Here is a 58,852-nt window from a genome sequence, read left to right on the forward strand (position 1 = left end):
AAGCATCTCTTTTTACCTTCAACCCCACTTTGGTCGATGATGATGCCCGGTGATTTGTCTCGTCATAAGAATATTTCAACTTGTAATGATAATGAGGTTGCGGTCGCTGATAAAACAAACGGAATTTCAGAGCACAGAATGTCTATCCTTAAAAACATACAACTACAAGGAAAGAACAAAATGAGATCTGATGAACTGTTAGTTGAGTTAAGGGAAAGCTTTTTGGGCTTGGAACGTAACTTTTTGGATGTTTATTTAAAGGGTGTTTCTTCACCCACTCGACCTATAAAAGAAACTTGGAATAAAAAGGGAAAATCACATTACACCAAACTCACTTATCAGAAAGCTCCCAAAAGACCCTTTTCATTCAATGATGATCAAGGAAATCACAAGAAATCGAAAGTCAATGTTCATCAAGATTCATGTCAGCAAGCAATATCCTGTGCAGGGGAAACAACACTTACAGTGATACCAATGTCAAACGTTTACAACTGCTGGTTACCAGACCTTAATGCAGCAAATTAGATGATAGCGACCACTCCACAAGTTCGTAGTATGATAACCACACGTAGTATTCAAAGAAATATCCACCTCCACCAATTGGAAAATGACAGACAAGCGTCTTGCTAAATCTATTCATAATCTGTTTAAGGACATAAATGCAAACAAAAACAAAAGATGTTTCTCAGACATAGAGTTAAAGCCAAGTCTTAGAGCAGCCCAAAGAGCTGTCGGAGTTCAATCGGGTGAACTGGTAGATGTAAATAAATACATCACAAAGTTAGCCGGCACATATCTTAGATGTAATGAATTGACACATCCATTATTATAAAACACACCGAGACATGCGTGGAGTGCAAACATCTCAACTCGGAAGAGGAAACCACGTACACATTGACAGTTCCTTTACTACGAGAAAGTGATTTTCATTCAAACGAATTATTCTTGCCCCAATTAATCTCAGAATATATGTCAAATAAGGAAGTGAAACAAGGCAAACAAATTTGCTCAAGTATAAACATCACTCACACACAACAGAGCAGAATGAATTTGTATCGCTTCCCAGCCTCCTGTTCATCTGCTTAGCCAGATATATATATATATATATATATATATATATATATTTTTTTTTTTTTTTTTTTTTTTTAATGACAACCTGCATAGAACAGTAAAGATAATGACCCCTGTTGCATGTTCCACAATTGATTTCAGTTAATTCTGTGCAGTACAAACTCCATGGCTTAATTCACCATCACGGGGAGTTTGCAGAATCTGGACATTACACGTGCACACTGTTCGGTTCACCAGAGATGTAGACGACAGTCATGTTCGGAACAGGGAACCCCATGAAATCGCCGAAGGAGATGTATACGTTGTGGCATATACTCAGACTGGCGGGGAATCATCCCCACTTTTATCCAAGAAACATCTTGACCATGTGAAGTGTGCTATAAATTCCTCCGGAGGAGGGCAAGAGGTTCACAACATGTACTGAGACAGTGAAGCTTGTAAACTTTGGTCCAACACACAATTGCTGCTGGAAAGTTTTCATGAATTCCTGAGACATCCACAAAACGCTATAAAAGGTCTAATAGAAGCTATGATTTTTATGTACCCAAAGCCATTCTCTCTGGACTGTGGTATGTTTTCCACATGTATCAATGAGCGTTGTCAGATGCCTGTTTCGTGGAAAAACATCAAGACAAAAGGTATTTTAGAATGTAAGAACTTCTCAGCCAAATGTATAGGTGCAACAGCGTCAGTACTGTTAAATGCAGAGCAAGATCCAGTAAAATGCAGTAGGCCAAAATGTAGTAGTCTCAGAGAGCATTCAGACCCACCACACATTGTCCTTTTCCCATCAACAGTAATCTTAAGTGCATCATACCCAAATGTCGAAGAAATTTGGACACCGGGGCAGGCTGGTATTATTGGGCAGAGTAGGACAGTTTCTTACAAATTAAATCAAGTTATCATTTTTAATTCTAGACAAGATATATCAGTGTTGTGTTCCGATGACGGAGTGTGGTCTAGAAAAGGCTGTAACAAGATAGTCTCTTGTGTTGGTTTGGCTACGGTAGTTGATAGGGATCTACAGTGATTGGTTTGTATGACAGAATAGGAGATCCTGTACTTCCTAATATGTTTGAAATAGCACAGGCACAGAGATGATACCCTATGGGAAAGTTGGAACAATCGTACAGCATTGCAATGTTACACCAGAAATGGAAAACGAAATGTCAAATCGAAAGGAACAAGATATTTGCACAGGAAAAAAAAATATTTGAAAATTCTTTGAAACTACTTCTCAATAACGACTGGCTGAATGATGAAATTGTAAACGCGTATCTAGAACTCTTGTTCAATAATGCATTAGGAATTTGCCTTCTTAACTCCTTTACAAATTTCCCATACAATCGCTCTATAGAGGAACTGGCAGTTCATGCAATTCGTAGTCGTGGTGTTTGTCGAAAGATTTCCAACAAAGATTGCATTGCAAGGCCAATCAATGACTCTCAAGGAAAACATTGGTAACTGTTAGTAAGTTGTGCACACAAGTGATAGTCATATGAAGTGTTAGATTCTCTAGGCAAGTCCTTTAAAGGTCCAGTTTACCTTTGGGAGCAGTGATTTCAAAAATGTTCCAGATATCACATTTGATGCATATGTGTAGGTTTGTTGTATCATAAAACATCCTACCATATGAAATATTTGCAATAAAACCTAAAATATAAGGAGATATCAGGGTTTTTCTCAATAAACCGTAACTGTATACGGTTTAGTCTGGAAACATTTTCATTATAACTATTGTTCACATTTTGTGTATTTAACAACACTTAACATCGATTATACGGATTCAAATTTCGACAGTGGTTGTTTCTATCCCTAACTCACATTTTAGAACTATTTTAAAGCACTAATGCTTTCATCTGCAAATGGTAAATTATGCCTTTAACACTCACACCGACTTATTCAAGAAGGTTACACTCTTCCTATCTGCACACCTTGCCGTAATAGACCCATCTAGATCCACTGATTCATTTTCCTGGACTGTTTCTTCTCCGTCACTTCGAGACGACTCTCCAAAACAAGTCGATGGGATTAACTGTGGTGTGTTTGTTGCAATTTTTGCGAAGTGTTTGCTGACAAGGAGTAGAATAATTTTCCATGCACAGAGGAATTCTTAATGACATTTAGAAAATGTATGGCATATGAGTTAATTTCGGGATCTATTCTCGGTTACAGGAAAGGCCCTCCAACAAACAGAGAAGCATTACTCATTAAAGAAGACCAAAAAATAGAAAATAATCCTTCTGTAGAGATTAACATCAAGACCAATGATCAATTGAGCGATTGTGATGATTGTAATGCAAAATCCATGTTAGATGAACAGAATGGCACAGAAACAAATCATTCCCTCAATGACAATAACCTACAAACAATTAAGAAGGAACATGAGAATGATATTTCTCAAGCAAATATCAGGAATATCAGAACTGAATCTCTAATGAATAATAGTCCCTATGAAGAGATAAGTGCATCAGACTTGTCAGGAGACACAACTGCAGCAGAGAAAATACCAGCACTTCCAACGGAAATGTGGGATATCATTGTAAGAACTGTATTGCGCTCTGACTACTCACAATTACATAAGATCAATCACCTCCATCCCACTTTACGGGCCCTTGCCCGTATAGATACCTAAAAAAAGTGCATATAACGAGATATGTTGCAGATCGCATGTTTTGGCCATGTTAGTCTTTGGACATTACGCAGGACTCCAGAGGACCATTCTGTATACAAATTGATGAAAAAAAAAAAACAACAACTTGTCATTGCAAATCCAAAGTGGAAAACAATTCGATTCCGACTGGTTCCTGTTTCTGGTAGGATTGATTGGTACACATTGATGACATTTACTAGGACTAGGATTAAAATGTAAGATTCTATTTTTTCATCCACTTCTCACATTTCCGCTTAAATAAATGCATCAGTGACATCTGTGACATTCGAGAGACAATTAAACCGAAACTTAATTTGGTAGTAAAGCTTACCATGTTTAGAACATAAAGCAATTAACATATATGCGTAAATTGGACAAAAATTTGACAAATTGAACATAATAATATGTATAAGTAAAAATATGTATGATTTTCAATGTCGGCCCTGAGGAAGACGTATATATTCGTCGAAAATTTGGTCTAATTAAAAAGCACCGTTGGACTGAAATGCATTACCACTCCACTTCATCATCTTTTATGTCATATACTAGTATGTATAGTAAGGTGCCCGCACCTCGTCAGGGACCCTAGTACCGTCACACTGCTTAACATTTTTATACAAGCGCACTGAACAATATCTATGCCTGGGACTGTGTTCAGTACGCTTGAAACTTGGCAGTGTAACCACAATGAAACAAACCTTAAATTTATATAGGTTTTCCATCCATTTTCGCACTTTTGTCATTCAATTTCAAAAATTTATTATTCAATTTCGTCCTAACTTCCTAACTTCAATTTCGTCAATTGTCATTGTAATTCGATTTTCGTCAAACATTTTCGAAGACATAGCATTCAGAATCGTCAATTTTCATTGGCTAATTCGTTCCTCCCGCTCACGGATCGCAGAATGTGAAGATCAAATTCGTCTTTGTTCACACAATTTCATGGATTTTTCATTCAAATTAGTCAGATGTTGCCGATTCTTTATTTTGATGGTGAACCAACCTTAAGCCGACATATTTTTACTTTCTCTCGTAAATTGTATCGTTACACATTATTCCCTAACCATTTGCTTTAACAATACACACGAAAAACAAGACTGCCAACCAAAGTTGATTGAAGGATAAACGACAGTCAAGGTCATAACCCAGGACAGTATGTCAGTGTCACATTTTGAACTTAAACTCGTAATGTTCAGGTTTTCGCATCATAATGCATAGAGCAAACTTTAAATCTTGTACCCTGGAAAACAGCAAACATAATTATGTTATCCATTCTTTGACATTAAACAGGCGACAATTCTACACTTAAATTTTGTCTTTAATCATGTTTGCCTAGAAATCGTTTGTCCGTGTTTTCGTTTGCAAGACGGTACGTCTGTTTGTATCAGTGTGTACTCGGATTGCTTGTGTGTGTGTCTGTATCTGTGGTTCTGTGTGTGTGTGTGTGTGGGGGGGCACTTGTGTGTGTAGTTTAACTCTTGAATGTAAAATGTGAACGGTTACAGAAAAAACAAACAAACAATACATGAATGACTGGAAAATCACACCGGGTAGATATATGAGATGAATATGAATGAAAATTTAACGAAAATGATTGACAAAAGACGAAATCGATCCTGCTGTTTTGAGTGCTGCGAGTGAGAGTGACGAATTTGAACTGTAAATGACGAAAATGTATGCCAAATGACTAAATTGAATGGACTTTATTCGAAAATGAACGACGAAAGACGAATTTGAAAGTAAGATTGGCCTACTCCCGACATTCCACGACGAAATTGAAGTAAAAATTTGTGAAATTGAATGAAAAAAGTTTGAAAATGAATGGGAAAACCTATATTAGGAATACGTGTCATAAGCATCATCACGGTCACCCGCACGTGTCTTTTACGTGCCCGTCTATAATGGGAGCATCACGGTACGTGCTAAGTTGTCTATGGGAGCGCGGGTGACGAGTTGCGGGCCCCTTCCTTAGAGCACAGCTATTCCGCATCGTTTGACGACGATAGCTGCAAGTTTCCGTTATCGATCAGTGAACTTGTGGCTCTACTGAAATCTTCAGCATTTTTCGTGTATGTGAGTGGGATTTCATAGAATTTTAATGACGAAATGTGATTTAAACATGCATAAACATTAACTATGACGAGGTGCGGGCCACTCAACTATACTATGACTTTTCTACCGCGACCGAGACTCCTGATATACTTCCTCAACGCACAACGTAGTTCATTATTTTCTTGATTTTTATTCCTAATCAGGCGTCAGTGTTGAGTCGCGTATAATATGTGCAAACAATAGGGAGTTTTCGCAAGCACGACGCGGCCAGGAGTTGAGCATGCCGTGTGCAAAATTTGCTTCTGCGCATGATCAAAGCCGAGAAACCGGGAGTTTTCGCTACACGACGGGAAGACCGAGAATACGCGGAAGCAATCAGCTGTGACAGTCCCCGTACTCGGACTCCCGTCCTCATAAGTCTGTAACTAAGCAGTTTCGCTTTCCCATACAGGACGGAGGCGTGAGGACAAGACCGCTGATTGGCTGGCTGGCTGGCTGGCTCACGCTCGCCAGCGGGGGTCAGCCTAGCTGAAAAGGTTACCAATTTTTATGTATATAGCAATTTAGTACATATGCCCCTGAGTATGGAAATGCACGTCTGGCTGGTCATCGGTGGTGGGTTTGGCCAGGAGGGCCATAAAAAGGACCCCCCAAAATTAGGCTAGCCTAACTGAAAAAGTAAGCTCTTGAAACCTGCGGGACAATGTCAGGCATAACCCAAGATTCAATAAAATACCATTGCCAGACATTTTGGGTGGTGGCGCGTAGCCGCCAGACGCAAGATATTGGCATGCCAGAATTAGGCTAGCCTAGCTGAAAAAGTAACCCCATGAAAACCACTGGAACTTGTTCGTTACACTTACAGGATAAATGCATGACCATTGCCAGACGTTTTAAGTGGTGGGGGGTATAAGCCGCCAGACGCCCTCAAAGACCCAACTTTTTCCAGCTAGGCTAGCCTAGCCGAAAAAGTAACCTAATGAAACCCACTGGAACTTGTTCGTTACACTTACAGGATAAATGCATGACCATTGCCAGACGTTTTAAGTGGTGGGGGTAGCCGCCAGACGCCCTGAAAGACCCAACTTTTTCCAGCTAGGCTAGCCTAGCTGAAAAAGTAACCTCCTGAAACCCACTGGAACTTGTTCTTTACACTCAAAGGATAATTAAATGATTGTTGCCAGACATTTTAAGTGGTGGGAGTAGCAGCCAGATGCCCCAAAGACCCAACTCTTACCAGCTAGGCTAGCCTAGCTGAAAATTAAAGTAACCCCATGAAACCCACTGGAACTTTGTTCTTTACACTTACAGAATAAATGCATGACCATTGCCAGACGCTTTAAGTGGTGGGGCGTAGCCCCCAGACGCTCTCAAAGACCCAATTTTACCAGCATAGGCTAGCCTAGCTAGAAAAGTAACCTCCTGAAACCCATTTGAACTTGTTCTTTACACTAATAGGATGAATGAATGATTGTTGCCAAACGTTTTACGTGTTGGGGCTCAGCCGCCAGACGCCCTCAAAGACCCAATTTTCCAGCTAGGGTAGCCTACCTGAAGAGTATAATAACCTATGGTGAAACCCACATGCAACTGTTGAGTTATAAAACTCAACAGTTGCATGAATGACCTATCCCACACCCCCACCACAACCCCAAACACATACATCCACAACCACCACACACAAACACCCCAAACACCAACACACATACACACCAAACACCAACACACATACACAACAAACACCAAAACACACATACACAAATACACCCCACACACAAACACACCCGAAGCGATACCACCTTCCTTCCTAATGAAAACGACTTCCAAATGTTGATTGATACGTACAACATACAAGCGTGTAATGGGCCGTATGCAGAAAAGCATCGTCCGACCGCACCCAAATTCCGCTCCAAATACACATCAAATTCCTCAAACAAAACTCATCAAACTCCTAACTGCTGATAAAATCCTATAACCTTTATGCCAACAAAAACTTACCCCTCCCCGCGCGCGGCCAATGACACATTATATCGCCTTCACCACTGATAACTACACTGTACTGAAAAAAAAAGAAGAAAACAAAACAATACTTAAGCTCTCGTTTCAGAAACATTTTCCCATTTCAGCAAATGTAATCCCAACTTATTTCCTTTTATAGCAATTTCTTTTTCTTCACCCCGAAAACTTATTTATTCTTTTACAAATTTCCTCCAAAGTAGGAATTTTTCCCTCCGACCTAGATCTAAAAGTAATATATTTCAGAATATAAATTATTGTATTATAAAATTTTACTTTTGGATCCCTTCCCGTAACACCAAAATGAACATCTCTCCACTCTATATTTCGAAGATCTGCCATCTCAAACCTATCTATCACTTCCTGCCACAAATTCTTAACATACACACAATCCAAAAATAAATGTTTATATGTTTCTACCGATTGCTCACAAAAAGAACACCGGTTATTTGCAACGAAACCAAACTCAAAAAGATTTTCCTTTGTATAAACAACTCCATGTAATAATTTATACTGAAATTCCCTAAGTTTTGTTAGAAGTGTTGTCATTCTTGGTCTTAAAAATATATGTGTAATTTCCTTTTTCGAAAACAAATAATCATTTTGGCCATCTTTCATTCGTAAAATATACAATTGCTGTAAATTTGTAACAAAGAGTTCATACACCTTTCTAAATGAAACATCTTTCAATAAAATTACATTCTCAAAAATTTTCAAAGAAATATCATATTCCTCTTTATCAACAGAATAAAAATCATATATATTTCCCTCAAATTTCTGGCTTCTTACAACAACCTCCCCTATTTCCCAAACTTTAACTATATTTTCACTATCTAATCCTAACCTGTGAAAATATACTGCTGATCTCATACAATCTTTTTCCAAAATTTGCTTCACTAAATAAATATTCTTCCTATATAAATTTTCACAAAAAATCATTTTCCCTTTACACAAATAATCCTTGTTATTAAACAAAATTGGATTAATCTTGCCTTCTTGATAATTCCGGTTATTCTCCATTTCTTGCCATGCCCTCAAAATTTCTAAATAAAACAATGGTACATTAAACTTTAGTAATCGTATATCATAATTGCACAAAAATATGAATATTCCTCCCGCAGTCCTAAAAATATAATAAAAAAAGTTTCCATCCCATAAGCTTCTCACCATATAACAATCGCTTCAACCACATAATTCGTTGACTCTTAACAATTCAAAATTTGTCATTCTAAGACCGCCCTCACTATAATCCTGATAACAAATAACCCTTTTAATTCGATCTTTACCATTCCATATAAATTCAAAACAAATTTTATTAATATCTGCCACTACCCACTTTGGAACCTCTATTGATGAAGAAACATAATATAATTTAGACAAAGCATATGTTTTAAGCAAAAATATTTTTCCCATTACAGTCAAATCTCTTTGTCTCCACCATCCCAAAAGTCTTTTAATCTTACTCAATATCTCTTTATAATTCAATTCTTCTCTGACCTTAATATCCAATGCAAAATACACTCCTAAAATCTTTATTTCAGTTACAACATTACCCAATGGTAATCTTTCATGTTCTCCCTTTTTCTTCCCTATACCCATTACCTTTGTTTTATCAATATTAACCTTCAAACCACATAATTCATACAAATCCTTAAATATTTCCTGTATTCTGATATGACCTATGTCTAACAAATAAAGTCATGTCATCAGCATATAAAACTTGTCGAACCTCAAAACTCTCAAACTGAATACCTCTAATCCCATTATCCCTTCTCACCGCCTGCGCCAGAATTTCCATTACCAATAAAAACAAATATGGTGATAATGGGTCGCCTTCCCTCACCCCTCGCTTTATATCAAAATAACCTGTCGAAACACCTCCGTTCATAACACAACTACTAATTCCATTATACATGATTTTTACCCAGGAAAAAAAAAAAAACGGCTCACCAAACCCAAATAATTCTAACACCTTAAATAAGAATTTGTGCGAAACTGAATCAAACGCCTTTTCAAAATCAACTGCTATCAAATATGCCTCTTCTTCACAATAATTATTACAATAAAAAATCATATCATTTATCAAACGCAAAGCCTCACAAATATACCTGTTTTCTATATAACCAACTTGATTCAAATGAACAATCTCATGTAAGACTCCCTTTATTCGCTTTGCCATCATCTTGGAAAGCATCTTATAATCCGTGTTCAACAAAGTAATCGGTCTATTATTCTTTATAAACAATGGATCTTTGCCCTCTTTTTCAATCAATGTTATTATATCTTGTTTTTGAGACGTTGCTAAACAGCCTTTCTCAAAAGCTTTTTCAAAAGCTTTCTCAAAAGCACACACACACACACACACACACATGCACACGCACGCACACACGCACACACACGCACACACATACGCACACAGACACATACACAGACACCAACACCACAACCACAACCATCACAATCACCAATAATGGTATGTAACGACGATGGACCCTTCCATCGCCAAATAAAGTGGTTATGTCATCTTCCTTAGGGATATTGCCACTCTCATGGGGGAGTTTCTTGAGCGCACAGGGAAACATGCTTTGAAATATCAATAGGGCAAGTGTTGAGACGAAATACTGTAGAAATATGAGAATATACAGTGCTGTGGTTTTGGTAAAAGAAATAGGGTATCTGTATTTGTCCTCAGTAATAACCATTAAACTTATTTGGAAAGAATAATAGACAGCAAAAGAGAATTGCCCAATCAAACATGTGGGGATTTTTCTCAAACATGTTCTCATTTGATATGCAGTTTAAAACAAACAAACAAACAAACAAACAAACAAACAAACAAACAAACAAAAAGGACAGGGCCGGGTACAGGATCCGGATGGAAATTGGTGGGATGGGCGTAATCCTGCGGGTATTATAACATTTATAACATACTGACGTGAAAAAAAAAAAAAAAACAAGACAAAAACTACTTTCTTTCTGTACCCTGGGGAGAAATATTCATCAATTGCAGTTTGGAAATATTTGAAAATCACAACTTTTGATGAAATCGTGTCCTACAGTATCTCCTCTTATATGAAGGCTTTTTTTATAATTTAGTTTCTTTCCTCTACATGACCATGATAAAACAAACCCCTGATGATTAAAACAAAAGACAATCAAAACTTGGCAAATTAACTGTTTGGACATTAGCAAAAGGGAATACATTAACAGTTTTTGCAAACACCTCAATACATTTGTCTAATACTCCATCAAGCTCATAAAAAAACAAAATTCTACGGCAACAAGAAATCCATTTAGTTAGTACAGTTTGTACATAGCTTAAAATGCCAACTTTTTAAAGAAAATGCTCCAGCTCTTAAATTTACTTTAAAATGGGAAGTAAAGCTCAACACCTTTGGCCTATGACTTTATAGGTACCGTATTACCTTGCAGTTGAGGAGATGGGTAAAGACAGATTATTAACGAAATAGAACTTCTAGGAACATGCTTCACATGAACTCACCGTTTTCTTCTCTTAAGAAAGAAACGAAATCTGAAAATAGTATTGTTCAAGAGTGTTTTTGAACATAGTACATTGCAAAAGCAGAAAAAATTCAGTGTTTGTAAGAAACATAACTCACAAAAACAAGACATTCATGTCGTGTGTAGTATTGTACATTTTTGGTTTGGAAGGTTTTGCATGCTAATATTTCAAGACAAGTTTATGCTCCAGCACTTAAATGAACTTAAACGTAAAGTAATGATCAACCTCTCTTGCCAATAAGCTCAACATTTGCTCTTCTTCACTAAAACATGTTATTATGACAGAATCATATGAGAAACATGTCTAAGAATTCATCACGTTCACTTAAATAAGGTCACAGCAACAACAAAAATATCATGTTATCTATAAACTAATACTGCATGTACTTAGTTTCGAGGGATTAAGATGCAAAAATATTATAAGACAAAAGCCCCTACGTGGCTACCAGCAATTAAACATCCTTCAACTTCTTTAGCAAATGAGCTCATGTGTATCACCTTGTTGTTGAGAAGACGAAGATGAGTAATGATAAAATAACCAAACTATCAACTTTCCTTAACATGCTTTACATGAAATCATTATTGCCTCCTCGTAACGAAATTGAAAAAAAAAAGAACATCTGAAATTGTTCAAAATCGCTTCCTGATAACTATGAAAGCAAAGGACACTTAGTGTTTGCAACCACTGTGACACGTGGAAGTGTCTGAAATGAATGAGTGAAATCTTATATGAATGTAAGAATGACCCAAGTCCAGGGCCCCATTTCATAAAAAGTTGATAAAATAGTGATATGATAGCAACTCTTGCTGGAATGACAATTGTCATGGTAATGACAAGAATCCAGCTTCCTGGTGGCTGTTGCTATAGGAAGATGCCATTCCAGCAAGAGTTGCTATCCCAACATCTTTTATGAATTGTATATTTTTTTTTTTTGGACGCTTTTTATAGCCTTTATTCAGACCAATCAACATTGTTACATTGTAGTGACACAAAATATCTATATTACACTGTTTGACGGACAACAAAAAGGTTTGTGCAAAATATAGATTAAACATTAATAAATTGTACACACTTGACATGATTCAGTCACCAGTCTGAATAAAGATTTTATCTAAGACAAATACACTGTACAGAAAACATGAGAGGTGATGGAATTACAAAATCTTTAAAATGTAATCTATTCACCAGTTATAAACATCATGAGAACTAATATCTCTCTGGGTCATAGGCAAGTGGAGATTCATAACCAGATAATTAAGCTTTGATAATGACGATCAGAGAAAAAGAACCAGTATATGGAGCGGGCAAAGCAAAACACAGGATATTCCATTCATTTTAAGTAGATTGACTGAGATAAATACAAAAGATATGTCTTAACAGGATGCAATAATTAAACCCGGTATTTCATGAAGTATAATTTTCCCATTTCGCGTAATGTAATGTCAATTTATCCTTGCTTTTTCATATTCAGACTGTTTTGAGGTGGCAATTGCCTTAGATATTTCTTTACAGGTTGGAACTCTTCCACTTTTACGGTTAGCAAAACTCATATGCTTAATCAAAATTAACACATGATTCAACAAAGCATCGAGTTTGATATTTTCCCTGAATCCAAGTAAAACGTCAAGCCAATTTATATTAACAAACTGAGGAAATTTCAGTTTATTTCCTACCTCGTTCCATATTCGATGAACTAAAGGACAGTCATAAAATATATGATGATATGTTTCAACCTCTTCCCTACAAAAGGAGCACAGATTTGATTGTGTTATTCCAAACTGGTGAAGTTTATCATTACAAAAAATAACATTGTGCAGAAGCTTATATTGGAATTCTCTCAGCTTCCAGTCTAGTGTCGAAATTCTAGGAATAGAAAAACAAACTGCAATAGCCGATCTATCCATGTTTAATGCTAATACTTCTGGGTGTTTTGAAAGAAAAGAATCTTCAATGGTACCAATAAAAATATTGTATATCATTTTTGAAGATACTGACACTAAGGGGTACACTCTTTTGTTTATATTAAGACTAATTTCAAAAACATCAGCAGGGTTATCACTCAAAATATGATCCCTCACGTTACCTTTTCTCGCCACCTTCCATTCTGCTGGAAATTTATCATACAATTCATAAAGTGAAATCAAATCGTCTGCATTTAGGCCCTTTCTAATAAAATAAGCCCCTGGTCTAATTTTTCCACCAGCGTCAATGACATGTTTAACTTGAAAAACATTAGCTTTAAATAATTTTTCATTAAAGGGAAAATTCCTACCTGAAATAAAAAAATTATTAAAAATTATTTGATTTTCTTTATACGTTTCTTTAACAATTACATTTTTTCCTTTCAAATAATCCCAAATATCTAAAAATTCTAAATACAACTTCGGCGCTTTAATATTTAATAACCGGGGATCATAATTACAATGAAAAATTAATCTCCCTCCTACTTTTTTAAATACATGTTCAAAAAACTGTTTCCATTTCATATTCTTATCACCTCTAAAAAGTCTCTTAATCCACATTACGCGCTGGGCATACACCATGTACCTAAAATTCAGCATTTTCATTCCCCCTTTATCATAATTCAAATACAATAAATTTCTCTTTATTTTGTCACGACCGTTCCAAATAAAATCAAAACAAATCGTTTCCACCTCTCTGAAAACCCATCGAGGTACTGACATTATTGAAGAAACGTATAATAGTTTAGATATAGCAAATACTTTAACCAGTTGAATTTTCCCAAAAAGGGTCAAATCCCTTTGCTTCCACCATCCCAACAATTTTTTTTTACTCAAAATTTCTTTATAATTCATTTCTTCTTTAACATTAATATCTAAAGAAAAATATATTCCTAGCACTTTAACTGTTTGAACCAATTTGCCCAGCGTTATTCCAGTCAAGTTATCATTAATCTGACTAGAAGACCCCAGTTTCATAATATATGTCTTATCCCTGTTTATCTTTAATCCCGATGTATGATAAAAAGAATCCAATATATTATCTAATCTTTCTATATCACGTTTTTCTTTCACAAAAATTGAACAATCATCTGCATACATTACTATCTTTGTCTCCATATCACCAATCAAGATACCCTTTAAATCTTTTACATTTCGAATAAACAATGCTAGTGTTTCTATAATCAACAGAAAGAGGTATGGAGACAAGGGATCCCCTTGCCTTACTCCCCTACCTATTTCGAAGTATCCCGTGGAGAAGCCTCCATTCATAACACAACTAATTGCATTATTGTATAAGACTTCTATCCATCTACAAAAATATGGACCAAAGCCATATTTTGTCATTAATAATTTCATGTAAGAGTGTGAGACGGTGTCAAAAGCTTTCTCAAAGTCGACTGTCACTAAATAGCCCTGCACATTGTACAACTGCGTATAAAATATAATATCATCAATAACCCTGACAGCCTCTCCAATATTCCTCTCAGGCAAAAATCCAACTTGATCTACGTGTATAACTTCTCCTAATACCAGTTTTATTCTTTCGGATAAAACTTTAGATAAAAGTTTGTAGTCTACATTAAGAAGGGTTTTTACCGACCAATTACCGAAGGTAATTACCGACCAATTGGTCGGTAATTACGAATATACAAAGGATCTTTATCTTCTTTTTTAATTATTGTTATTACGCCCTGTCTTTGTGAGATTGATAATTCCCTTTTCTCAAAAGCTGCATCAAAGGATTCTAAAACAAGGTTTCCTATATCAGACCAAAATGTTTGATAAAATTCAACTGTTAATCCATCATTTCCTGGTGATTTATTTAAAGGCATTTTATTTAATATCGAAATACATTCACCCATTGTAATCTTCTCATCACATGATTTTTTACTGTCTTCACCTATATTCAAATGAGGCATATTAATAAAAAGATCCTCTTTATTATCTATTATCTCACCTTGAGAATACAAATTTTGATAAAATTTTTTAATTTCTTTCAGAATCTGCTTCGAATCAGTAATTTCTACACTATCTTCTAATTTCTACACATACTGTGTACATTCATATTATAGCGCCCTCTCCCATCGCTCCTTGTCCAGGCCTTTTCATGTATTTAATGAACGTGACCTGCTGGACAGTGATGAGGAATACGTTGCGAAAAAAAAAAGGAATTGTACTTAGAATGGAAGCAAAATAAGAGCAAAAGGCTTTAAAGCAGTGGGAAGAGTTACAATAAAAGAGCCAAGTTCCTGTCATTTGAATAACACAAAATTATTGGGGAATCCATGTGCAGAAATTCACGATTTCATTGCGCATGTTAGTAACTTGTTAGATAAGCATGCACCGATGATAGAAAAGACTGTGGTCTTGCGACCTAAGACACCCTGGCTAACTGATCTTATATTAGAAAAGAAACGTAGAAAGAGGAAAGCTGAGAAACGTTGGTTGAAGTCAAGATCTGAGAAAGACTGGAAAGATTATGTGTCACTTCGAAACTATTACAGTTTCTCCTTGTTTGAGGCACGCAAAACTCACAACAAAGACCTCGTGTCTGAACACAGAGAAAACACCAAAGCACTGTTTAATATTGTGAAGGGTCTTGTGAATATGTCAAACAAGCAACCAGTGACTCCACGTAATACGGATAGAATAGCTTTTGTCAATGACTTAGGCAACTATTTCTTGGATAAAGTTAAGAAAATTCATAATGACATAGAATCAAAACTCATTAATGTGAACAAATTTGTCATTGATGAAGCCCCATTTGATCAAAAGATCGTAGATTTCAAAGTTTTTAAAGAATTGTCTGAGAATGATGTTGAGAAATTGATCATGAAACTTAGTAAGAAGTCTTGTCCATTGGACCCATTACCCACAAAGTTATTGATGAAACATCTAGATGTACTATTGCCTGTCATAACATCAATGATCAATGTATCTCTGTCAACAGGCTCTGTGGAAGGTTGCTCTGTGGAAGGTTGCTCTTGTTAAACCACTGTTGAAGAAGTCCGGTGTTGAAACAGAATTCAGTAATCTGAGGCCTGTTAGTAATCTTCAATACATTTCAAAGTTAGTAGAAGGCGCTGCTACCCAACAAATTCTTGAACACCTTGAGTCTAACTCACTTCTTCCATTCAATCAATCTGCTTACCGAAATTTTCATAGCACTGAGACAGCACTCGTTCGAATTAAAAATGATCTCCTGATGGCAATGGATGACCAGAAGATCAACTTACTGCTCTTACTTGATCTCAGTGGCGCTTTTGACACTATTGATCATTCCTGCCTATCAAAAACTCTGAAAACCCATTTTTGGATTAACGGTAAAGTTTTGGAATGGATTAACTCTTATTTGTCTGGTAGAAAACAGACAGTTGAAATGGAAGACATTGTCTCTGATGTGTTCACGGTACCTTTTGGTGTCCCACAGGGGTCACGTTTAGGTCCCCTACTGTTTACACTGTACACAAGTAGACTCCTCACAAATATTGAAAAGGAGTTTCCTGCTATCACTTGTCACTGTTATGCAGATGACACACAAATATATTTGTCATTCCGCCCTAACACACCAAATGAAGACTACTGTATAACTGTTATAGAATTATGTATTGAGTACATTAGAACCTGGACATTACAAAACAAAATGATGTTAAATGATAAGAAAACGGAATTGTTAGTTATTGGAACTCCACGGCAAGTCTCTAAATTTGAATCAAATGGTATATCACTCGCTGATACTGCTATAAAACCATCTAATAATGTGAGAAATTTGGGAGTGTTTTTTGATACCCATTTGAATATGGAATCTCAGGTTACTAGTGTATGTAAATCAGCATATTATATGATATATAATTTGAGACGCATCCGTAAATATTTCGATCAGGAAAGTATGAAGACGATTGTCCACACATGTGTTATAAGCAAATTAGACTATTGTAACAGTCTGTTGTACGGTTTACCGGATTCACAGATAGTTAAGTTGCAGCGGGTTCAAAACACGTGTGCAAGATTGATTTGTAATCTCCCAAGATTTGCTCATGTTACACCACTTCTAAAGGAATTGCACTGGCTGCCCATTCTCCAAAGAATTGATTTCAAGATATTGATGCTGGTTTATAAAGCACTGAATGGTCAGGCCCCTGGTTATATCAGTGAATTATTGAATTTTAAATCTCAGACTCATAGTCATAATCTCCGCAGTACAAATGATAGATTGACATTGCAGATACCCCAAATCAAAACAAAAGTTACCTTAGGTGACCGATCATTTTCTTGTGCAGCCCCTAGGTTGTGGAATAGATTGCCATTAGACATTAGGAAATGTCAGACTTTAAATAGTTTTAAATCAAAAGTGAAAACTTTTTTTGTTTTAGCATGGGCTTATTTCTTCTTGTACTTCCCATGCAGCATTGTGCAACATAGGAACTTAAGAGCTCTTGAAGCGCAGTAGAATATATAGACATAGTTTCTGCGCTTAATAAATGATTTATTATTATTAATATTATTATTAGTAACATTAGTATTGTCTGAATTTAGGAGTAACTAGAAATGTAGCAATGAATCCATTTAAGAAGATGGAGAAACTAGTGAAATGACAGCAATTTTACCTCAACTTTGAACAAATGACCAAACATATTCAGAGAATTGATGTCTAGTTAATATGTGTGTATTACAACTTTATGAAGATACTTTCCCGCGCTGCACAGACATGAGAAAAATTGTGACATTTTGCAATCTAAACTTGACCAATGACCTTTAACCCTTGACCTTAGTTATGTGCAACCATGAGTTGACGAGGACAGCTTTATCCGCTTATTTATGCATATGAAAAAATTTCAGCTGGGTACTACTATAGCGGTTCCTTATACCCCTTTCCCGCTGCCCCTCTCGGTGAACCACCGTTGGATTCCTCGGTGAATTCACTGGGGAACCTCCCAGTGAAATTTTCACTGCCGTCGTTTCACACCTACGACAATGCTCTCAGTGAATTTTGTTATGCAACTTTCCCCTAGATGTGTTTCAAACACATCTAGGGGAAAGTTGCATAACAAAATTCACAGAGAGCAGGCTGCTCGCACCGCGGCCGATCCCAGCTGAAGTGTGTAATAATGGCGCGATTCGCGCGCTAATTTGAACATGGTCTTGTGGATGCTGTACTACAGTGCGTAGTGGTTCGTACTCGTAAGGAGGTACTCGCCTAGTACCTCCTTGGTACTCGTAGCTTCTCTATGATATCACCTCTATCGATCGTAATTCGCATTTTCGGAGGGCCTTCATTTCATTGCTCACAGTGTTGAAATTCGCGATATTTGCAGCTCATTATTGTATACAAAAAAAGAGAAAAAAATAGAATGGAATTTGCTATCATTGTGTCACTGACGGATGCTTCTGAATCAACTCGGACTGTTCAGAAACCGAGTGATGTTGCAATCGCAGCAGTATAGTTGAGTACGAAGACGGATGAGACTCATCAGCGTACAAGAATGGAAGAGGAATCAAAGAATCAAAGGAATCAAAGAAGAAGAAGACACGGCAACTCAAGTACACTCTAACTAATCAGCTCAGTTTATTTGTATACGGCATGCGTAGACGATACAACACCAAGATGCAATACTGCACAACAATGCCGTCGCGGCTGTGAAAGTCACACGAACGACATACAATTGTAGTCGTGTGTGTATTTACATGGGTATTCACAAATTACGTGTGGATTAATTTGGGAGAGCACGATAGCTAGCGAAAAACGTGTGCATGACCAGAAACAAGACATGACCTTTGACATAATTTGCATATTTTCCCCGGTGTTTCACCGAGACAACCTTTCACGCTGGGCGTTCCTCGGTGAACCACCGGTGGTTTCCCCGTGAACTATCGGTGTTTACCCAGGACGCTTCTAGGGTAAAAATTGCCCAAAATTTAATCGGTGTTTCACCTAGGCTTCCCCTAGGTTTCAACCGAGTTTCCTTTCACACTGCGGGGTTACCCGGGTGCCCCCGGGGGCACCCGGGGAAGATTTCCTTCAGCGGGAAAGGGGTATTAGTTATATCAAGGAGCTACTACAGACATGGAGTCCCATCAAGCCAACCTTCTTTGATCTAGCTTCGATGCCGCTCCGACGAACGCGCGTATACGCAGCGGGGAGCCGAGCGTGATTTACGACATCTGTGTCCACGTCCGTGGCATAATCGCCCGGGTTTGGCGTTTCTATCGCACGCTTTGGTGGTTTCCGCACTGCGTTGTGATAAACATTACGGAGCGATCGCGTTTTCATCGGGGAAAACCCACTTGTAATCCGTAATTCGGAAATGTGTGTTTGAAGGGGGAAGTGCGGAATTGGTTGATATTTGTGCGGTTTCTGGTAGACACTGCATAATGCATGCGATCGATCGCGTTCGAACTGCTTGATTTTGCTTGTTCAATTCGTTGTGTACCGTCCAAACATTTGTTCGATATGGCGGGTTTTGACGATATTGCGGACAGTGAATTGTGTAACCTGTTAGAAATTGAACAGTTGGAATTGGTTCCCGATGATTCTGAGATTGATTCAAACAGTATGTCGATTTTCATTGTATTTTTGGCCTCCCCAAATCGGTCTTTATACACCAATTCTACACTACAGTACAGCACTACAGCTACACCTGCATGTTTTCGTGTCCGTAGTTGTGAAAATATGAGGGAAAGCAAGGAGCTACTACAGTACTATTACTAAAAAGACTAGCTCCTAGGGGAAAGGAACAGACCATGGCATGGGATGGAAAGGCAAAGGAGAAAGCCGAAACGGCTTAAATTTACTGATTTAAGTTTTAACTCTAAGACTAAGATCTAGATCTAGTTAAGAGTTTCATTGGTGACTTGACTTGGGAAAACATGACAAAATGAGATTCTAATGTATTACCTGAAATGTTCGCGATTTTATTTTCGCGAATTTCGTGAGTTAAGACATGACTGAGTATCACATATTTATTTTATCAAGCTTCTTACTCTAAATTTTGATCTATAGTAAACTAAGTTTTATTCATATTCTTAGACTTAAGTTAAATCTTAAGACTAAAGTTAATTAATCGTGATGAACGGATAATCGTATTCGTAATCAAGTCTGAGTCTGGGCAGAGATCAAAACTTTGTCATGAATTGACGACTAACACAAATATGAACAAATGGGACTGTATGAAGACGTGAGCAGACGACAGTGTCGCCCACCGTCAGCTCACTTCCAGTGCATTTTAATATGTGTTGGCACCTGTTGGCACTCTCATGCTTGGTTGCATTCGAAAGGTTGAAGTATCCTCTTTCGAACGAAATTACTTTAAAAGTTCCCACAAAAGTCATGTTTCATGTAGAGGAATTTAAAAAGTGAAGGTAATATGGCATGTTTTTATACATATTTCATCATAACTCACCCATCTAAGGTCCAAATTTCGCGAAATAACGACTACCAGATTCGAAATTTCGTTGTGGATTCGATGATATCGATTGCGCATACTAAAATGGCTGACTTATGGACTGCGCATGCACAAAAGAGACGTGTGTTTGTTTCGACAATTTTTACTCTCCTCCACTAACGGACAGAGCTGCGGCATCGAACTTGATCTTGAAAGCGCGCTGCAGCTGTCACCGGGGGCAAGATTTTGGTGATAACGTCGCTGCGGCACTTTGAAGTTAAGCGCGTTGCGTAAAGAGTTCGGTCGTAAATTACTCTGTTGGGACTCCATGTCTGTAGTAGCTACTTGGTTATATTGTCCACATATCATTGCTTACAAGACTCCAGAGACATATGGAAGACATTTCCATGCACAAAATAGCTCCATGTATACACACGTGTACACACGTGCACACACAGATACACACACATGATGAATTAGTATAATGATTAGAGACACTAATACATGGGTAGACAACCACACTTTTGTAGGCCATATACTCACTAAAAGCTGAAAGAAGTAACAAAACTCTCTCAACTATTGCTTTTACCTTAACATTGATATAGCAGCCTATCCTGGGGGCATTATTTTCATGAAGCGTTTTGTCTGAGAATTTTGTCGGACAAACTTGTCCTCAGCCAATCACATGCAAGGATTTCAGTAGCTTATAACAGTTTGTCAAAAAATATCCGACCAAAATGCTTCATGAAATGCCCCCTGTATATGATTCAAAGAACGACCCAAGTCCATAATCATTCATAGAGCGACCCAAGTCCATCACACAAAATGATCTCTCCACAATTAATGTAAATGTTAATTGTGTTAATATTTGTAGGGCCTACTAATTTGCATATACAGTGTTGCCTTCCCATCACAGTTAAATAGAATATTATTGGATACTGTTAAACTTGCTGTGATCATATATTTCCCCTGAAATCGACATTTGAATGGGATTTATGAGAAATTTAATCAATTTAATCAGTATAATTTGCTTATAATGACTTGACACTTTAAACTTTTTCTTGCTCTCTCTTGTCAATGTCCAACAGGACAAATAGGCACCACACATGCATTTCTTCTTTCCCCCTCATGTTCCCATGCTCTCTTTGTAAATACCCCCCCCCCCCAACTCCTATCAAGTATCATTTAAACTATTTGCAAGCATATAGATTGTGTGCACGGGGGTTGCAACGATTTTCAAGCTTTAAGCTTATGTTGCAATTCCTTTGCGTGTTCGTTACCTTGAATAATATAGCTCTCTTAGTGGAGTGGTATACTATCCTGTAACTGCTTCTTATCAATGTATACTTATTGTGTAAATTCTGTCTTGGCTATATGAGATGTACTTCCATACATTTTGTATGCATTCCTATTTTGTGAACACGCATGAAATCTTGAATAAATAAATAAATAATTAAATAAAAAAGATATGATTTTTTTTTTCAAGTTTACCCGAAATGACCTTCCATGGACTTCGGTCGTTCTTATTCAGATAGTCAATAAGGCCCTACCTCGAATTCTAGTTAGTCAGCAAATTACAGCCAATCAAAACGCCTTAATTGGAATGCACTGCTGTATCATAGTATAACTGAAATTTGAACAGAAAAAGCAACAACCTGATAGGCGAAATTTGAATAGAAACCCCCCCCCCAACAACCTGACAGACATTGTTGTGAATATGCACACTTTTCAGGAAAAATGATTCTTTACAAAGTGATGCCCAGGTCTATAACCAATCATTATATTTATCCTTTGTGTCACTAACCCCGGTCATGAAAAACCAAGGATATTATTGTACACAACCACAATTACCTCGAATTTTAGTTAGTCAGCAAATTATACAGCCAATCAAAATATCTTAATTGGAATGCACTGCTGTATTATATTGTAACTGAAATTTGACTGAAAAAAAAAATTACAGGCGAAATTTGAACAGAGAAAAAAACAACAACCTGACAGACACTGTTGTTAGTTTACGGTTGCCATGGTAACCAGAGAAGTACACAAAATTACAGGAAAAAAATCATCACCCCACCCCCCACCCTCGACTTGATGAAAGGATGCTTTTCCGGGATCGGGTCAGAGAGCTTCCGTCCACGGGAAAAAATCATGGATAATTTAAATGATAGCGATCATTGTTTAAACTTCGCAAAGCCTTAAATTGGCAACGCCGACCGGCACTTATGTACTTCGACCCGCACTTTCTCATAGACTTTATGTACAGCATACTACTTTACACGCGATTTCGATTCCGGCTGACTTCAATGCGGGATTGGTTGGTAGGAACCTACTGCTTAGGTTAACATGCTACGCTCCACATGGATAGCTCTTGTACTTGGCTTTTGGTCTTCTCTTTACTTGGTGGATGTGTATTTGAGGGTAAGCATCAAATTGCAGTTAAAGAAAGAACGGAACTCACGCGCTCATGAACTGGGGGGGGGGGGGGGGGGGCTTCTTAACGGGTAATTTAGTCCAGCAGTTTAACAGCGTTAGTTTAGTTTGTCTGTAGTCCCACATATTGATCTGATGTAAGGTGTGGCTGGCTGAGGCGACGACGACGACGTGAGGCTTGTGAGTGTTCTGTTATGAGGCAAGCAATAAAGCTAATACGGCCGACCGGCGCGGAGGCACCCTACGTAGATTCTACTTTCGTATCCATGCAGATGTCAAAGTTCATTTGGCACGTTATTACTCGCGTGAATTTGAAGAGAATCAAGTTTTCGGAAAGCGTCAATATCGACGTCGACTTATCGGCAGTCATGCATACATACACGGCCCTGACGTCACAGTGTCAATGCTTCACAGCACTGCATGGCGGCCATAACGGGGTGGGGTGGTGGGGGGGGGGGGGAGGGGCTTCCAAAGAAAAACACAAGCATATATATTCCGCCGATTAAGACCTCAACTACTATACTCGGGCCCGGCAATTAACTCACTGATAAGAGGCCAAAGCTTTTGAATTCTTAACGCCAACTGGCAACAACGGTTATCGTGGTTATCGAAGCACTGTGCGAAGGGAAGGACAAAAAATCTTGAAAGTTCACCTCCTCGTAGTCGTATCTCCCTTTGAATAAAGCCAAAACATACACTGGACAGCAAAAGAAAGTACCCACTTCTGTCAAAGGCTGAACACAAAAATTCACCACCTACACGTGTAGAAATAAACAATTTTTGTACACAGGTACGGTATGCTGCAATATCCATTAGTAATCACATACCCAATAGCAAGTGATTATCTTAATATTGCAAAGAAAACTAGACTCGGAATTTGTCAACACTGACAAATTAGGTGATCCAATCTATTGGGAAATCAATGATTTGAGTCCTGATCCCAATAGGCATGACCATACAGGTTTCATCTGCGTTGAGGGGACATTGGCCATGTGATGTTTGGAGTCTCATTTAGAAAGGGAGTCAAACCTGCCATCTTTGGTACCGAATTCCGTATACACTAACGAAGATACAGAATGAAGTATATTTGACCTTTGACCCCATTTTCCACAGACAAGATGGCATCTGAGCAAAAAGTGGTTATTTTGTGAAATGATTCTTGTAACATGGTCTTTGCGTGTGCAAAATATGGGAAAGATAGGACATGTATTCACCAAGATACAGGATGAAACATTTATGACCTTTGACCCTATCGAAGATAAGCTTTAATTTCAACCAAGTTTTTTTAGCACGATCCCAACATCGTATGAAAAAACAAAAGGCACATAGCCACATAATGATAGCGCAAAGTCTCAGCTACAACATGTTAAAATCTGGGAGAAATTAACCGAAGGGTAAGTGAGCTAGTGCTCCATAAAGACAATCATGTCAATTTTCACATCTACACCATCTTGGGTATGTAATTTAGGGTCAAAGGTCATAAATGTTTCATCCTGTATCTTGGTAAATACCTGTCCTATCTTTCCCATATTTTGCACACGCAAAGACCATGTTACAAGAATCATTTCACAAAATAACCACTTTTTGCTCAGATGCCATCTTGTCTGTGCAAAGTGGGGTGGTGTAGAAAAATTCCCTCCCATAGAGATAACACGTCATAACGAAGATGCAAAAAGTGGTTATTTTGTGAAATGATTCTTGTAACATGGTCTTTGCGTGTGCAAAATATGGGAAAGATAGGACAGGTATTTACCAAGATACAGGATGAAACATTTATGACCTTTGACCCTAGGTGATGCCATCATCCAAGAAAAATTTTGTTATTACATTAATGAAAGAGCATTTAATAAGCAACAACATACTGAAATCTGGGTGAAAATCGGCAAAGGAAAAGTGAGATACGCTCCAGTGAACTTGAAATTTGATGACGTCATTTTGAAAATTTACTTTTTTTATTTTATTAAGAAATTTGATATCTTTTAGTCATTTTTCCAGCATCGCCAACCCATGAAATGACATGTATTACTCATCAGCTTTCAGAATACGTAAAGAAAATGAGGGGTCACCGTCCATCCTGACGAGTAAAATTGGATTTAAAATTGGCGATTTTTTTGGCATATTTGCACTGTATATCGCCATTGACGCGCGCGCGAAAATTCAACTTTGACGGGGCCGTATGACGTCATATTGAGTTGAATTGACTTGAAACTTGCTAGAAATATTCCCTGACATTTCAGACATAAGATGCAAGTGAAAAAACGGGAAATTTCTATTGCATATGAGCTGTGCGTGCTTATATGCGCGCGCGCGTACGCGTCCATCCAATTTTTTCAATTTTTCAAAAAATGCTCCAACGTGTGCAAAAAAAATTTGAGCTCGATTGGAGCATGTAAATATTTCAACGTGCGCGTACACGCTCGTTTTAAGGGTAAAGATGAATTTTGAGAATATGAGTAGAATGCACTTGACTTGAAATATATGTGACGTAAATTTCATTGAAAAATTCCGTTCCATTAATGAGATATGAATGAAAATGTGTTTTCATATAATGACGTCATAGTGACGTCATGGTCGACTGATCACTATGATTTTATTAGATCTGTCGTCTTTGGGACATGATACATATATGGTATAATTTTGAAATTGATAGGCTGAGGACTTTTTGAGCTAACCTCTGCACATCTTTTGGGGAGAAATAAAGAAGAATAAAGAATCAGTACAGATACAGAAGGTGATCCGAGAGGATACTCGGATCACCTAAAAATGATATGCACAGCATCTTGGTCACTGAATCAAAAGTCACAAAATGTAACAGAATGAGCCTTACAAGCCTTACAAGACGTGGCATAATCTTCCTGATGGAAGCTTGCTTAGGCTACGGTCACAACTCAGAGCGGTGACCGACCGATTTGTAGCCTGCTCGGTCGCTGCTGAAATTTTGGCACCGCTCAGCAGTTTTTTGAGATGCTGAGCAGGCTGTAAAATCCTAGCGATGACCGAGCAGCGCCCTGTCGATTTCCCGTCGGTCACTGATCGATTTCAGTAAAATTTTGGCGAAATGTGGGGATCTGCAACGAGCAGAGTCCGAGCAGTCACCGAGCGATGCCCCATCGGCAACTGGACGATCTCCCACCGGCCACCGGCCGATTTTTACGAAATTGCTCAGCGACCGACGGGTGATCGATAGGTCATCTACCGGTGACCCGTAGGCGTACCGGCGGCCACCCGCCTGTCTCTGCCGGAAATTTCTCACGAGCTACCTGTGTTTATTAATGTTCCTATGTGATTTGTGATGTGTTAATTAATCAATTAATTAAGAGAAAACTTTGAGGCAAAACATCTAATAGTTAAATTATCAACTAACAAAACTCCGTCATCTGATACCACAGATAACTAGAAATTAGGAAATAAAACAAAAGGGAGGAACACCCAAGATGGAACAAAGATTAGAATAGATTAGAATTTTGCAAAATATCTTTTTTGCTTCTATATTTTACAGTATTTTCTATTCCTATTTGATTTCATATTTTAATTTCCCCCATCTCTTGTTATTCATTTCTTCGATCAATAGGCATTTAATGAATGATAAGGTAACCAAACCATATTTTACTACGTCAACATATCGACACTAACTTTTAGCTTTCATCTCTTTTGCCCCGAAGTGGTTGCCTCTGACTTCAATGTCCCTCATGTTGGTTGCCGAGATGTTGAGATGCTGATATGTTGGTGGGGTTTCCTTGCCTCTTATCCCTCCCCCTGCTTCTTCCACATTGCGCTAGATTATCTTCTCCATCTAGGCCCTGATTTCCTTCAGTGCCTCTGTCATTTTTATCTTAACATTTTTAGTCCCCAAATCGCTCGACGGCGACCGCTCGATCTATTTTCTTGGTTTTCTTCTGTGCTGTTGTCATTTTTGTCTCTATTATTTTTGTTCCCTAAATCGCTCGGCAGCGACCGCTCGATTAGGTCAGTACCTTGGCGGTTCCTGCTCGGATACCGAGCGTATTTTGGGCAGCGAGTGAAAACTAGTTGGTCGCCGCTGAAATTTTAACTCCGCGTTAAAACTTCAGCGGCGACCGACCGATGCCCTAAAAATCAGCGGCGCCTGGTCGGTCACTGGTCGATCACCGGTCGTTCTCCGACCGGTTTTAGCTAAAAACTTGCCGACCGGTCGCCGAGCAGGCTGATTTGGGGGGTTGTGACCATAGCCTTAGAGCAGAGTAAAGTACATGTAATGTCCAGTCTAAAGAGCTAATTGATTTTATTCTGAGAATTAGCATAATCAGGAAGGATAGCATCCCTAAATACAGAAAACACTCATTAACATCATTTTGACAAAACAGGTGTTCACTTTGACATATTGGTTGTTTAAAAATGTTATCCATTCAGTGGCCATTTTTGCATGGTGGAAAGTGCTGTTGTGTGGGACTTTTGATTCAATGACCGAGATGCTGTGCATGTCAAGTTCTTCTTTGTTTATGAAGACATTCACTTGCTTATGTGCATGTGATAAGTAAGGGCATTGTAGCACACCTGTGTACTTAATATTGTATATTTCTAGGGGGTGAATATTTGTGTGTGGCCTTCGACAGAAGTGGGTACTTTCTTTTGCTGTCCAGTGTAGTTCGGGTACGCCTGCAAAAGTTGTCAAATTTCGCTCTCTGTATGCCTAGGAAATGTGCGGAATAACGCTGTAATAAGATATTCGACGGGTAACAACGAAAATGCGAAATATTAACCAAAAAGGTTCAGTCTCAGAACTTACCCGAACGGGGTCAGGCTAAACTCGGACTCGGGGATAACTAGGCCTCGCTTTGACGGCGGGCTGAGTTGTATTGTTGTCCCTCTGGATTGTACAGTGTTGTACTATGGGAGCGGCCTGTATACTAGTAAAGTAGCGCTTCGCGTTCTGACTACTCGCAGTAATGGTCTGAGTTGTTACAACGCGCGCATCAAAAAACCTCTGGCCACACGCAAAATTAGTGTGCGCCTATCAGCACCTCTAAAAACAATCAAAGACACTTGATAAACAACAACAAAAACTTCAAATACAGCGCGTCTCAGCAACTAAGGTGATGTGCGTATAGGCTGGAGGACCGCGCGCTGTCCATTTGTTTTGTACAGGATTAGCACGTACTTTCCTGTCTGTTCAGTTAGGCCTCATTTGGTATTATACAGTAGAATATGGCGATCACGAACTGCGTGTAAATTGTCTGAAATAGGGTCGAGTTTTCCCTGAGACCGAGTTAATAGTCTGGATCCTTCTGGAATAAAAGTTGGTTTTCCAACTTTTATTATTTTTCTCAAAATACTCCAAAACGACTCATCATCCCGGCAAATCACGTCGGACAGGTAAGTTTCTTTGTAGACTCTTTCAATATACCGGGTATTGCAAGCAAATATGAAATGGTGCCAGACGGGTTCTCAAACCCTTACCAAAACTATGTTTTCACTTTAATGCTACTATTTTACCACCAAATGCCTTGAAACTTCACACATACTGTCTATCTATTGTTAAATATGGATATATCATCCCCCATATGATTTTTGGTCAAAAATGCTGATGTATCTTTCAAGATTTGTGTATTTTTCTGTTTGAGTTGACCGTGGGAAAGGGTTACGATTTTTTCCAGACATAAGTCTGCACCTGTATGAATATGCATTTGATTGACATATTACTATTGTCTAGTCTGTATACACCAGACTCACTATCTGCAAAGTTTCGTGTTTGTGCAATTAGTAGTTAGGTGAAAATAAGAGCAAAAAGACAACAAATTTAAGAGAAAATACTGGACATGCACAACTAGATCATCCTCCTGCGCATGCGTTCTCTACTGGTCAGTGCACGCTTACTCTATAGCCAATCAGCGGTGTCGGGTTCGGCGCAATGCGACAGGGTTCGGTTCTTGGTCCACAGGGTGGTGAGTGGGCAAGAGAGGAACCCTGCAATGTGCTTCAACTGTTTCATGCAGCACAAAAACCGATACATCGGACTGCGTACTGTTTACGCTATGGATTTTACGTGGATCACAAGTGACAGTGATCTCGATTTTTTCCAGACATAACCGTGCGCCAAATGATACAGAAAAGATATTTGGAATGCAGTATGGATATACTGCCATAAGTCATATACCGATACCGAAGTTTCATTTTTGGGCAATGAAGGAAAATGTGAGAAAATAACACTTGTTCTGAGGCCAAATTTTCCGTTTTGGAAGCTAAGTTTTGACATTATTTTTACATGTTTATCCTCAATAAAACCCCAAATAACTAACATTACTAGTTAGAGTTCTAGTTTCTTCTTCAATTTGCTGTATACATTTAATCATTTGATGGCTTCTGAGGTGAGATATTACGATTGTCCTGCAACACTTCCCCAGCGGTTTTGCGTACACAAGCTGTTTACTTTATGCAAATGAGGCTTCCAGGTCATGTGCTTTTGGCGAGTTAATTGCACCGTATTGCTGCGCCTGTACTGGAACATACATGTATGGCAGGCAAAAATATTTGTGTGTTTTCATTTTCGCACTAGCTTCTGGTTGCACGAAGTGTGCGAAAATTTCAACACTGCAAAAATGTCCACTTTTACAGTTTATGTTACAAATCCGTTTTATTTCTGCTTTGTTGTGTTTTTTTTTGTGTGTTTTGCATCACAAAAAGTCAATTAAGGAGGACTTAAAGGGCTGAAGTCTGGTAACCAACTTTTGTCAGCTTCACAGCAAATGCAACTACATGAACAGTTTACCCTTGTTCATTATAATTTTGCATCTTATCTACATATAAAATGTGCTCAGCATTATGGTTTAAGTCAAGAGGACTTTCTTAATTATAGGGTTTAATCTTTATGTTTATAAATACTCTTAAAATGACTATATAGTATTTAACAGTTACCGTATTGCATCACGTTTTGGAATCGCATGTTTGAGTGATTGGGGTTTAATGTAAATTGATAGTTTAATGTGTCAATGATCGAACATTCGCTTTGTCAGATACATTACAGGTACCATCGTTTATCGATTCTTATGACCTAATTAATTACAGACAGGAACAAAGGAAAATTTAATTCATGTGTATTATTCGCATAGAAATCTTTTCCAACATCATTTTTACCCTATTCAGTGTAATTACAAAATTTCAGAATTATATCAGAGAAAGAGTATTAAAATTGTGTCTGTTGGGTGCTTGTATTTCACGAATATGTCATGTTAAGTTTTATTGAAGACTGTATCTAATCTCGTATCTATGACGAGATAATTCTTTTCATTTAGAAGTGCTGTGTTTTCATGGAAAAAGTCGCATTGTGATGTTCTCATAAGTTAAAATGAATTAATTGACATTCACATGATTGGTGTTGGGTCTGAAATTATATTATTATGTACATGCTAACGGCACTTCTAATGTGTCAGATACGTAACCACACACTATTCTTCTTTCGATCCAAAATGTATCTAATCTGGCAGAGATACTACCTGGCATTTGCTACTAATGAGAAGTGTAATTCTTATTCATAATGTTTCATTATAATGCATAATCAATGAAATTATTGATATAATTCAAATGCAGGTACAAAGTAAAATTAGGGTAACATCTTTTAAGCCGAAATTCATATTTTCTTGATTTTTATTTGACCTTCACACTATACATCATGATCATTTTCATTACAGATTAGACCAAAGTTGACTCCAAATTGTTTCCATGATGTTTATGTTTAAGCTTGTAGTTTTACATTAGGCATTGCCATTTTAAAGCAAGAAATACGAAGTAGGCAGACAGTCAAGGATTTTCAAAGGTGCTACCTCTGGTAACGTATCTGATATGTGGCTTTAACATGTACAAAGGGACTCTGAGTTTTAAAATGTTTCTAGAAAAAATATATGCTTTCAAAAATCACCCATTAATTGTTTTGTATTCCTAAGGGATTAAAGTTTCTGAATTGATAAAAAAATTAATGAAATCTTTGATGTTGAATTTTTGTCAGCTGTACAAATGTAATCGCACACTTTTTTCGGAGAATGGCCCATTTGTAAAAGAGGGGAATGTACTTAAGAAATACACCTCTTTTTTCCCTGCTAGCACTTACATGTTACATTGTACATGTAAACTGAAGGGATTACAATTTTGTAGAACCACAGCTGAGATATTTGCTATGGGTAATCTCCCTCCTGAATTGGGGACTAATCTATGCCACTACTTCAGACATTTCGGAAATAAAGTGTGTATTACCAAAAAAAAATATACACATGAATCATCCCTTGAGCCTACTTAAGCAAAGTTATCACGAAATTCCTACATTGCTAATGTTGGAAAGCAACGTGCAGGACTTTTAGGAATTTAAAAGTGCCATGAGAATAAGGCTTGAGAATGTGGAACTGCAATTTTATTTTAGAATGGAATTAAAGGCTTTTGAAACTAGAAACTTAATTTTGAATAAGCAAGTTTGACTCTAAGATAGTGCATACTGTTATTACACTTCATGATATTTGACAAGGAAACAAAACAATGCTGACAGGGAGAGATGACAATTTGTACCATGTTCAAGAAAATGATTGTAAGTTTCTCACACATGATCATTAAATTTTCGTACATTGTACTTCAATCTCAATGGTCCATTATGAATGATATTCCTAGGAAGGATACAGTGTAGATGGTACTCATGAAGACATGATGACGGGTTTGATAAGTGCATACAGTGCACCCTTGTAATAGGGAACGTGATCATAACAAAATTCCAGTCACAATGAGGTAAAAATTCATGCTGCAACATAAAAAATATCCGCTGTGTTTTTTATTGTTGATTTGTTTGGTTATCACAAAATTTTGTTATAATGAAAGAAAACTGCCAGTCCCGAGGACTTTGTGACAGGAGTCCACTGTACATGTCACATACAAATTGTATACAGAGTATTTATATTCAAAAGGCTGAATTTAGAATGCATATCAGAGCTGGCATGTCTCCCTGATGTACAGTATGCAGGAGTCTCCCTGAAAATGTCAAAATCTGTTCATGTCTGAATAAGAGAATGTTAAAATCTCCCTGATTTGGGAATTATTTTCACCCATAGAAATGCATGTTACACTCGGATATCTCCCTGATAAGTGTGTGGAATCTCCCTGATTTGTATGTTGGAATGTTGGCAGACCTGTCATATTCATAAACATTTTGAATTCTTAAGGGCTGAATAATTTATATGTATTTTTCTTTTATCTTAGACCAACAAACGATGCAGTGAGCAGTATTCTTCGTTTAAGGGGCGATATGGAATGCAGGTGTCCATTGCACAGATCAAGTTCCACACTGCCAAACTCAATCGACTCTTTATGCGTCTTGGACAATGCAAGCCGAGAATGCTACGATCATGGTTCACCCTAGGGTCATGGTTTGGAGTGGGTCTGATGTTTGTAGCTGTAGCACTGCTCCTAATGACATTGGTCAAGGCATTTTCCCAGGACAAACCTGAGCAAGTTTTAACTCCAGTAGTAAGTAGGGAATACCAATCAATCTTCATACATGTATATCGATCTTGGATAGTAATTGTCTTGTGATAGATTCCCAGCCTTTGGTAAGGCAGCACTTTTAATTTTGCTCCTCCGCCGAGATGTCACTGGAAGCAGTATGTCTTCGGGTTGTCCGTCCTTCCGTCTGTCCTTCTGTCTGTCCTTCCATCCGTCCGTAATCAATCTTATGGAGAACTAAAAAACCATGTGAGGTATCTTATGAAACTTGGCTTGCATATTCATGAGTGGGTGAAGTTGTGCCTATTATCTTTTTGGCATAGATGCTCAAGCTCAAAGGTCAAGGTCAAATGCTCAAAATTTCACTATTCCCCCATATCTATGCAATGCCTGAAGGTTTCTTCTTGAAACTTAGTGTATTCATGAACTACAAAGTAAAGATTCTAGAGAGAATTTTGAGTCATGAGGTCAGAGGTCAGAGACAAAGGTCAAGTAAAAGAAAAAAGTAAATTTCCACTTTTTTGCCATTTCTCAGAAATGGTTCAAGGTATCTTCATGGAACTTAGTACATTGTACATATGCATGTACTGATTGGAAGTGATTATCTAGGGAATTTTGCGGTTGTAGGGTCAAGGTCAATGTTGACTCCTCAAAATTTCACTTTTCCCCTCATATTTATGCAGTGCCTGCAAGATTTTTCTTGAAACTTAGTGTATTACCCCATAGAGATTCTCTTGGAAGTCTTTTTTTTTTTTGTTATTTATGCCAAAAGGGTCAAAGGTCCAGTGAAAATGCTATATTTCACTTCTTCCTCCATATCTCTGAAGTGGCTCAAGATACCATCGTGGAACATCTCAACGGAAGAATTTCATGAATTTGAATAATTACGCAGTACCCGCTGCATGCTAGAAAGGATTAGAGCCAACACTTGCTGTCGGGCGAAAGCTCGGTGGTCTAGTGGAGATGACGCCTGTCTGGTGACCAGGAGGTCATAGGTTCGAATCCTGCTCGAGTATGTACGCCCATGATTTTTTTATCATGGCTACTACTAAAACACTGATCAATTCAGTGCTTATTTATGTCGATGTAAGGCAATTTGTCAAGCAGTTGCAAAGAAAGTACTAGCTATCAAAACTGACAACTGTGAATCAGGTTAAAAATTTGCAGTAATTTGACTCTCACAAGATATTCAAAATCCAACTTCAGACTGATTCAGATGTGAGCTGATTAAAGAGTTGTAGGTGAATAAAGGCAAGAGACTAGTGAAAGTCTGAATGAAAACAAAGAAACTAAGAAGCAGTCATGTGCGTTATCATGACATTATATGACATTGCATCTTATTTGGATCTCAAAACTTCTTTGACTACGATTATCAAGTAAGCATTAGAATTTAGATGGTCTTTATGAAGTGTATACTGAAAAAATGTAATGATTGTTTTGTTTTGTATCTCGTGTAGAATATTACCATAAATGCTGTGAAAAGAGTTTGAAAACATGTTCTTTATGTATTACACATATTCGACATGTATCTATTTTATACAAAAGCTCGTATCTGTTTTTGTGCCTCTACCACTAAGTGTCACTGAAGGCATAATGTTTTCAGGTTGTCCATCTGTCCATTCATTCATCTGTCTGTCCATCTGTCCATCCCTCTATCTGGTCCATCTGTCCTCCGTCTGTAATTGATTTTGTGGCAGTGTGTAATAGAACTGTATGAGGTACCGTATTCAAATGAAACTTAGCGTATGAGTGGATGAAGTTGTGCCTATTGACTTTTGGGCTCACGTACTCAGCTCAAGGTCAGAAGTCAAAGGTCAAGGTGAAATTATATATAATAACTAATTTTATATACATTGTAACTAATAAAGGGTCAAAAGTCAAGTAAAAATCCTCAAGTCCCCAAATGCCTGATAGCCAGTCATCCAGTTAAACCTTGTTCAAGGGAAGTGAACATTCAACACATTTGTGACAAACAGGCTGACCTTTTAATATTTTGTCAATTATGTGAAACTGTCATCACACATTGTCAAGATATTGTACTATAGACCTATTAGGAGAACCATGCATTATGGTGGAAGCATACCAGTCGCCATAGCGACATTTCTAGTTTTAAATGTGTTTTTTTTTGTGTGTGTGTTTACAGTCTGTGCAAAATGTTCCTTTCCAGAATGAATGAAATTGATGTTTTGTGTGGAACACTGTATATCATATCTACACATAGGATCTTGTGTATGGTCATAGGGCAGCGGCTTCTTCGGTGTGACCATTAAGCCCATGTCACACTTTGCTGGATAGGTCCATCGTACACGAAACGGGCAATATTTTGCTCATTTGTCGTTCGAATCCGCAATCCGGTGAACAAAGTGTAATGTTTCTGTTTTAGAGGAGCCTATATATGCACCGTCAAGGGGCTGAACAAAACGCACCCGGGGCAATTGTGTACAGGACAGTGGGACATGCCAAAATGCATGAGAAACGAATATGAACCACATGCCCACAGGACAAAACACAAGAGGAACAAATGGATGATGCATGAGACGTTAATCAAATGTCTGAGAACCGTGTACATGTGCTGTACATACAAGTAGCTGTTCCATCCGTTTCATCTCTTGCAGCAACGGACTCTACGGGAGGCCTAGTGAATGGAAATGCATAGAAAACGACAAAGTACAGTACAAATACAGGAGAAAATGTACAACCATCGTGCAAGGGTCAGATTGCGCTATCTGTCTTTGGCAAGAAAAAACTTTGTACATGCACAGAGTTTTCTGGCTGCTTTGATGGCAAAAACAGGAAGATAAACATCTATCCAATGAATAACAAGGACATGAAATGCAGATCAACAGATGCCAAAAATCGATAATCGTTTCTTATATGTGTTTGCCTTATGCGGCAAAGTGTGACAGGGGCATTATACCCAATGACAAATTTACCACTGGTGCCTTTATATTGTCATTTTGCTGAATGTTTCTATGACAGATGCCTGGTGTTAACCTTCCCCTAAACCAGATCACCTATTTCTTTGCTGTATTGTTCATAAGTGGCATCTTCCATGAACTTGGCCATGCTATTGCTGCAGTCAGGTAAGTTAAATATTTCTGAAATGTTATAGGTCCTTCTGTGGCCCTGACTTTATTTTCTTACATGTCAAATATTAACCTATGAATGCAAGATGTTATTTTCTTACATGTCAAATATTAACCTATGCAAGATGTTATTTTCTTACATGTCAAATATTAAGCTATGCAAGATGTTGTTATCCATGAAATTCTATCAAACTATGGATGTAAGATGCCTTCTATTCTGCATTGTTATTATGGTAACTGCATAGATGTGAATTTACTGAACATTGCATGGGTCCTATTGTATTCCTGATTCATGTACGGAGGACACTTTCAATTCAGCAGTGTTAAACTGCCGCTGCGGCTCCCGCTGCATCACATTTGTATGTGCAATACTGGCCATGTTTCTAGACCAGTTTTCTTAAAACTCATTTGAGATGTGCATTCATTATATAGGAATCACTGTGATGTCGGTCTGGCGGGTGGGCGGTCGGGCGGTCGGTCGGTCTGTTGCAAAATCTTGCATCGCGAACTCCTACAGTCTTGAAGCAATTTAAATGAAACTTAATGATGATATTGAGGTATAGATGTGCAAGACATGTTTTTTTTTGTGTTTGTCGGACAATGCGGTTGCCATGGTAACCATAATTTTACCAAAACCTTGTGGATTGAATAACTTCCATAGAGTATTTAAGCTATCAATTTCAAAATTGGTATCTATGATGATCTATAGGTGTAGTTATGCAAGACACTCTTTGTGTTTGTACTTGACAAAGCGTTACCGTGGTAACCGGATGTTTTCTTCGAAATCTTGTGGAGTGAACAACTTTCACAGTTTTGAAGCAATTGAAATCAAATTTGGTAGGCATTATGGTCTTGAGGCATAGATGTGGAACACATAATTTTTGTGTTTGTCGGACAAAGCGTTGCCATGGTAACCATAATTTTACCAAAACCTTGTGGATTGAATAACTTCCACAACATTCAAGCAATTAAGGTCAAATATAGTATGTATGATGATCGGGAGGTGTAGTTGTGCAAGACACCAATGTGTTAATATAAGAAAAATGTGTTGCCATGGTAACCACTCATTTTTGTATCAAATTGAACCATTTAATCTATGAAGGTAAAATTTGGTGTGTATGATGTTCTTTAAGTGTAGTTTTGCAAAATGTCCTTTGTATTTGTATCGGACATTGCGTTGCCATTGTAACCGCATGTTTTTTTTTTTTTTTTTAATCCTGTGGAGTGAATTTCTTCCACAGTTTTCAAGCAATTGAAACCAAATTTGGTAGGCATTATGGCCCTGAGGTATAGATGTGGAACACATAATTTTTGTGTTTGTCACATAAACCATTGCCATGGTAACCACAATTTTACCAAAACCTTGCAGATCGAATAACTTTTCCATCATTCAAGCAATTAAAGTCAAATTTACTATGTATCATGATCTAGAAGTGTGGTTTTGCAAGACACCAATGTGTTAGTTTAAGGAAAATGTGTTGCCATGGTAACCACTCATTTTTATATCAAATAAACCATTCAAGCTATGAAGGTCAAATTTGGTGTGTATGATGGTCTTTAAGTGTAGTGATGCTGGGGGGAAGCATGTTTCCATTTGCTGTAAGTTTTATACTCCGTGTCAACTCTGTAATTGTACAGTAAACTAAAATTATTCTGTTTCCAATTCGACAAATGCACAAACTTGGTATTAACTTCATTGCCCTCATGACATCACATACTATAAAGCAACACTAGGGGCGGGGTATTAATCACCTTCAGTGATAATTCTAGTTATAACATCTAGCATCCTAAACTTTTGTGGCAGCACTGTGAGTTTACTTGCCTGTTTCACAACCTCTTTATCTCGAGGGTGTCTCCCTTCCTGAGACTTATACTGCACCATACAATACAGCCATATAACACAGCACTTTCAATGATAGATGCTTGAGAAAAGCTGCAAAAATAGTGTCATCAATATGAAAAGACTTCAGTTTCCTCAAGTAGTACATTCTTTGGCAGCCCTGACTTCAGCTGAATCACATCATTCCCCCAGCTCAGTTTGTCATCCATCACGGTGCCCAGATACTTTGTGCCTGTTTAGCCTTTTAATTTTAACTCCATGAACTGTAATTGAGGTTACCACCTGTTGTTGGAACAGATATTTCTACCTTTTACGTTCCAAAGCATTTGGAGGTCATGCAAAGAAATTGGACTTGCCTCTGCTGAGATAAAACCTTCTAGATATATAAACACTGTTTTCAATAGTTTGCAGTAATAGAACACCTTCAGTTTTCCATGGTTATAAAATTAAATCCTTGAAGCAATGTCCTGTCTACTTTAGCACAAGAAATTCATTGTAGAAAGTTACCGTAGTGGTGGTTGTGCATTCAACATACACACACAAAAGAAAGAAAGAAATATATTGTGTGAAAGTAGACTGTGGAAGAAAATGCACTTGCCTACATATACTCTCTTTCACAATATAAAGCTGTACCAATAAATAAGTGTATTGACAAGGTGCAATAATTGGCCCATTCACATACTGAATCACGATTCAAATTCTGGCACTCTTGTTCACATGTACAATGTATGTACATGAAAGAGATTATGATCCAAATCACACTGGTTCATTTAGAAAAATTGCAACCTAAATTTCGGGAAGTCAAACTTCATACGTGTTTGTCTTGGAGTTTGACCTGACTTTGACTGACTCTCCCAACATTCCAATATGTGCCTAGCCTTTTTGGATACAAGAAAACTGAAATGATTTTGCACACTGGTCAAAAACTCTTTACCCTGCAATAATCACAATTATTTGGGAAATGTGGTGAGCAAACCATGATTTTTGATCTTGCAATTAGTCGCAAAAAAAAAGTTTTATGTTGCAATCTGAATCATGATGCACATGATAGTACACTGTAACTATTGGTGGTTGTGTGAAAGGCCTAATGCATACCCTCATTTGGTTTTCTTGTGAAGTTTGTATTTATGTATGTTTTCATGTTAGTATCAGTTTGCATTCATCACAGGCAAGGAACTCTAGGATAATGGTGAGATATTTTAGACATGATGCAACATATACCTGTGCCTAAATTTCTGTTTTAACTGTTTGTCATAATGCAGGGAAAAGGTACGTGTCAATGGCTTTGGAGTCTTCATTATGCTGATTTATCCTGGTGCATATGTTGACCTCCACACTGAAAACTTGCAGGCCTTGACACCCTTCAGCCAGTTGCGGATCTATTGTGCTGGAGTGTGGCACAATTTACTGCTTGTGCTCCTAGGGCTGGTCATACTCGTGTTTCTACCGTACCTCCTGTACCCACTGTACCTCACAGGGCAGGGCGTCACCATTACATGGCTATCACCGGTTTGTTGTTTTTAATAACTCTTTCAGTATTTATGCCCCCTCAAATACATAGTTCTGAGCTTTAAATTCTAGGACAGTATGGCAAAGAGGACTGGAGACAGCATAAAAGTGATCTGTGCACATGTAAAACTGAACATCTCCCCATCCTGTTGATTTTCAGGAAGGTTCTTGATGAAAACAGTGTTTGGTCTGTAAACAGGACGGTGTGGCTAGCTACTGTGTATTTAAGTACAGTGAGCATGCGTGTGACAGCTTACACAGTACGGTTGACGAAAGTGTCCTCATCCACAGAAATTGAAACAACTGACAAATGTGGATAGAGCAAGACTGCCCTACTGTTCTGAATTGAAAGCTGCAGTGTGTGTGTGTGTGTGTGTGGAGGGGGGAGGGGAGGTATAGAAATTATTCTTTGCTGAGGTCATGTGGCTGGGGAGTAGATCGGTCAGTCTCTTTCAAAATTTTGTCGATCAAGCTACCCTCTCACTCTTTGAGCAATTAACCTAAACTTAGGTACATGTGACCACCATCATAGGTAGATGGGGAAGATACCTTTTGTGGTACATACTTTAAACCAGTTTTTAAAGTTACTCAGTGGAAATTAAGCACGTGTGATTGATGTAAAGTTTTGTACAATATTTTTTAAGAAATGTGCTCCCAACCCATGTCAACAGTATTTTCATGTACAAAACTTTTGGATGTGTTCTACTCTCAGTTTTGAGCATTGGAGTTGAGTTAGAATTTGGGATTTCATATATGATGGCTGGTGACACGACATATGCTCCACCAACATATGCTCCACGGAAAATTGCTCATGCTCAAAAATTGCAACAAATGCTCCATGACAGTAGCTTTGTGGCATTTGCTCTGCCAGCAATTGCTCCATCGAAACTTGCTCCACCGACATTTGCTCTGCCGACATTTGCTCCGCCGACATTTGCTCCGCCGACATTTGCTGCACTGACACTTGCTTTGCCGTTGATGTTACCGTGTTTGGCGTAAACGCGCTCTTAGTGTGCTTGTGTGGCTGAAGCGGCTTGACACGCCGTCACGGCCGTAACTATACTAGTAGCTGCCCTTAGATAGAACACACACTGTAAAGGAGATTTGCCAGCAGCTGGTCCTAGTTCAAATAGAGTGCCAAGGCCTATGAGCCTTTTGAGAGGTGAGATTGATGAGGCACAAAAGCGCAAGTAGAAGTCTAAAAAGATAACATTTCTATACTTACTAGTAATTCTAAGCAAGATGGACTTAAGAAGTAAAAATTTGCAAAAATTATAACCAACTTGTACCTGATTCTGTGAAGAAGAGATTTCGCCTTCTACACAGATCATGCAGAATTCATGCTCTGAACCACGGCGCTGCATAGCAACAGCGCATCAGCACAGGGCTGATTTGTTGCTTGCGTGACATCATAATTACGGTCCCCTAAATTTTGCCATCAGATTGGGTTCTGACGGTTGGAAATGGGTCTCAAAACACCATCTCTCCATCGTTCTAGAGACATTTTCGGATTCTGAAACTTTATTCATATTTATTGACAGAGGAAATGTATTTTCAGAGTAAATGTAAGCGGAGCAGTTGTCGATGGACCAAATGTTGGCAGAGCAGATGTCGACAGAGCACATATTGGTGAAGCAAATGACAGCAGAGCTATTGTCTACAGAGCAAATGTCGACGGAAGAAAGGTTGAGGAGCATTTGTCATGGAACCATGAAGGCTATAATCAGATTTTCGCATTGATAGCACCCAATATGATTAAATTGTCTAAATGCTACTTCAGGGTCTTAAAATATAACACCTTAGCTCTATTTTGCGGAAAACCCCATTCGATTTGGTTAAGCGTCACAGAGAAATGTGGATTGTTGTAAAGCATGTCATAAGTCTGATTCTTCTAAGTTTAGCACTTCGATGATCTTGTGTGTGAATACAATAGAACTTGGAGGGAAGAGATTCCCGACATCCTCTACAAAATTCCTCGTTTCTCTTTGACCACTGGAGCAAATCGAATAGGGTTTTCTGTAAGATGTGGGCAATGAGTTATAGTTTCATAATCCTGAATTTGTATTTAGATTGATTCAATATTTTTAAAGATATCACTGCGGAGGGTCCCGTCGTAATTTTTTTTTTTTTACATACGGTATAATTGTGCATTTCAATCAAAAGCGAGCTTAGTTTTTCCCCAAAGGATCACGCTGGATGTCTCCTAGCATTTATGTATATGGTAATGCCGGAGAAAGCACAGATGACCCAAGAGCGACAATCTGGGATGATCTGTGATATGAACTGTGAAAGTGTAAAAACGAGTTTTAGCAGTCAGGAACTAAATTTGTTATTGAAATTGTTCATAATTTCTCATCTTTGGGGTCCTTTTTTCAAATAAAAAAGGAATTATCCTCATCATGTTCAATCCACAGGTATATATAGGGCTGAAGTCTTTGTACAAACACACACTCTTCTCTTGTTACCAATTCATTATCATTTTGTTCCTTGCAGTATTCAGATTTGGGTGTCAGACCCAGCTGATACTATCACTAGTGATACATGCTTATCCCCTTGTTTTCATCAGAATTCGCCAGTACAAGGGCCTCGTGGTCTTGCCCCTGGCTACCAGGTTACCAGCATCAATGGCTGTCCTGTGTATAACACTGACATGTGGACCCAGTGTCTACGAGGGGCTGTATTCTATCCCATCTTAGGCCACTGTATGCCAGCTGGCAAGGCACAACTTCTAAACAGGGCTGTAAAACGTAAGTGCAGATCAGCTTTAATGAAGTGCATCTTCTGACAGTAGTTGTAAGCATAATAGGAAACATTTTCTTTGGATTGTTTGTTTCATACCTGGCACAGGCATGTATGGTACATGATGTATAGATGTGATGATCACATTTTGGGCAAAATTACCTCCAGATCTTGTAGATGATGTAAGTTAGTAGGGAGGATGGTGATTATAAAGATTATTCCCTATATAAGGTAGTTTTACTGGGCAATTGTAATTGGTATTTTGATTGGTCAGAAAACTACCAGTTTCCAGCGGGCAATACTAGTGGGAAATTTTCTTCTTCCAGGTTTTGCCATTAATTTTACATGTAAGCACTGCAGTCAATCACCAAAAGAAAATAATTATGCACAAACTGCCAACATCCAGGCACTTGAGCAGGAGCTCCTGGTGATGAAAATTTGCTGTTAATGAGAGTTTTTCATGGAGAGGTTTCGCAATGAAGGGCAAATTCCCATACGTTATTAACATGTAAAATTAGAGGACGATCGCTGCACTGAAAAAAAAAAAAAATTAATCTTGCGCTCCAATTCACACATTCAGTTGTGTACAAGTTTCTAGTTTTGTAGGATTATCAAACATAAGTCTTTTCAGCAATGCACTTGCATTTAGTTGCATTTAAATGCAAAGTTGCGTGTGATTTGATACACTTGCATTTTATTTTCTGAGTTGCATTTAAACGCAAAGTTGCAAGAAAGGGCCTAGAGAGACGCAAACACTCAGAGAGAGAGAGAGAGAGAGAGAGAGAGGGAGGGGAGGGAGGGAGAAATTAAACTACCTTGGGTTGTAGTACTCGAGTGTAACCAAGTGTATGCCCTTTACATGTATATTCAGGCTTACAAGACAACAGAGGCATGGCACGAACGGTATCGTGCCATTCAGTAAATTAGTGAGTGGTAATGCTGCGAATCAGAGTGGAAAAGCAATTCTTTTTCAGAGTATGGTGATAAAAATTTGAGCGACAAATTATGTCGACTTAGGTGAGGGAATTACCACATATTTCAGCTCAGTTGGCACTGAAAATTATTTCAACTTATGCGAGTTGTCAACTGATAAATGTCGGCTAAAACAAGGAAATTTTAGGAATAACAAAGAGAAAAATCAGGACTTTTTTTGCTGTGTCGACTTAAGTGAGGTTTACTGTACAAAGGAGTAGACCTGTAACAAGAAAGAAAGGGGAAAAGACAAAAGTATCAGAAGCTGCAACTGCAGGACAAACTAAGACTGCATTTATCAACTCACTTTTGGTGCAGAATTAAGGTTTCCAAACAACTTTTAGGAAGTTTGGGGCAGTTGATAATCACAAAACTGTATTGATTATGGGGTAGAAACAAATTTCTGAAACGTTGAAAAAAAGGGTGATCGCAAACATGTTTGAAATAGAAATGCGTTTTTGGAGAGTTGATGGGGTAATGCAAAGCAGTTTTGAAATGCATTTATAGCTTGGACCTGCCCACGTATCCACTGCCAACTACTTATATCCATTCCTTGTGTCAAACTGCACCATGGAGCTGCCCAGTGACAAGGCCTCCCTATCAACTCATGATTGAGTTGATAAACACAACAACTTGAGAAACCTGATCCGAAGTGTGTTTGCAAATAGGCATTTAGATAGTGGGTATTGCAATTAATGCATCTAAATATCAGAAAGTTGATAAACATGGCCAAAGAAACACTGCCAAGTAGTGCCGCATACCGAAAGAGGTAATGGCAGAGAACAGATAAACAACAAGTACAATAAGGCCAGTATTTTTCTATAGTATAGTCAAAGAATGAATAACGGCTGCCTGCCAACCAGGCAGTTGTAAGAATAGGTCTAAGTTGAACACAGTTTTTGCCATGGTGTAACAATTTAATATTTAGCACTTGGGTTCTTGTAACAAACACATATTCAGGGCTGGAGTTCATGGTAATGCACACTATTCATGTGTAAAATATAAAAGGCATGATGAACAGCAAAATAGGAGCAAACACTCAGAAGTAGTTTAGGACTTCAATGTTATGTGTAGAGAGCATCCTTTTAAGGCAAACAGCTGCATCATCAGCTCCACACTGATCAAGGAACCTCAGGCACATGACAAAGAGAGGAACCCCCATAAAACAACTACAAAAACAAACAAAAAATGATTCCATAGGAAAAGATATGGACAATGGGGTCAGAACAATTTGCCACTCAAATGAAACTTGTTATTTGTAGTTATCATGTAAGTTCCCGTAAGAATGGCCCTAGTTCAAGCCAATACATTGCATACTTACTCTGGATGCCATTCAAGCATGACATGAAGGGACTACAATCACTCTTCTTGAGGCTACTCAGTTATCTTCTGAACATACCATCTCATTGTTCTCATGCTCATGTAAGTTTGTCAAATTAAGCAATGTATTTTTTAAACAATGATTTATCATAGTCTTGATTCAGTCATTTGTAAATGTTAATGATATGATTATAGGGAAAGGAATTGATTTAGAAAGTTGAACCTTCATAATCATTGAAATAAACAAAAATGTAATTATGGCAAAGGAACACACTTGTTTCTGCTTCAAATGGTAGTCCATTGTATGCGGTTAATCAGCTATGCCTGGATACTTCATACTAAAAAGCTGTGTATATATTATGCAGCTGCTATAGGGATATAAAATGGAGGGCCTGTGTGTGAAGGTCAAGATTCCTGAATGTACATGTAAAAGACCCCACTTCCTCATAAAGAAAAACTGAATGTTACCTCAAATAGAAAAATCAAAGAATATGAATGACATGAATGATTTTATACAAGGCTAAGTGAGTTGTGAGGTGATGACATTATTGCCTTGCCTAGTTTGCATGTATATGCAACTGCTACTGATGTCGGTTTCATGAAATTCAAATGCCATGATTGTGTGTGTGTGTGTGTCTGATGTTATTGAAACTTGTTTTCCCATTGTTTTGGCTTTACTGCTCTTATCAAAGTGTATTTGAACTTTGTGTACATGTAACTTCAAATCAACTCTTTGTATTTCTCATGTGTTACTTAGTACACAAAGGATCAGGAGGACAAGTTGACTGCTGCAGAAATGACAGCATTTCAGAGCTTTGTTTCAGTTATCATCTTGGGGAAGATGCTGACAAACCAGAAAAGGTAGCTGACTTAATTTGCATCAGGTTTTATTACAAGAAGTGTATCTTACAATATGATCATTGGAAACATATCAAAAAAGGATAAGATGCTGTTAAGGATGATAAGCTCGGTAGTCTAGTAGATAAAAGGCCTGTCCTGTAATCAGGGGATCATTGGTTTGAATCCAAATTCAGTATGTATGCTCATGATTTTTTATCATGGCTACTAATGAAACACTGAATCAGTGCTTATTTAAATTGATAAAGTGCAATTTGTCAATGACTTTGTAATACAATAGTGGAGGCATACCGGTTGCCATAGTCACATTTGTGACCTGCACCACAAAACAAACAAAAAGCTTTAAAATGATGTATAACTCAGTTCAAATGGACTCTCCTAACCTATCTAAAGGCCGTGTCACACCTTTCCGGGCAAGCCTTGCGTGCGACTTGCAAAGAGCATTTTTGACTACCCGGAGGTCCCCGTATATGATCCGCAAATGACAGTACCTAGCATGTATCTCAACCATAGTCGCCCGGAGGTGCGCACCCATACATTTTTACCCGCAACCGTGTTTAGGCCCTGTCACACCTTTCCGGGCAAGCTACTTGGGCTTGTTACGTGTAGGGATTTTCTAGCATACCGGACATTCCTGAGGGCGGAAAAAGATTTGAGCGAGTCAGCGCATGTGTCTTACTTGCTGGACGCGTTCTACTTAAATTATACTTGCGAGTATACTGTGTGACCTTTGTACCAGTCGCGTGGGGGCTGACAACTCAGTGAAGGAATTCCTCTAATGGAATGGCTGAAATCCCACAGAATTTCATTATCTTGGCTGCATACGGGACTGCGAAGTACATGTACCTGCGTGGGAGTTGCCTGGGAAGTGCTGCCGCTAAGGGCGTTCTGCATGGACCTCTACGGGCATTCCCGCGACTCACCTGGAGAAGTTTTGGTCATGCTCAAAACTTGGCTGCGGTTAAATCAGACTTGCGTGAGCACCTCCGGGCAACTACGCGCTAGATACTGTCAGGTGCGGACCAACTGCGGAGAGCTCCGCGGAGTAAATTTGTTTCCCCGCAAGTCAAGCCGCAAAACTTCCCCCGTACGGTATGGCAAGGCATGAATGAAAATTGCAAACATTCTTGTTTGCCCGCTGAAAATCTTCTACGTGCTGGAAACTACCTCCTTGCCACAAGCCCGCGTAGCTTGCCCGGAATGGTGTGACATGGCCTTAAATGTTGGAAAGAAAGCATACACCCCCGAAAAGTGTGAACTGAGAAAAGAGGCTCTGAAGTAAAGAGTCTATGTTCCAAGCCACGCTAGCTGTGCCATGAATGGGACAAAAAACAGGGTGTTAACCACCGGAGCAATAATTATGAAGGGATTATCAGCTTAAGCTGAAATTAGGCATGTTTTATCAAGACATTTTGTCCACGATTAATTATAACTTTCAAAGCAGTAGCATTATCCTATCAAAAGTTATTAGAGTTGAAAGTGGAGAGTGTGTGCAGGGTTTTAAAGAAATGAAAAGGGGACCCTTTTAGAAACATCTAATCACCCTCTTCTATAATAAAGTGTTTGAGAAAAACTGTTAAAAACACAGTTTCCTGTTTGTTTTAGAAGAAGACTTGCTCTTTCAGAAAATATGAAAAACTTAAGACTGGCTAGGTTGACCCATTTCACCTATTTTCAGTCCTCACACAAAATCACTGCGTACAACTTTTTGTTCGTTTTGTGATGCACGGTCACTTGTATAGTTTTAATTCATACCATGTTGCATGAGCCTCATGCTGTCGATTATTGGCTTTGAAACTTTTTTTTTCTAAACATGTGATACTGCCTTTGATAACATTTATGTATACAGTGAAACCCCGTTATAACGAGGTCCTTGGGACCGGCGATATTACCTCGTCATAACCGGTACTTCGTTATAACCGTACGCATCAAAAACAAAGAAAAACATAAGCACGACGTCATATACCCATCAATGAAACTTTGAGAACACCCTTTGCTGTGTAATTACACAATTACGGATCATTATTATTGAGAGAATAAAGGGAAATTATTTGTGAATTAGACGAAAATGTAGGAGTTGAAATGAGTTAATTCTTTATTTTTCTTCCAAAAATCTCTTCGCATAATACGTGCACATTACATTCTTGGGAAGTATAGGCCTATTTTATTTTCGTGATTCTTTCTACACTATCTCTTCTATTTGTGTTGAACCATCCGTTCTTGAACTGTTAAATGCGTTTGTTTCTTTTTCAGAACATTGATTAAATAGGTGAACATGCGTTATTTAACTATTTTTACGCTACTGTCACCTGGCGAGATCGCGATGATTTCAGAGTAACATGCATGCGTTGTTTATTGTAACTTGCGAGGTATTTTACGCTGTTGATGCCCAGCGGGAATTCGATGATTTCATGCATCATTTCGGCTGTTATGTTATATACAATGTATGATCGTTGTGCCCGAAGGGATTAAAAATGCGTTTTTTAATGTTTCGTTTGTCGCCTGTCTGAAAGCGGCAATTTATTCAAGAAATGGAACCTCGTTATATCCAGTCAAATACTCCCCCCCCCTACACACACACACTCACACGAAGTGTCTCTTTAGCATTTGTCAATGCTTTACTCATTCCAATGACTTGCCCCAAAAATACTCCTTAGGTTTTTTTTTCTCCTTTGAGAAAATGTCATATGAAATTTGGTTCCAACTTATTTTTTAAGGATATGAAAGTATCATCCCTGAATGCTTGGATTAGAGTATGTACTGTATGAGAGATATCAGTGAAAAACTGGTTACAGCTCGTTATTCCGAAGGTTTGTTATTCTGAAGGCTCTTTATTCCTAAGATTCGTTATTCTGAATTTCATTTTCGGATTAACCGATCTTCGGAATAACGAACCTTCGGAATAACGCCACAAATTTTCGGATTAACGAACCCCTAGGTATAGGGAATTTGCGTGTTTCAGATTAACTACCCTTCGGAACAGCGAACCTTCGGAATAGCAAACCTTCGGAATAACGAACAGCACCCGAAAAATTGACCCATGCAGCTTACGCGATGTTAAGCGTACATGTACAAGAAAGCAACCACATTTTTCCATCAAAATAGAACTAAATTACAAAGGGTAACCAGTTTTCAATCTCAGTCAACATTACATTGTGATATCACACAAATAGTAAATACCTGGTAAGTGGTTAATACACATATTTCTAAACAAAGTGAAATACAAATTTAAAATCTGAACCATTCATGGATATTCCTACTGTTAACTGTTTGCGGAATTTCTCTTTGTGGATCGTTAACAGTTTGCAGAATTTCTCTTTGTGTACAGATGTTTACATGCCTGGAGGCTAGGCCTGTTGTGGAGCTCCCTCGTTGCCGAAAAGCAAGTGACTGCTTGCAGACAAGGAAGACCGTGTGTCTTCGCCCTTCACTTGACAATTCCAGTCGTCTGCTAAGGATAGCTCACAACTCTGGCCCTCCTGTACTCTATGTTGGAGATCCTTACTATTTCAGCTACACAGGTACAAAATTATGTAAACATGTGTGTTTACACAATGTGCAACTTTTTTATTTTTTGGGAGGGGGGTTGGGGAGGGGGAGGGGAGTGAAAATAGAAGGGATGGTAGAACATGGATTGGGAGCACTAAATTATAATTGGGTCTTGTGCACAGATATTTGTGAACCTGCTAAAGAGGGGTTTTATTGTATTGTTTTACATGTGTTTATGAGGTCAAAGTGTGTGTGCTTGGTAAAGATTTTGGATCAATGAAACCATGTATGGAAACCAACACATTTGAATACCACAAGTTCACATATACTGAACAAATGGGCTACAAAATTCACTTTACAAAGACACCCTACACATTTCCTGTGATGTTTGCAGCATCCTGGAATGAAGTGAGGCCAAAAAGAGAAACTTTCTCGGTAGAGTCGACAGGTAATACATGTACTGTAAAAGTGGATATTTTCATGCTACTAATTTTTTCGTGCATGGCCAGGCAAGAAGATTTTTCGCGTGTTTTTAATTCCGCGGAATCAAAACATCAACCACTGGACCATATGGCATGGAAAAATATTTGTGCGCTTTTATTTTGGCCCTAGCTTCTGGTTGCGCGAAATGCGCAAAAATTTCAATACCACGAAAATTTCCACTTTTACAATATTTGCAATTTCTGTGTGCACAGGAGATGATTCACATGTTACAGCTCATATCTCAGTACCCATCATGATTGGGTAATATAAGGGAGTCAATGAAAAAAAAAAAAACACACACAAACTGAAATATTGTAACCAGTTGTTCCATGCAATTTCCCCCAGTGACACATGCTCTTTAGATGATTATAAATGCCACCATCTTGAATGTGCTTGAATCCATGACTTTCATTGTCAAATTTAACTTCAAAGTTGTTATACAAGTTGTGGGCTTGACTCATTGTATACTTCACTTCTTTGTTCAATGCAGTGATGGTTAGCAGCTATGTGCCAAAGTATCAGTTCCTTCCCCTTGATTTGCCTGGTATCATTCAGCTCTTCTGCAAGTATCCTTTGCATGTACATCGTAAGATACAAAGACAACATACATGTACACACTGTATGTTGGCTACCATCACATTATTGTCCCCGCCGAACGAGTTCGAGCAGGGGACTATGAAACGGGCTCCGTACGTGTGTGTGTCCGTGTGTCCGTGTGTCCGTCCGTGCGTCCGTGTGTCCGTCCGTGCGTCCGTCCGTGCGTCCGTGTGTGATCAAAATGTTCAAAATGCTACTCCTTCGCCATTTCTAACCCGATTTTGATTCTGTTTGCTTTATATGATAGCACTACATGGGAGCTTTGAAACTTCTATAAAGAATTTCAGTTGTGACCTTTGACCTTGACCTTTGACCTATATTGTACATTTTGCTTCAAAATGCTACTCCTTCGCCATTTCTAACCCGATTTTGATTCCGTTTGCTTTATATGATGGCACTAGGTGAGGGCTTCAAAACTTCTACACAGAATTTTGACCTTTGACTTCTTTGACCTTTGACCTTGATTTTTTGCCTATATTGTACATTGGCTACAAAATGCTACTCCTTCGCCATTTGTAACCCGATTTCAATTCCGTTTGCTTTAAGTGATGGCACTTGGTGAGGGCTTCAAAACTTCTACACAGAATTTTGACCTTTGACTTCTTTGACCTCTGACCTTGATTTTTGACCTGTATTGTACATTTTGCTATTAAATGCTACTCCTTCGCCATTTCTAACCCGATTTCGATTCCGTTTGCTTTATGTGATGGCACTAGGTGAGGGCTTCAAAACTTCTACACAGAATTTTGTCCTTTGACTTCTTTGACCTTTGACCTTGATTTTTTACCTATATTGTACATTGGCTACAAAATGCTACTCCTTCGCCATTTCTAACCCGATTTCGATTCCGTTTGCTTTATGTGATGGCACTAGGTGAGGGCTTCAAAACTTCTACATAGAATTTTGACCTTTGACTTCTTTGACCTTTGACCTTGATCTTTTTACCTATATTGTACATTTTGCTACTAAATGCTACTTCCGGCGGGGACATATATTACGCACCGCGTAATTTCTACTTTTCCTTGTTTCAAATGTACAGAGAAATTTGACTTATTTTAATGGTAATTTAATAAGTTTACTAGCTCAAATATTTTTATGTGGAAACAAAACATGTACAAAACATGTGAACTGAGTTCAAAATTTGAGAATGTGTCCTATCAGGAAAGAATGAAAACAAGGACATTTGACTAGGACATTAAATCATGGTAAAATAAAGTGTGGGGATACATGTACACTGTATACATGTATGTTTTTAAAAGTTTCATATACTGTAAAAATGAATATTTTCACGCGACTTATATTTCGTGCTTGGCCGGGCAAGAAGAGTTTCGCATGTTTTTAATTCCGCGGAATCAAAACATCACTACTGAAAGATACGGGCAGCAGAAATATTCACGTGCTGTTATTTTTGGGCTAGTGTCTGGTTGTGCAAAAATTTCAATACCGCGAAAATTTCCACTTTTACAGTATCTAATTGGTCTCTAGAAGACTAACTGTTGTAAAGAAAATTGTGTTTGTTCTACATTTCCATACATTAGGGAGAAGTAAAACCAAAGAAAAACACTTTTTGCACATTTATGCTTTCTCTCGTAACTAACATTAACATGCCACTTACTGAGAGAATCGACTTCTCCTTAATCGTATGTTTCCCAAGATATCTTATTTCATTGTCAGGTGCACTCGCCTTACTCAACGCAATGCCCTGCTATGCCCTTGATGGCCAGTGGATCCTTTTGGCTGCTATAGAACATTTTCTTTCGAGTGTGGTTCCCAGCCCATCTGACAGGAATGTTATATATAGCCTTATTATGATCTTTGGTACAGTTATCCTCATTGCCAATGTTGTCCTTGCCATGCTTACCCTTGTTACCAGGTAGCAAAGGGGACATTGGGCTAGGGAGGATATATATAGTATGCTATTATTTGTTTAATTACTATGTATTTGTACAATGTATTTGTGTGAAAGTTCTGAATGTCAAAGTAACCCTTTTCTCTTGCATCAAATGTATGGGGGGGGGGGTGTTGCTTTTGTTTTTGTTTTTGTTTTCTCTTACTAACTATTAACCCTTAAACCTTAAATCATAATAGGGACTTTTCGATTAGTACAGTCACCTAGTGAGCATTGAGTATCAGATTTTTAAACACGATTACCCCATTTTTCTCACTTTGATATGCTTCAAATTGTCTGAAATGTGTAGAAAACCAGTTGGGAAATCGTTTTGAGCATTTTAAAATTTTGACGAGCGCATGATGACCTGGGTGATTGGCATAGTACAGGACAATTAGTCGTGACTTTATGTAAATTAATGTAACTTTATGTCTACCGAAAATGATAAAGAAATGACATGATCGATCAATTTACATCTAAAAATGACAAAGTAAATATGATCAGTAAATGGATCATACATTTTGCCTATTTTAGGCTTGCACATTACTGTTGAAATGGAATAAGTCAGCATTGGCTTTGTGAAACAGACTTAGTAAGTCACACTTAGCTATTAAAGATCAACTAGTCCTAAGTTGAATTAGCAGTATTTGTCAAACAGGCCCCAGTACTGCGAGCATCTTCAATTATGCTGTGCGATACAAGGGGTACAAATTCACTGTTTTATCTTTTCGTGAATGTACATGTATCTAAAAGGGAAATGATACAATTTCTGGAAGGAAAATATTACTCATTGTCTTCTTCAGTTTAATGTGTGAAATTGCTTCATAATTTACATGTATTTCCAAAGCAGTAACAATCCATGATCATTAGTTAGATGTACACTGTATCCACAGCGATTCATAGCCACACATGTGAGTGGTGACTGTGAGGAGGTACATTAGTGTTGTGCTGAATCAAAAAGGTTTCTAACTCAGTAAATGGATCATATTTACTGAACATCAACATCTTTTTCACCTGATGAGTTGCTTGTGTTCGGCAACTCAAAGACTGTAATGTTTTTGTATGAATGAGTTGTCTATTATCAATTTTGCAGACAACCTAACTTACAAACCATTTTAGGTATCCAAATAAAGCTTGTGGGCACAAATGCTAAAAAGGTCAAAGTTAATTTTATGTTTTGCTCTGTATCTCTGCAGTGCCGGAATGGGTACATGTACTACTAGGTAAAGTTTTGCTAAGGAAAATTTTGGTCATGGTGTCAAAGGTGTAGTGGAAATGCACAGCTTTCACCTTTTCTCTTATTTTAAAAATGCCTCACACTATTGTCATGGAAATTAGTGTATTCATTATGAGGTCATGATTATTTGGAGAAACTTGTGACCCATTGGGGTTATAATTCAAGGGTCTCAGGTCACACAACTTGGGGTTGTGCAACCAAACTTTCAAACATGTTATTTCAGTTTCTGACTAATCATATGACACTGTCATTTCATGTTGTCAAGATGTACTATAGGGAGAATATTGTGATGCAGCATAAGCATATATATACCAGTTGTCATAGCAGCATTTCTAGTTTTTCTTCTGTTTTTGTAGTACCTGGTCCAGATATGCCGTGTTAGGCATAGAGAGGCTACCAAGATTTTGCTCAAAATTTCTGAAGGTCAAAGGTCATCAAACTTCAGGTAGAGGTGGCATCTCTAGCTGTAACTTTAGTTAGGAATGTTTGCTAGTGATATTGTCATGTAAGGATAAAATTGCATGTGTGATAGTTGACTGTGTGAAATGAAAGGTCAAGTTTAAGATAATTTTGTTGAAAAGCCATTCTCTGGCCATACAGTTTATTAGAAATAGTTACAATACTATTTGATAAAATGGTGAAAACAAATTAGAAATTTTTTCCTGTGTTGAGATGCTTAACCCTATTCTAACTGGGGAATCTTGGCTCCCCCTCGACATTTCACGCCACGATTCCGCAATGCTCAAAGATTTTGCCGCGTCGTTTGACGACTGTCTTCAGCATATTTTGAGACCAAATTTGTGACATCTGGGTACACTGTTCTGAAGGCACGCAATGTTTTGCATTATATGCATGTCAACCCGAAAACGGCTCATATTTATGATATGGTGTGCAAATCCAATGCAAATTGTGTGTGTGTGTGTGTGTTTTTTTTTGGTTAAATTGATATGAATTAGATTATTTCAAAATTTAACCATTGAATTTAATCAATTCTAATGTAGATAAGCTTGACAAAGTGCATGCAACAAATTTTGGCCAAAAAAAAAAAAAAAATAGGGAAGAAAAGATCGAAAAATCAATAAAATGCATAAGAAATCCTTTATCAAGAATGTGTTTCTTAATAATGCTGATAACCTGGTAATGTGTGTGAGGGAATTACTCACATTTGTGGGTAAGATGTTTTTGCCAATGAAATCCTTTATCAAGAATGTGTTTCTTGATAAATGTTCTATTTTGTAAATGGTATTGTATAGTTAGAATTCGTGTCACAATCGTCTGTGGATTGGTATGTGGTTATGGCAAGCATGAGTTATGTCTGGAAAGCTCGAACATGTTCTGTATAATGCTGTGTGTGTGTGACACATTCTATATTATATGACTGTACATTATGCCTGTGTGTGTGAAAATGGGAAATACCAAGGAGGTTCAAGAGATGGAGTAACAACAGCAACAGTGTTACTCCCTTTGATCCCATGTTCGAAGCTGCCACTCAAAAATATTTGAAGCATGTGCCAGATACGAAGACAATTGACTCGTGTCTCATTGCATAATCACCAGCCACTTTCAAAGGAAGATATGTCTTTGTGATGGTAATTACCTTTCGCTATCCCTTCTTATAAAAGGTAGGTGGTACAGACACGAGGATGCGCGAATAGAAATTGAGCAAAAAAAAAATGCTGAAATGAAGATGAATATTACTCGACTGGGCATATCCGGGCACTAATCTGATATATCTGTCAATAAAGAATTATACTTGAAGATTATTCCATATTAGTTTCATTTGTGGAAATTAAGCTGAAAAGTGATAAAACCAGCTTTCCAGGATGGTACAGTTTAAAACATTTTCACATGATACAGCTCTGATTTACACTTTTGCACAAAATTTCTGGACAGGATTCACTTTCGTTTTACATACTTTATCATTAAGTGAAAGTTTCATTTCATTTCATAGATAAATAAGCAAAATATGGCCAACATTATGATAACGTTCAAAATGAATCTTCAGATGGCTCAGCAAGACGTGTCGTCGAGCATTGATCATCAAAGGCACAAGTGCACCTGTGGAATTCTTTTGTACATCGATAGAAATCTGACAACTTTTTGAATAATTACAGCCAGTTGGAACTCCCATGTATAAAACCTTCTTGGAAATACCTAGTAGAACAGAAAGCCAATCACAGCATCAGATTGCCTCACTCCTGCTATATGTCATGATGATGTTGTGTATGCGTAAGGTCGTACAATACTCCTAGCACATTCTCTGCATACATGTATACATGTGATTGTGTGCACACACACATACATATACATAACACAGACATAGTTTTCGTCACATCGAGCTTTTACAATCTTCGAACATGATCGCAGAGGCGAGGTAAAGCTTTACCTGAAGAGATTTTGCTAAACTTGCTTGACGGGTTTAGTTAAATACGTTTTCCTTTGTTTGGAAATCACAAAATTTATCTTGTTATAGCAGTTATTTTGTAATAGCCAATCCTGCTATAAGAGTAGCGTTGTACATTGAATTGTAAAAGAAAATTTGGGATTTGAAAATTTGAAAATGTGAAAATTTCCTCGTAATAACTGATATCTTGTTATAGCAGTGTTCATTATATTGAGTTTCCCCTGTATCAATGCACCGTACAAATAAAAGGAAGCATGACTCATCTACATGTATTTGTAAAAAAATTAAGAAAAAGGAAAAAACGTCTATATCTTTAGTCGTTTCATCCGGAAGGAGGGTGGTATCGGTTCGGGTGGTATTGGTTCGGGTGTGTGTGTGTGTGTGTGTGTGTGTGTAGGTGGGTGTGTGTATGTATGTGTGTTGGTGAATGTGGATGTTTTGGTTGAACGGGGGTTGGTGGATGGGGATTTGATTTGAAGAAGGATAGTTGCAAAAAGGTATGACAGATATTGGTAGGATTTGATATTTAGGACGGATGTAGATTTGTTTAGGTTGGGAGGGGATGGGTTGGTCGAGTTTTATGAATAACTTAATTCTAGATTAGTACAATGTGTTTGGGTTTCTTTTGTTTTTCTGTACATGCCCTTGTAAGTGAGAAGGAGTTACATGATCCAATATATTCAAGGGATAATAGGTTTGGTACATGTCAAAACTGGAGAAATTGTTAGTAGGGTTGATTTATAATTGAGTTATCTATGTTGAAGTGAGATTATTTGTAATATAAATTGACAAATGGATTTGTTTTGTGTTTTGAATTGGCAGTTCGTTTGTGCTAAAATCATTTAACGTTTGAAAAATTATTTACGGCGTGTCGAAATTATTCGCTCATGCATAAAGCATGCCAAACTTATTCTGGGACAAAGAATAGCGATATGGAAGTTGAAGTTAAGACTGATGGAAGAATATGACTGCAGTGAAAAAATGAACAAAGACAGATTTACATTTAGGGAGGGTACCTCCCTTGTATGCCTTTTCTCTCGGTCTCTCTCTCCTAGCCCGCCTCACCGCTGAAATCGACACACCCATACTATTTTGAAATCAATGCATCTGTGAACTCTAAAGCATGTGTTCATACACATTGAAGGTATTTTCATTGCCACAGTAGTGCCTACTGCTGCCCAAAAAGTTTGTTCGCACAAACATCAAAACACAAACACAAACAGACACAGACACACATATACACACCATAGATGCCAAGTTCAAAAAAAATTTATGAGTGAGATTTTCATGACTCAGCATCTCGGTGCGCGCGCATGTGCGTGAGCGAGGGAGTGAAGCAACTGAGCAAGGGGAGGGTGTGGGAGGGGGGTGTCCGCCCTCCCACGGTAGGGAGCTTTTTTAATTTTTAGCTCTTAATGGTGCAAGCTGGTGCATACTTAAGTGACTATTTTTTACCTATTTTGAAAGACAAAAGGGAAATACGTATGCCTTCAATTGCAACTCTCACTTGAATCTCCCAATGCGTGAGACAAACCCTATATGCTTGAGTCTCACTCACAATGCGTGAGACTTGGTAGCTCTGGCACACAGGCACATGTATACACACAGACAAACAAACCACGATCCCCCTATACAACGACGCACATATGTACAGTTTCCACATATTGTATTATTATACTCCAAACACACACACACAGCTATATGCAAATGCATACACAAGTCATAATATAATACGTACCTACAAATCATACACACTGAGCACATACCATGTAGCCCCCCCCCCCCCCACACACACACATACGCATAACTTTCCAGTCATAACACCAGATCGAGCAATCACCCCAACCACACAATTCACAGTGCATGGCCGGCGACAATTTGTGCAGCTGCGTTTCATTTTGCCATCACAAATTGTCGCCATCTAGGTCAAAAATTGGGAACTGCACAAGCATCATGAATTGTCGCCAGACAACAATTTGTGACAGGGCGACAATTTGTGATGCCAACTCCGTCACAAATTGTCGCCCTGAGCCGGATAGGAAAGAAATCAGCCTGGCGCATACTGCTGTGGATGCCTTGCGGCAGACCTGCGGCTGCCTTGCCGCCGACGGGCATCATTTTCACATGCAAATTAGCTGTTGCCGCAGACATGCCACGACCTTGCAGCATATACTCTTCCAGGCCAGTGAGGGAAGCTGGAGAGTCTGCGGCAGATCTGCAGCAGCAATTTAAATATAAATAAGAGGTTGTGGCAGACCTGTGGCAGACTGTTAATGATGCATATTCATACATAAAATTTCAGGAAGAAGTTGTGGCAGATCTGCGGCAAGATTCCTACAAGTATGCAGCAAGTAAGCAGGAAGGCTGTGGCAAGTGAGCGGGAAGGCTGCTGCAAGTGAGCGGCAGGTCTGCAGCAGACCTTAGTATTCTAGACTCTATATCTACATACAATTGCAACAGAGCACATGGTTTGAATACCCACAAAAAATTGCAATGCTTGAAGGCATGGTTACTAAACTATAGATTCTTATCAGGTCAGCTGAAATATGAAAATATATCCTGAAACACTAGTTGAAGTTAGCGGGTACATAGATTTGCGTGTGCACCTCTGGGCGACTACGGGTAAGATACGTGCTAGGTACTGTCATGTGCGGGTCATCTGTTGGGACCTCCGGGTAGTAAAAATTGTTTAGTTCGCAAGTCGCACGCTAGGCTTGGCCGGAAAGGTGTGACACGACCTTTATGTACAATGTAGAAATTAATGCTACCTTGCTGCATTTAAGGATATAATCTTCCCACAGAATAAAGTTACACTGTATACATTATTACTCAACAAGGCAAGTGAATGCTTTTCATTTTCCTAAGAATAGAACTACTTTGGCAGCAGAAATTGTATGTTTACTTGTCCTATGCTTTGGAATTCTTCTGATCATTCACTGAAACAAGCATGAAGCTTTAATAGCCTTATAGGTCTAAGCTGAATAAAAAAAGTTTCTCCGTAAGTATCAATAATTGGGGTTTCATGGTAATTGAATGTCTGTATTTCAACCTATGTTTTCTAGAAGTATCTAAAAATCATATTATGTACTCGGATGATAATCTTCTGTTTCATTCATAATTCTAATAGCATATAAATGTATATGGTAAGCACTTTGTACATTAACCTTTACCATGTAACCTCGGATGTACATCCATACGCAGGGCTCAATATGAGCCCTTGTACATAGTTTATAGGCGATACGCTAAAGGCGTATCACCTATATTGTGTTTGTGCAGAATCTTTTTTTTTTTCCATTCTGCTTTCTTTCTGTGAGCACAATATCTCAACAATGACATGATCAACTAGATTTGAAAATTTGTCAATACTGACAAATTAGGTGATTCGATGTATCTGGAAATAAATGTTCTGAGCCCCAACCGCAGTTCAGATGACCCTATCTGCGATTGAGGGCCAAATGGCTGTGTGATTTTTGAGATTCTCATCAATGAAAAGGGAATCGAACCTGTCTTCATGCCTACAGATTTAAAATAGAAAGGGCATATCATACTGACAAAGATACAAAATGAAAATTTTGTGTATTGTCTGAAATTTCATTTTGTATCTTTGTCAGTAAAATATAGTATAGTATCCAAAATGGCCGCATGTGGTGTTTATACACGTTCTGAAGAGATTGATATTTACATTATACTGCAACATACAATGTACAACAAAATTTCTATTTTGCCAAATAGAAATACAAAATGGCTTTATGGCCACCAAATATGGCTCCAAAGATGTAGCGTTACTCCAATTTGTCTGGAGTAAATAGTGTAGCCTGCTACGATAAGTGTCAAAACTTGTCTGGTATTCTTCTGAATCTTGTCTCATATTCTGATTAAACTTGTA

General features: G+C 38.1%; 1 protein-coding gene across 1 annotated transcript; it reads left to right on the forward strand.

The window, feature by feature from the left end:
- The first annotated feature begins 22,934 nt into the window (after positions 1-22,934).
- On the forward strand, positions 22,935-51,403 carry LOC140242772 (membrane-bound transcription factor site-2 protease-like). The gene is made up of 9 exons (XM_072322532.1): positions 22,935-23,079; positions 32,302-32,568; positions 35,524-35,627; positions 38,733-38,979; positions 41,546-41,726; positions 44,768-44,871; positions 48,197-48,389; positions 49,331-49,406; positions 51,092-51,403. Exons 1-9 carry the CDS (start codon positions 23,005-23,007, stop codon positions 51,312-51,314), a joined length of 1,470 nt encoding a protein of 489 aa, XP_072178633.1. The 5' UTR covers positions 22,935-23,004; the 3' UTR covers positions 51,315-51,403.
- The last annotated feature ends 7,449 nt before the right edge of the window (positions 51,404-58,852 follow it).

The sequence above is a fragment of the Diadema setosum genome, chromosome 19 (genome assembly GCF_964275005.1).
Source record: "Diadema setosum chromosome 19, eeDiaSeto1, whole genome shotgun sequence".
Taxonomy (NCBI): domain Eukaryota; kingdom Metazoa; phylum Echinodermata; class Echinoidea; order Diadematoida; family Diadematidae; genus Diadema; species Diadema setosum.

Excerpts from the sequence above, each read along its gene's own strand:
- LOC140242772 (XM_072322532.1), top strand. The coding sequence starts at position 23,005 with ATGCTACGCTCCACATGGATAGCTCTTGTACTTGGCTTTTGGTCTTCT. Across the intron at positions 32,569-35,523 it reads AGCAAGTTTTAACTCCAGTA|ATGCCTGGTGTTAACCTTCC; the intron begins GTAAGTAGGGAA and ends TTTCTATGACAG. Across the intron at positions 38,980-41,545 it reads CCATTACATGGCTATCACCG|AATTCGCCAGTACAAGGGCC; the intron begins GTTTGTTGTTTT and ends TGTTTTCATCAG.